The sequence below is a fragment of the Glycine soja genome, chromosome 16, assembly GCF_004193775.1.
Source record: "Glycine soja cultivar W05 chromosome 16, ASM419377v2, whole genome shotgun sequence".
NCBI classification, from domain to species: Eukaryota; Viridiplantae; Streptophyta; class Magnoliopsida; order Fabales; family Fabaceae; genus Glycine; species Glycine soja.
In genome coordinates, this window is record NC_041017.1 from 20,741,341 (window position 1) to 20,813,429 (window position 72,089).

Consider the following 72,089-nt stretch of genomic DNA (forward strand, 5'->3'; position numbering starts at 1 on the left):
ATCTCATGAAAGTGGTTGGCTAGTGTTTAAATTTGAGTCTGAGGACGATCTGAACCAAGTCCTCTCTGCAGGCCCTTACTTCATATTTCAAAGACCCCTACTGCTGAAGGTTATGCCAGCATTCTTTGACTTTGGCAATGAGGAGCTCAGCAAGATCCCTGTCTGGGTTAAACTCAGAAATCTACCTCTGGAGCTTTGGAATCCTCAAGCCTTAGGGAAAATCCTATCCAAGATTGGTTCGCCCATTCGATTTGACCATCTTACTACTTCTAAGGGGTCTATTTCTTTTGCTAGAGCTTTAGTTGAGGTTGATGCTTCTTTGGAGCTCATCGATGAAGTGCGATTTAGACTTCCAATAGGGAAGACTTTTGTGCAAAAGATTGAGTAAGAAAATAGACCTTCTTTTTGCACTCATTGCAAGATGATTGGGCACTGCCTCACTAATTGTAAAACTGTCACTGCAAATAAGCCTATTCTCATCACAACCTACCCCACCTTGGATCAGCCACAAGTGGGTGATTCAGCAATGCCCCCACATACCAATACAGCAGGCCCCTCTGATAATCCAAAGAATGTCCAGACTATCTATCTGTCCCTCCTCACAGAAAACATGTTATGGTTGCAAATCATGTTCCTGTCCTTCAGAATTCTTTTGACCTCAAAGAAACAGGGAACACTGAGTTGGATGATCCTATAGAAGAGGGGTTTGTTCAGGTGAAAACAAAACACCAGAAAAAAGGTAAAAAAAGTGCAACTCATAAAGACAACCCGTATTGAGGATATGCAAGCTGATGTCCAAAGAGGAAGAAATCATAAAGTTGTAACTAGGGTCGAGGAGGCTTCCTCCCGTCCAAATCCATGATCATTGCCTCTTGGAACATCAGAGACTTTAATTTGCCTCTGAAGCATCATGCGATGCAGAGCTTCCTTCACTGCAAGGAAATTAACGTCATGGTTGTGTTGGAAACTAAGTTGAATAAGGCTTCAGTTGAGGAAATCATGAGAAGAAAGTTTGGTGACTGGAACTTCACCCATAACTTCGCTTCTCATAATGTTGGCAGAATTCTTATCCTCTGGAAGCAGGATAAGATTCATCTTTCTGTTTTGGAGTCAAATGCCCAATTGATTCACCGTGCTATTGTTGTAAAACCACTGCCAAGCGCTTTCAGGTTTCATTCATCTATGGTCTTCACTCCATTATGGCAAGAAGATCTCTTTGGATAAATCTAAATAGTATCAATGCTAATATGAATTGCCCCTGGCTCCTCATTGGTGACTTCAACTCCATTCTGTCTCCCACCGACCATTTCAATGGAGCTGAGCCCAATGCTTATGAGTTGCAAGATTTTGTTGATTGCTATTGTGACCTGGGGTTGGGGAGTATCAACACTCATGGCCCCTTGTACACGTGGACTAATGGCAGGGTGTGGAGCAAACTGGACAGAGCTTTATGTAACCAGGCCTGGTTCAATTCCTTTGGAAATTCTGCTTGTGAAGTTATGAAGTTTATTTCTATTTCAGACCATACTCCTCTAGTTGTCACCACTGAGTTGGTAGTGCCTAGAGGTAATTCTCCATTTAAATTCAACAATGCTATTGTGGATCATCCAAATTTCTTAAGAATTGTTGCAGATGGCTGGAAGCAAAATATTCATAGCTGTAGCATGTTCAAGGTCTGTAAGAAATTGAAAGCTCTTAAAGCTCCCTTGAAGAATATTTTTAAGTAGGAGTTCAGCAACATCTCCAACCGAGTGGAGCTAGTTAAGGCTGAATATAACAGTGTGCTTAATTCTCTAAAGCAAAATCCTCAGGATCCTTCCCTTCTTGCTCTGGCAAACCGCACTAGAGGGCAAACCATTATGCTTAGAAAAACGGAGTCTCTAAAATTTTCTCAACTCATCAAAAACAAATATCTCCTGCAGGCTGATAAATGCTCCAAATTCTTTCATGCTCTAATCAAGCGCAACATACACAGCCGGTTTATTACTGCCATAAGGCTAGAGGATGGGCATAACACTTCCTCCCAAGATGAAATTGCCCTTGCTTTTGTGAATCACTTTAGGAATTTGTTTAGTGCTCATGAGCTGACCCAAACTCCTTCCATTTCGATTTGCAACAGGGGTCCTAAGGTTCCCATCGATTGCTTTGCGGCCTTACTTTGTCCTACTTCTAAGCAAGAGGTTTGGAACGTTATTTCTGTGATGGATAACAATAAAGCTCCTGGGCCAGATGGTTTCAATGTTTTATTCTTCAAGAAGGCTTGGAATATCATTGGTGATGATATCTTTGAAGCGGTTAATGAATTCTTTACAACTGGAAAAATTCTTAAGCAGCTCAACCATGCTATTATTGCGCTTATTCCTAAGCATGATCAGGCCTCCCAGGTTAACCATTTTAGACCCATATCTTGCTGTAATTTGTTATACAAGATTGTGTCTAAAATTCTGGCCAACCGCATAGCCCCAGCGCTTGAGACTATTATTGGGGAAACTCAAACTGCTTTCATTAAGAACAAAAAGATGATGGACAACATCTTCCTAATTCAAGAGATTTTGCGCAAATATGCCTGGAAAAGATCCTCTCCGAGATGCCTCCTGAAAATTGACTTGCATAAAGCTTATGATTCCATTTCTTGGGAATTCTTGGATTGGATGCTTAAGTCCATTGGCTTCCTAACCCAGTTCTGTACTTGGATCATGGAATGTGTTTCTTCCACTTCTTTTAGTGTGGCAGTCAATAGATCCATTTATGGTCACTTCAAAGGGCAGCGGGGTCTTAGACAAGGGGATCCTCTCTCCCCTTATCTGTTTGTGCTCTGTTTGGAGTACTTTTCCAGAGATATGAGCAACCTCAAGGATGATGCCAATTTTAAATTTCATCCCAACTGTGCAGGTATTCAGCTATCTCATTTGGCTTTTGCAGATGATATTATGCTTCTATCTAGAGGAGATATCCCTTCTGTGTCAACTATGTTTGCCAAGCTTCAACACTTCTGTAGGGTTTCAGGGCTTTCCATTAGCTCTGATAAATCTGCCATATACTCAGCCGGTATTAGGCCTCATTAGCTTTCTCATATTCAACAGCTTACTGGATTTAGCTTGGGTGACTTCCCTTTTAGATACTTGGGTGTTCCCCTTTTATCATCTAGATTAAATGTATGTCATTATGCTCCCTTGCTTTCCAAGATTACTGGCCTGATTCAGGGATGGAGCAAGAAGTATTTATCTTATGCAGGTAAGTTGGAGTTGATCAGAGCAGTTATTCAAGGAATTGTGAATTTCTGGATGAGGATTTTTCCTTTGCCGCAATCTGTTATGGACCGGATCAACGCTTCATGCCGTAATTTTCTGTGGGGCAAAGCGGATATTGGCAAAAATAAGCCCTTGGTTGCTTGGTTAGTAGTTTGTTCTCCGAAAAAAGAAGGGGGTTTAGGCCTTTTTAATCTCAAGGACTGGAACATTGCGCTTCTTTCCCGTATCCTGTGGGACTTTCATTGTAAGAAAGATTCTCTATGGGTTCGGTGGGTTCACCATTACTATTTTAGAGGGAGCGATGTGTGGAATTACAATACTTCTTCATCATATTCAGTTTTGATAAAGAAAATCATTCAAATAAGGGACTTTATTATCTCCAAAGAGCTAAGTACGGAAGAGGCCAAAAAAAGGATTCAATCTTGGAGCACCAATGAACAATTGCTTGTTGGCAAAGTCTATGAATACATTAGAGGTGTCAAGCCTACTGTTAGTTGGTGTTCTGTTATATGGAACCCAGCAATCCCCCCTAAGCAGTCTTTCATTTTGTGGCTTGCTAAAAGGAACCGACTGCTTACTCTTGACAAAGTTGCTTTTTTGAACAAGGGTTCCCTCTGCCCTTTTTGTTCAAATGAGGCTGAGTCAAATGTTCATTTGTTCTTTTCTTGCAGAAAATCTCTCCAAGTGTGGGCTCACATTCGTGATTTGGCTCCTTTCCGCAGGCGTTTCACTTCTTTAGAGTGCATTACTGACTCTTTAATTAGGGGCAGATCCACATCAGGTGTTCAAGGAAAATTACGTTGTCTGGCTATAGCAATTACAGTTTACTGCATTTGGCTGTCTAGGAACAAGCTGATTTTTGAAGATTATCAATTTTCTGTAATAGAGGTTATTAGCAAGATTAAGTTTCTTATGTATAGACAACCACACCTGTTGCATTTGTTTTAGCATCTTGATATAGGACTTCTTGTATTAGGGAGGCTTTTGATTTTCTCTAACTGTGGGGAATGCCCCGTTTATTGTTGTATCATTTTGGGTTTAATATAATTTACATTTTTCCCAAGATTATGATGCCACAATCACAAATATATATACCCAAAGATAACCATCTCACACAAACTATAATAAAATAACCATTAGGTGACTTACAAGCAGTATTTTCAGACAGTATAAAATGCAAAAGCAAATCAAAGCTTGAAATGAAATGTTGAAGCATGTAAGATGCAAAACCTAATGAATCCAAGATAATGAGAAAAATAAAACAAGATAGTAAAATAAAATAGAAAATACAAGTAACTCACCACGTTTTAGGTTCTAGAAATGTGTCAAAACATAATCATCCTTCTGCTCAATTGGAAGTGCTTTCATGATAGCTAACTGTTTTGGAAGGTCAGCTAACCTTTTAACAACTTTAGCCCAATGTTTTTTTATTAAGGTTTGCATCAAAGCCACCTCATCTACACTTCTTGAATATCATTTTCCTCAACCTTTTTATCATATGCTTGTGTCAATCGATCAAAAGACTCAGCCACTAGTTTCATCAAAGCAACTATTCCATCTTTTTCTCCAATCTTCCTCCTTTGGGATTGTACGCTAGTTGAACTTGAAGATTGTCCCCTTATTTTTGAACCAGAGCCTAATTCCTCTAAATCTATAGAAGCACTAGCATCCTCTTAACCCATCAATTCCATTTCATTTACCCCAATGCTCATGACTTCATCAGCATCTATAACAGTTTTAGCTCCACGGTCGGTGGCTCAATCTTTAGCACACAAGTCCACTATATCACCCAATTTGGAATTTCCTTGAATAAAAAATTTCTAGCCTCTTTATGTGACTTGAAAATAAAATAAAAAGAGTCAATAATAGCACCAATTAAATATTATATAAAACACTACTTACACTAACAAAATAGTAGTATAGAATATTACTTACACTAACATACTCATTCCATGCATTTTAATCACCAACAACAATCATGTATTTGGTGCCATCTCCAATCAAATCCACTCTGACTAAGGATATCACTAACAATTCCATACCATGATCTCCAAATTTTAATTCGATTTTTAATGTTCTCCCAAGTGACTTGGACTTCAAAATTAGCATATAACTTTGCAATTACAGTATTGTATGCTACCCTTTTCCAAGCTCCGTCACTCTTATTGTCAAAATTTCTTTGACCTCTTAGTACTTCAGCCAACACATGTTTCATCTCCAAATTTCATGTAAAATAACTTCTTGTTTCCTCATTTTTTTTTGCCACCTTTCTTCTCCCTTTGATGTTTCCTTTGGATGGCTCTATTGAAGTTAGTACCACCTATTAACTTGCATATAACAAATATCACATACAACACTATTAACTTGATTAACCTGCACATAACATATATCAAATACAATGCCCAATTATAGATTGTATAAATAAATATATTTTTTCCAAAGAAACACATGGCAAACACTAAAAGTTTTTCTTAAAGTAGCAAATTACAGTACATAATTAGACCAAGTACTAAAAAAAGTATTTCTTCAATAACAAATTACATTAAAAAAAAACTCCCTATGTAAAGTTTCTTCTGACTTGATAATTAGCAAACTTATTCATCACTAATGTATCTCAAAATATTGTCCACTCTTTAGTGACTTGAATAATTATGACATCATTTGTCACATTGTTTTGAACTCTTTTCGTTGGTCGAGTTAACTCTTGATTGTTGGATTAAGTGGCCTCGAAATAATTAAGAAGGGGGGTTGAATTAATTATGAGCGTGTCTTGACTAATTAAAAATCTATCCTTCTTAATGTTACTAGATTCAAATAGGCTTTTACTACTAAGTTGAGAAAGTAAAGAACAAAAATAGAAACTTAATCAAAAGTAAAAGCGATAATTAAAGTGCACAACGGAAATTAAAGAGTGTAGGGAAGAAGAAGACAAACACAAGAATTTTATATTGGTTCGGCAACAACCCGTGCCTACATCCTGTCCCCACGCAACCTGCGATTCTTGAGATTTCTTTCAACCTTGTAAAATCCTTTACAAGCCAAAGATTCACAAGGGATTTCCTTTCCCTTATTCTCTTTGAAAAAACCAAGTGGATGTACCCTCCACTTGAACTGATCTACAAGAGATGTACCCTCTACTTGTACCACAAAGGATGTACCATCCAATGTGTTGGGACAAAGAATTCTCAGGCAGTTAGTCCTTTGAATCTTTGTAAATGGGAAACAAAAGATATCTCAGGCGGTTAGTCATTTGAAATCTTTTGCTTAAGGGGAAGGGAAGAATCAAAAGAATTCTCAAGCGGGGTCCTTTGAATTCTCTTGGAAAGGGAGAAGAGAGACACAAAAGAATTCAGGCGGTTAGTCCTTTGTTCTTTTGGCAAAGGGAGAAGAGAATGAAAAAGATGAATAACATAAGTTTTTGAACAAAGAACTTTTCTTGGAAGATAAAGTTTTGAACAAAAACTTTTAGAAAGATGAAGAGAAAAAAGAATCAGAAAATTATGTAGACAAAGTTGAAAGATATTGAATGATGTTGAGAGAAGATTGAAAGATAGTTTGAAAGATAGATGATTATGATCAAAATTTATTTGTTTCATGCCAAGGTCACATATTTATAATTTTTTTATGACTCAAGTCAAAACTTGTAACTCTTGACAATTCCTTTAAAACTAATTACTTAAAAAGTTATGACTTTTGAAAGAATCTTCATAAACAGGTCACTTGAAGAATTGTGACTTTTGGAAATGAATTTTTTGAAAACAGTCACTGGTAATCGATTACCATTAAGGTGTAATCGATTACACATCAACAGATGTGACTCTTCATTTTGAATTTTGAAAATCTTAACGTTTTAAAACACTGGTAATCGATTACATGATTATGGTAATCGATTACAGATTTGTAAATCAGTTTGAAAAACAATGCTGGCTACTGGTAATCGATTACTACCTTCTGGTAATCGATTACTAGAGAGTAAAACTCTTTAGTAAAAGATTTTGTGAAAACTTCATGTGCTACTCAATGTTTTGAAAAACTTTTTAGTACTTATCTTGATTGAGTATTCTCTTGATTCTTGAATCTTGATCTTGATTTTTCTTGAATCTTGAATCTTGAAACTTGATTCTTGAATCTTTGCTTGACTCTTGATTCTTTGGCATCATCAAAATAACCTTGGAAGACATTGCTTCCACATTGATAACCAACAGATAAAAGCTCTGAATCTTTAGCCTCTAAAAGTTTATCAATTGGTTGATCATGTCCTATAAAATTATGTAACACAAAGCAATCATTGATAATTCTTATTTGTGTCTTTAAATAAAAAAATGAAGGAGTTATTAATATATTCCATCTTTGTTCAATATCTTGAACAACCTTTCTACTTCATTTCGTGCACTTGCATAACAGAGATTAAGTAACTCCTCGTAATTTTGAGGGTTGCTTCCAGTCTACTCATTGAAATGATATCTAGTCCCTTAATATGATGCTAAAAATCCAAGACCATTGGTATATCTCGCATCCACAAGAAAGTACTTACCTATAATGGTTTAAAAAAATCATAGACTTGAACTACATAAGTGTCGCAACCTACCCTTTGGCGGGAGGGCGAAGTGAGGCTCATGGGTGCGTCTTCCAAGAAAGGAAAATGCGCGGAGTCGTCACCAACGTTTATTCGAGGAAAACGTCGGAAAAACCGGAAAAGACGTGGTCTACAAACTTTAAGTGTGAATGGTTCGGGAGATGTATTTACGCACGGGGAAGATATTAGCACCCCATGCGTCCGTCACAAGGGACGACAACTTTTAATCTAGTGTGTAAATATGACTTCAATTTTTATTTTCGCTTTTTTTTTTTATGTTTTTTATGTCTTTTTATGCTTTTTGTATTTTTGTGGTCGACAAGGGTGTTTCCCTTGCTCCTACGTATTCCTCGATTATGGTAAGGAAATCAGACCTACGTAGTTCTTTGAGAACTAAACGTTGGTTAAGTTGTTTTTTATCTCTTTTGCAAGATATTTTTTAATTTGAACAAAAGGGTCATTTTAAGACATTAGACCATTAAACGATCTTTTGACTTTTTGAAAGGAGAGAAAACATTAGGGCATTGGACCCTTAATGATCTCTTGCTTTTTTGAAAGAGGTGACAAAGTTATATCTACGTTTGATAAAAGCAAAGAAGACCATTTCAAGGCGTTGGACCTCAAAATGGTTTTTTTGGTGATGACAAAAAGCTTGATTTGTGAGTTGATTTTAGCCTTAGTTTCACTTTGGTTATTAGTCAATTCGATTAAGAAAGAAAATCCCAAAGGAAAATGTCCGATTAACCTTTTTTGATTATTTTACTTAAAGATATTTTTTTATTATTATATTATTATTTTTCCTCTTTTTGGTTTTAAACGTGGTTATGATGTGAAAGATCGATCGAATTTTATTCTAACAGAGATTAAAAGATATTACAACTCAAATGATCGGTGGAAATTTATTTTATTTTTTATTAGGTGAGAAAATGACTTAAATAAATAATTAAAGCACGTTAAAAGGGAGTACGGAAAGTAAATGAAATAAAAATAAAAGTACGCGAAACAAGTGGAGACCACTAAGGGCACATAGAATGAATTGAAAGGTTCGATTTCGGGAACTTACCGGTTGAAGACCGAAGAACGAACGAAGAACGATGAAGAACGGTGGAAAATCTTCACGAAATCGCTCACGGAAACGCCTCGAAAGTATTACAGAAGCGCCTCGGCTTGAATTTTCTTTATGGAAACAATTTTTCTCACTAATTTTAAGTGAATCTCAGATACCAGGAGGGTTGAACGAATTTGTTCTGCCCTCCTTCCCCTATTTATAGGGGAAAAGAGGGAGGTGGTTGCCGCCCAGCCCGCCCAGGCGAGCTGGGTTGCTTCCACCAGAAGGCACCGCCTTCTGTTGGAACATCCTGGAAGGCCCAAGTGGGCCTGATTGCTATTTGCACACCTCTTTTTACTAAATACACCACCTTTGCTTTTTTTTTTTCTGAATCTTTTTTCGTAATGTTACGGAACTTTGCGAATTACGTAACAATACTTGTTTTTTTCCGTAATGTTACGAAACTTTACGGACTACGCAACAATCCCTTCTCTGACTTCTGGAATGTTGTGGAACTTTACGGATTGAGCAACAATGCTTCCCTTCGACTTCCGGCATGTCGCGGAACTCCACGGATTGCCTAACGATGGGTGTTAAGTATCTCGAAGCGGTCAAGCGAGGGTCGCATGCTATCAAACAATGGTCCCCGAACGAAATTAGGGTATGCCAATAAGTTAAATAAAATTTTATTTGCAAGAGATATTACCAGTTGGAATTTCAAGTTTATTTTGACGATGTAAAGCATCTCGTAATACTCGAGAATCTCCAGTAGACCCTTCCCACCTAGGCAACTCATAAATAAACCTTAAATCTGGACCACAAGCTGCTGACACATTTGTAGAAACATCACATTTTTTATTACGATATCTAGGCCTATCTTTAAGAGAAACTAATGTCGAAATATGTGTCTCATCAAGTGCTCCAACACAATTTTACAAACAACACAAATTTATTAATATATTTAGTTTCTAAAAAATGTTTATAGTTAGTTAATCTAGCCTAACTATTCATAAACTTACCTTAAACCAACTCCATTCAATTGCCTCTAAACCTTCTACATTATATGTATGAAACTTCAAATAGTCCTTGCTCACTTTCATTACAGCTCTCAAGACATTATTGAATTGACTACTTATTGTTTCTTTAGATCTATAATAATCCAAATGCTCAACTGTATACTTAAGCTTGTGAGCAAGGATATGTAGAAACATCACCACCACTTCAATTGTTGGAACATTTCTTGTTCTTACTAATCCATTGCCTTCTTGTAAAATTCAACAAAGCTTGAAAAACTCACTCTTACTAAACCTTGGTTGTTCAAAACAATTTATTTATGACCCTCTAATGAGATTATTAAGGTGACTTCGTCGTTCCAATTCCCAATTACGGGTTGGTTCCTTAACAAAATGACTATTATGATACCATGCTACTACACCCATAATCATATAAAGGACACAAGTAGAAGCAACTTTAATTATCTTCTTAAATTCCTCTCTTTTATGTTTCCTTGAAGTAATTGCAGTGTCAACTATGTTAGCATCCATTTCTTCCCAATCCAAGCCCCTATAAAATTGTCAAATATGAAGTTTCTAAAAGATTAGTAATATTTTTAAGTTGATTATTGTCTCATTTGAAAGCTAATAAGATTATCTCCAACTTGTATGCTTATCCAAAGACCTAATTTGGAAGCATACTATGCCTAAAATTACAATGTATATGAAACTTTTACCAATTATCGACAACTTGACCTTTGTTTACTAATGTGATCATTTCTAGAGTTATAAATAATAATTTTAAGTGAGACCAAAGCCATCATTAGTTAGCTAACATCTAGGACTACAATTTTCATGAAGATAACTTTTCCATATTAGGTCATCTAGATCACCTATAGGGCAACACAACTACATACTTTTGCTGCATTGAGAACAATTTTAGTCGTAGTGAAAATCTTAGCCACAACAAAAATAGATTTGTAGAATCATGATTTTCTGCTATTTTGCCCCTCTAATGAGTTCCAATCCATTTCCAACTCAAATCTTTCATTTCCAAACATTAACATCGATTTAAAACACCATTAATGATATAAAAATAGTGATACAACACATCAAATATAAGATTAAAGTTAATTTAAAGCTTCCCTTACCTATCAAACTTAATGAACTTGCTTTGAGATGAAGAAAAGAAGGAAAGGAAGAAACTTTTGGTCCAAGATGCAAGTTGTCCCTTACTTCTACAACAATTCTACATCACCCATACCACCCAAACCCCAAAAGCCAACATAAAACAAGTCAAAACCTTGAAAGAGAACACTTTTATCTCTTAAATCAATCCAAATTTGAAAAAGACACTCAACAACAAGGTCCTTTGTGCTGGGTTTTGAGGTCTCACACTCTAATGGTGGGTTGTCTTGGAGAGGAGCAAGAGACTGAGATGAGAGTGTTTGTGTTATCGTTAAGTTTTAAAACTAAAAAATGAGCATATAACTCTTCCTCTTATTTCTATTTGCACCCCATCACTTCTTAAGCTCACATACTCCATTCCTATCACTAAAGGTTCACTCACCTAGGCCTAAACACTCTAACAATCAACTAATCACGCATAAAACATGGTTTTGACATAAACATAAATATAAACATCATAGACCATCATCTCATAATTAATTAATTAATTACAGGAACTTAAATTTAAATTTAATCACTCTTGCAATCAAATTAAAACACTTAATCAACATTATGAAAATTAGAATGTTACATTAATCCTTCTGTCAAACTGAAAGTGTTGATTGTTAAGAGATTAACATTCACTATGACATGAATTAAATAAATAATCCTATTTCATGTCACTAAATTTGGACCATGTTAGGTTAATCTCTTACCGGTCAATGTTTCAAATTTGGTGGAAGGACCAAAATCACAATGTTACAAAACTGAGGGATTAAATGTCTCTATTTTAAATGAGGACTAAAATTATGGATTTTGAAAAGTATGAGGACTAAATGTCTTTATTTTAAAATAGATATACAAAAATTATGAATTTGAAAAAATAGGAGAACAAAAATTGCACTTGAGCCTTATTTATAGGCTTAAATATCAAATTGGCCCTTATAAGTTAACCTTTTCATTTTTGGTCTCTATAAGTTTATTTTTCCAATTTTAGTCCTTGTAAGTTGACATTTTTCTAAATTATTTTATCCGGGTTGTCTATTTACTTAAATAATAGCTAACATGATAAACCTAGGGTGATGTGGCACTGCCAGATTGGCCAACTAGTGTCATGCCAACAATAGTTCGACAACATCAATAATGTCATATCAGCAACAATGCCACATCAACAATAACATCAAAAGGACTATGAAAATATAACTTACAGGGACTAAAAAAAAGAAAATTTACAGGGACTAAAATGAAAAATATAGAACTTACAAGGACTAAAAAAGAAGAAAAAAAAGGACATATTTGTAGACACAAACAAATATTTATGTCTTAAATATCATGTATAAATTTAATTTAAAATTAATATAAAATAAAATAAGTAAGAACTAATTAATTAAAAGATTTACGTATGATAGAGTATCCTTTAATCCATGCATGTATTTCGTGTTGAACATGTGGCCTCAATAACTTAAGAGGGGGGTGAATTAAGTTTCAAAATTTCCCACTAACAAACTTTTAACCCCCTTCTAAATGATAGGCTCAGAATGCAGAAGAAGAAGTAACAATCAATTTAATAATGTTCTTTAAACATGCAAGACGAAATTGATTACAGTAACATAAATGAGATAAGGGAAGAGAGAAATACAAACTCAATTTATACTGGTTCGACCACTTCCCGTGCCTCCGTCCAGTCCTCAAGCAACCCACTTGATATTTTCACTAACTTTGTAAAAATCATTTTTACAACTTCTGAACACCCAAGGAATCCCTTTCCCTTGTGTTCAAGAAACTCATAATTCAAGAGACAACCAGTCTCTTGATTATAATTGACTTTCTGAGATGAACAGAAAGGTTTCTCTCCTTTATAGTGGATGATACAAATTGAAGTTCCTGGATGAACTCTCAATAGATTTGCAAGTGTTTGCCCAAGAGTTATTGAGAGAGCATTTGGCAATGAAGTTCTCTTATAATATCTCTCTCATACTTTTCGAAGTCACACACACACACACACACACACACACACACACACACACACACACACACACACACACATATATATATATATAGGCGCTTCGTGCCTTTTCAAATTGCCTTTCGTGCCTTTTCAAAATGATTTGAAGAGATGTGTCTTTTCAAAAGTTTTTTCTGAAATTCTTCATTAGAAATCTGTAAGTAATCGATTAGACAGTTAAATTTTCAAGGGTCATGACTTTTCAAATTGAATTTCAAGAGTTCCGTTGCTAGTAATCGATTACACATCAATGGTAATCGATTACAACTTTTAAATTCAAATTTCAAAACCCTTCTAAAAGCTATTTTTTTCAAAATTGTCTTCTAGTAATCGATTGCACTGCTTGGTAATTGATTACCACAGCCTTGGATGTCTTGGAAACACTTTGTTTTGAGGCAAAACTTGATCTTGAATTAATCTTGAAGCAATGCCTGTTTGTTGAAGCAACTTTGTATTAATCTTGAAACAATGATTAACCTTTGAATGTTTGTTGAAGTAATCTTGACCGCAACTTTTTTTTATTATTCTTTGGCATCATCAAAATCATGTATTCATACATTCACATTCTTCCCCTTTTTGATTATGACAATCATTATCAAGTGAATTCTTTTCAGCATCATCAAAACCTACATGATTCACATTCTTCCCTTTTTTGATAATGATAATCATTATCAAGTGAATTCTTTTCAGCATCATCAAAACCTGCATGATTCACATTCTCCTCCTTTTTTATGATGATAATCATTATCAAGTAAATTCTTTTTGACATCATCAAAACCTGCATGATTCACATTTTTTCCCTTTTTGATGATGACAAACATCTGTAGGTTAGGAGCAACAAAAAAATTATCTATCTGTATAGTTTACTCCCCCATCATTTTGCAATGATTGCTTATATGAAATAGTTGAAGATTGCATATATTTCATAAAAAAAATTCTCATAAACCCTTACTATCTTATCTTTTATCTATCTCTCCCTCTTTATCAACATAAAAAATAAATCATGAGCAAAGAGGACAAAAACATTCAATAATTTATAATGAATTAAAAGAGTAGAGCATGCCATACCGTTCAAAGTATCATTTCTTGGCCCAAAAGAAAATGTTACCACTTGTTGGAATATATGAGAATCAAATGATATCAAAAGGCCTTAAAACTAACTATTTTGCACCCACAAAAATACATACTCAATATAAATAATCAAAATATATAATAGTAAAAAATAATCATCAAAAGTAATCAATAAAGACAATCAACATAACTTTCAAACACAATCATCAAAGACAATCAAAACTCAATCAAAAATAATCATCAAAAGTAATCATCAAAGATAATCAACATAACTCTCAAACACAATCATCAAAGACAATAAAAAAAATCATCAACAACAATCAAAACTCAATAAAAAAATGATCATCAAAAGCAATCAGTCAAAGACAATCAACATAAATCACAAACACAATCATCCAAGACAATCAAAACTCAATAAAAAACAATCATCAAAAGCAGTCAATAATCATCATAACTAGCAATCATAATCATCAAGGACAATCAAAACTCGAGTAGAAAACAAGCATCAAAACTCAATCAAAAGTTAACAATCATAGACAAAAATAATCAAAAATAGACAAACATTAAAATCCTCTTGCTGGATAAATGGCCTTTATCACATAATTGATGAATATTTAATAAACTATGCTTAAGATCATCAATAAGTAAAACATTTTCTATGACGGTAGAGGGATTCGTACCTATTTTTCCAACTTTAACAATTTTACCTTTGTTTGTTGTCTCCATAGATCATATATTCACTATCTTTGGGAGAAATATGAATAAACTTTGATGTATCTCCCGCCATGCGTTTGGAGCAACCGCTATCAATGTATCAACTTTGCTTCAAGGAGTCCATCATTCATATAATCATATTTTGATTTTGGTATCCAAATTTTCTTGGGTCCTTGAATGCTAGTTTTGAGTAATGATCCATACCATTTTTTCAATGCTACTACCATTCTTTCTAATATAACATGTTGATGCACTATGATCTTTCTTACCACAGTAAAAGCATGTTAACAAAGTAGAAATAGTAACAAGAGTAAATTTGGCAATAACAATTTTTAAATCTTCAAATTTCAATTTTGAAATTTCAAATTTAGAATTTCAAATTTCAATTTCAATTTCAAATTTCAATTTCACTTAGATGTCTTGGTAATTGATTACCACAGCCTTGGATGTCTTGGAAACACATTGTTTTGAGGCAAAGCTTGATCTTGAATTGATCTTGAAGCAATGCTTGTTTGTTGAAGCAACTTTGTATTAATCTTGAAGCAATGTTTAACCTTTGAATGTTTGTTGAAGTAATCTTGACCGCAACCTTGGTTGATTATTCTTTGGCATCATCAAAATCATGTATTCACATATTCACATTCTCCCCCTTTTTGATGATGACAATCATTATCAAGTGAACTTTTTTCAGCATCATCAAAACCTGCATGATTCACATTCTCCCCCTTTTTGATGATGACAATCATTATCAAGTGAATTCTTTTTAGCATCATCAAAACCTGCATGATTCATATTTTGTAGTCACTTCATACATTGTGTAGGGGATAGCCAATGTTTAGTTTGGGTTTTCGTATTGGCTTGCTATTGCCCCTTTATTTGTATATGATTTCGTATGTGCATTTTAGTGATTTTCATCACAAGGTAGTTGACCTTTTTCCAAATGAAGCCTGGGATCTTGATCGACTATATGCTCCCTTACCTATCCTGTTAAAGACCTCATTCTTGTCCTTGATCTTCCTCATGACTAATATCTCTTATCTCTTCACCGGACTTTTTCCTATCCCTCACCTTGTCTTGGTGGACATGGAAGTGGAGATGCAAAAATTTTTTTGAAACCTAGGCTTGGTCCCTTAATCATATCTATCATATGATCCACCTATCCGCAATAGAATTTTGTTTATTCTATGAACAAATATACATCCAAGATTCTAGAAATAATAATGCTAGTAAGAAACAATTGGACTTTGTCACTTGCAGATACTTTGTCTAGTTAAGATATGCATTCAAGTGTTTTGAAGCAAAAATGAGACTCTCCTCTTAATGTCATCATATATTTTTGTACATGACATAAATAATTGAAAATGGGAATATGCACAACTTTAAGTGACATATTTATATCCATAAACAAATTTCTTTTTTTCATTTTTACTCTGTAAGTTCTCTTTTTACATTTTTAGTCCTTTTAAGTTTTATTTTTTTATTTATGTCCCTATAAATTCCTTTTTTTTCATTTATTCCCTCTAACATCTTTGTTGACATGGCACTATTGCTGACGTGGCATTGGTGACACGGCATTATGCTAACATGACATGTGATGACATAATCATGATATCATGCTTTTGCTCATGTGGCATATAATTAGATCACCATCATGTCATGGTAACCATTTTTGTAATGGTGTTTGATGGTAGGGACCAAAATTGGCAAAACACTTCTTGCAGGGACTAAAATTAGAAAAATGAACTTACTGGTACCAAAATTGAAATTCACTAACTTACAGGGACCAATTTTATATTTAAGCCTAGTTTTATATGTACCTAAGACTTCTTGTGAGAATAGATTATTAATAAATTAAATTTTGAGCTTTTCTCAATTTCTCAACCTCTCAGTGTTCTTTTAAATCAACGAGTTTTTAACCCTTTTTTGGTCCATCACGTTAGCTATATCAAAAAACCTCAACCAAACCCTCTACACCACGACCAAAGTTACCTTAAAGATCATGTTCCAAGAAATAGTTAATCGAACCTCAACCTCAAATAGAAGGCCAACCACCATAACCAAGTTCCCAACCTCAATCAACACTCTCCATACCTCAACCAACACCTAAAGCCCCATCAAATACATCTCAACAACTAAAGAGATCATTAAAGATTAAGTTTAAATAAATTATTATGAAGGAAGATCAAGTGGTTACACAAACTAATGTTGGTCCACTAGAAAAAAATGATGATCAGACCATTCTTTCCTTTAATAGGAGAAGAAGTTCTACAACCTTTAAGACTAAACATGTCATATCTAAACTAACAAAATGAATGCTACCTATAAAACAAAATTAAGCAACTCAACCTCCACTATTTGAAGAAGTTCTTATTGTCTAGACTAAAGAAGTCCATGGTGATCAAACTGAATTTGTTTATGCCTAGAACTTCAACCTATTCCCATTGCATAAAGGCTAAGACCAAGTTGAAATATTATAGCTTTTTTTCCTAGGAACCCAAGTCTCAATCAAGTACCTTTTGCCCTTGTTAAGGGATAAATATTTGTTATTGCCTAAGCTTGTATGTTTACAAGCTCAAGTAAGTGCATTCATACTCATACATGCCTTGAAGTATATTTTTATATTTCTCAAAGAGTGGTAAAGTAATTTGTTTCCTAGTATTACATTTAATTTTAAGTGCTATATTTATTTCTTAAGATCTTGTTTCTCTTAAAGCCCTTTTATACCTCGTCAAATTAAATTTATTGGTTATAGTGATAGTTTGCTTTATTTGAGGAAATATATTATACTAGTTTTTCTTGAATTGCTGCAAGAATTTAATGACTAGATGCTAAGATATCATATCTTTTTATGATTTGAAAAGAAGAAGATATATATTTGTTGATGGTGGAAATTTGAAAATAAGATTCAACGACTTATAAAAACTTATCATTAACTTCTTACGATGATTCTCAATCAACAAATAAAAGTATTTTTGAGTCTGTGGGACTTAGAATCATATGACTCTTGGAAGTGAATTCTTTTTATTCGAACTAGTGACATCCTGGGCCTCAAATTGTGAAAAATCAATTTATTTTGAATTTTAATATTAACGAAAAGAAAAATATCGAAATACAAATTCCAGTAACAAATTCAAAGAAACATGACAATTCTGCATTTTGTAATGAAAATCAAGATATGTATGCAAAACATGTGATTTTCAATTAAACATTTTTGAAAATGATCTCAGTAAAATAGTAAATAAAGAAAGAGTTATCAAAAAAACAAATTATAGAAAGATGAATAATTTAAAAGTAAAAGAATGCGACATAGATAGAAGAAGGGGTCATAGGAAATGAAGGAGTTAATGGCAAAGAAGAGGTTATCGAAAGTAGAATCAAAGATGAGAAACGAAATTGCATTAATATGAAAGTTGGGCAAGAACATACACTTATCTTAGGAAACATGTAGTCATTTCAATAATTCAATGTGTGGTGTGATGGTGTTACAAAATATTGTGTAAGTGTTTCTAACCAAATAAAATGGTTGCATGACCACTTATTTATAGATTTCCTAGTCTAACGGTCAAATAATGTGTGATTTTGACACATTTACAATGATTCCTAACTCCCTATCCACCATTTTGACACTTGTCCTCAGAGTATTCAGTTTGATAACTTCCAAAAAATACCTTTAGATGCCTTTTTGATGACACTTCTGCAAATAACAACCAAAAACTAATTTTGAGTGCTTTCCTAAACTGCTTCCTTTAATTTGCTCTCTAAAAATTGTGATCAGTCTTCAAATTGCTCTCATTCAACACTTAGTCATTTCTAACTTAAGGCATGCTACTTTATCTCTTAGTTATTCAATTGCAAATTGTTCATTCATATCTACTAGCTTTGCTTAGACTATTTTCTAAAGTCTTGATCTTCTCCTCTAAATCTATCTTTGATTTCTTTAACAAATTATTTTCAAAACATTCTATTGTATTTTCGTTATATATTTCACATTGTAAAGGAATCATGTAGCAATTTTAAAGAAGAACATCATAGGGCATCTATTCTTCATCATGTGATGAGGAACTAGATAAGGCATCAAATTCAAAACAAGTTTTTATATCAACTTTATATTTTGTATCTACAATCAGATAGATGTTGGCATGTTCCTCATTTGAGCTATAATTATTTTTCTCACTATTTGAGTCATCCCATGTGGCCATTAAACTTTTCTTCATCTTTCCACTAGTGTACTTCTTCTTGTTGTGCCTAAGACACTCAACCTTCATGTGTCTTTGCTTTTTTTTTAAAAATGTGGTATCTTTCTTTCTAGAGAAATACTTGTACTTTCCCTTCTTTTTTCAGCATCTAGTTGAACTTTCTAGATATAAGAGCCACCTCATCATTATAGATCCACTTGAGCTATCGTATGATGCACCAGACTAAACTATTTTGACTTTGAGGATTTTAGGGGATTTGGTGCTTGTTTCTCTGGATTTGCGGGTAGCAGAATATATATGGGGTATTTGGTCTTTGTTTTGCAAGTGAACCTTATGAACACGAAGGAGGCCTAACAACTCATCCTAAGACAAGGTTTTTCATGTTTCTTGCCTCTGAAATGACAGTTGCTTTACGCCCCGACACCTTGTGAAGGCTATCTAGAATATCTAGATTTACTTGAGCCTTTGTGTGCACATGTCCAAGATTTTCTAAACCATTTAGAAGAACCTGAAATCTTCCTTACATTTCATCAATGGTTTCTTCATCCTTCACGGAGAATCTACCATAGTGTCTTGTCAAAGTGACAACATTATGAGTTGAACATCTTTTGTTCCTTTGTAGTTGACACAAAGTGAATCCCAAATATCTTTACCTATTTTAAACCTATAGATTTTGTTGTATTTGCTTTCTGTCAAGGGACAAGTTGTAGTGTATCTAGCTTTATTGTTAAGCTGCAGAAAGTTGAAGTCTTCTTAAGTTCATTTTGCTTCAAGCCCATAATAGTGTTTTACTATAAAGTTGTGTCAAGGATGACCATACTAAGCCTTTATTTATAATGAGCAAATATGATCAATATTGATTACATAGGATGAATCTAATAATGAGTAATAAGGACTAAATCATTAATTACTATCTAATCATAAATAATAGAATAATGTGTAATCCTAACACTCCCCCTCGATCTTGAGCATATATGCCATATGAATCGACCTTGTTACAAATGTAGTCAACTCGATAGTGTGACATTGGCCAAAGATGCGCCACACGTTGTGTGTGTGACCTTCCCGTGCTAGGGCCTTGCATGGGGTCGTATGCGGAAATCCTTTGAATTGGTTGCACATGTGGATGACGTGACAATCTTAATTTATAGGCGATAGTGATCAAAAGTGAGTTCCAACAAAAAGGCATTGGGAAGTCGCACGGTTATCCATGAGAAAAAGAAGACAGAAAACGAAAAAAAAAGTTATTTGTGAGAAAATTCTCCTATTGACATGAAACTACTTGGTTAGGGTCGTCCAGGGGCAAACTTATCATTGGAAGCATGGCCAGAATGGCACTTTGACGTGCTGGAAATAGAACTTGTTTGGCTGGTTGCATCGCGGAAAGAACAGGCACGTGGGAGCACATCTCTTATCTGAGGGAGGCGTAGTGGGTGGCATTGGATAGATCAACGATGGAAGATCCAAACCATGGGATTGTCGGTTGGAATGGTGGCCAACAACAATGACCAAAAAAGTTATCAAAAATTCAAAAATAGATTGTCGATGAAGGAGATAAGGGACTTTGGGGCACTAAAATGCGGAAATAGGCCATCAGAATGACAATTGTTGTAAAGGTCCATCAGGGAAAGTAGGTCCTCAATGGAGAATAAATTTCGTTATTCCTTTGTCAAGAATAACCTGAGCTTTGATACCATATAACAATTTTTTAGTGTAATGTTGTGTGTCAAGGATGACCAACTAAGCCTTTATTTATAATGAGCAAATAGGATCAATATTGATTACATAGGGTCAATCTAATAACGAGTAATAAGTACTAAATCAGTAATTACTATCTAATCATCAATAACATAATAACATGTAATCTTCACAAGGTTCGATGATGGGAATGTCTCCATGAATGATTATGTTCCATAATTGGTATTGTGTAGATTCGATATACATCTCTATACGATTTTTCTAGTACGGATAATCATATCCCAAGAAGGATGAAGGCCTTGAGAGGGGAGCTCCCTCTGGAATGAATTGACCACCTTGGTTTCCATCAAGATCTTTTCCTCTAGACATTTTCAAGTGCCCAACCCCTTAGAAGTTAAGCTCTGATACCAATTTGTAAAGGAAAAAATCACCAAAAGAAGGGTTAAATTATGATTTTCATAAACACACTTGAGTCTGATGACAATTTCTAAAAATAGATTTTTATGTCAAAAAGAATTAGACAAAAGGATCCTCAAAAGAATGAAACAAAAATTACAACTCAAAGGTTAGTTAACACGTAAAGAGAAAGGGGAAGAACATAAAAAATTTTATATTTGTTCGTCATTACCATTGAGTCTACATTCAGTTCTAAGAAACCCACCAAGTTTCAACTATCTTTCTCAATAAAGATATAAGTATTGTTCACTGTTACCTCCGGCTCTTACAAAATGCTTTCCCCAAGCTTTTACAACCTGACTATTGTTTCTTACTAAGCCACTCTTGGCTTTAAAATAAATCAAAATATTTGTTTAAGGTTTGGTGCATGAACACAATCAATATCTCCTTATAGATGGATTTACAAGATAGGCTCATTGTCTCTTTCTCATAGCATTTACAAAATATTTTGAGAGCTTTCACAACTTCAGAAAATATGAATACAAGGTTTGAAGGTAGGAGAGAATACTTTGTTCAAAGTTCATAACTTGAGCACTTCAAAACTTCTAGTATTTGTAGGCTTCAACAACAAGTAATCGTTGTCTCTAAACAACCTTCTATTTATGTTTGTTGGATCATCTAAAATAGGTGTCTATTGGAGCATTAAATGCAACAATAAATATGAGTCCACTCCAAGCTAATAAATCACTCTGCTTGTCCTCCTTGAGCAAAATTTCTACAATTGGCTTTAGTAGTCAAATCAACTTTTGCTCATAAGAACTTTGCACACAATAATGACATATCTTTTTATGTAGAGAGAGTTTAAACTTGACTTTTCTTTACTTCTTTCACTTCGACAAATCCTAAGAAGAATATTCAGACATTCCTTGCGTACGTAAAGGATCACATGAACAAAGCATTAATTGTGTCTTAAATGGTTCATAAAACCAGCATTTGTCTGCTATCGTTTGTTCCATCAGACACAAATAGTTTTCATTTGTTTGCATTTTAGACACAAATTTTTAAACTTAGTATTTATTTGCATCAAATCAAAATTATTAAGAGTCATGATTCGTCTTATGACTCAACAATATCTTTTCATATCTTTTGATTTTTTGTGCTTTGATCTACGAGTAGGTTGCTCAAAGAATCTTGTATTGGGGTGCTACAAGGATTTTGGGAAGTTGTTATGGGTTCATGAACTTGAAGCATTTATGGTGCTCATTTTCTTGTTGATGTGTGCTTGTAAACAATTGAATTGTTTAGTGGAAACTTAAACTTAGGTTATTTGAGTAACGAGATATAGATCACTTAGGTGATTAAACTAGTATAAAAATCTCTTATGTTCTCTTTCTCTTCCTTTATATCATCTTTTTATTCTTTATTTGTGTTGGCATATCTTATCCAATTTGAAAACATCTTGATGGCTTAAAAATCATTATAGTCTCAAGAAAGGTTAAAAGGTCAATTGATCAGTATCTCACACATATTTGATTCAAATAAAATTTGACTTTGTTTTCAAAGTTTCAAATTAAGGGGTTTTGAAAAGGATTTAGTGATCCAATTCACCTCCCTCTTGGATCCAGTCATTTTGCTTAATAAATGATCCCTCCAATGGCCTATAGTGGCAAAATTGTCCAAGAAAATGCAAAGAAGAAGGTTTAGGGTTTAGCTTAGGAAAGACAATAAATGAGTTAGGAAAAAAAGCTCAATAACCACTCCCAAAGTCAAACACACAAACACTCATCAAAATACTCTTAATTTTGATCTTGTTAATTTTAAAATCCATTTTAAATCCCATAATGAATAACCCAAAACATGCTTTATTTAATTAATTATTACAAATACTTTTATAAGCACGCGCACACACACATAATTAATATACAAAAAAGATATATGGGTATTATAGTCAAACTCTTTACAAAGAGTTTACCAATCAATTTTTCAACAAGAAAACAAGATTAAACAATCAACTACAAGCCTCCAAGGACTTGTATCAAGAAGATCCCCTTACCCAAAGCTCAAGTCTTAAGTCCTTTTCCAAAGTTTCTTGAAGAATAATGTCCAAATATCCAACTCACTTGATAAATCTACTACTTTTGACCATGAAATGTAAGAGAGGGAAAAATGAGACGGAGAGCTTTTGACCATAATTATTTTTTGGGTTTTTAAACTATCACAAGTTGTATATTAGGGGGCGTTTGGTAGGGGAGAAGTTTTTTCATCCCTGAGAATCATGATTCCTAGGAATCATGTTTCCTAGGAATGAGTAAAATCTAATTTGTAACAGCCGTAACTTTTAATAAATAAATAAGAAATTAATAAATAAATAAATAAGTAAAAAAATAATTAGGTCATAAATTTTCACTATATAAACCAAATGTTAACCTAGAGCAGCTTTTGCAAAACACTTATGTTCCTTTTTCTTCTTCTGACGCACAAGAACCTTAACAGAGCAACTGGAGGAGGAACTCTAGAGAGCACCAGAAATGTCACAATTGCTAACGGAGAACGTTTGAACGACTACATCGAGGTAAGGGATGAGTTACTCACGCTTGGGGATGAGAAGAAACATGTATAGGGATCTCTAGAGGATCAATTTTGGGGTATTTTTGGTTGTTTTTATAAAATGTTAATTCATGATTCTTTCAAATTGAATAATTCTTACGCTAAATTGAGTGTAATATCTTCTATCATGAAATTCTATGATCCTGCTTAGTGTATACTGATATGATATTTGTGTTAGTGTATATCAAGTTTTTTTTTAAGTGGCAATTGTTATTATTTGATTCTTTTTGTATATTAACTAACACATATAATATTTGTTGTTTTGTGTTTGTGAATTACTTTTTTTTGAATGTGTCAGTGAATTGTTATCATTTGAATGAAGGAATTTGATCCAAATAAATATATTCCTTTTTGTTTGTAATAAAAATTTATGAATAACATGTCTTTGCATATATTTCTTTTGTTGAAACTGCAATTCCCACCTACACTACACAATGCAATATGTATATTCCCTTTTGTTAAAGTTGCAATTCCATGCCCTGTATCTACATACACGTTCGTTATATATATATATATATATATATAAAAGCAAGAACTTGGACGCGAAATTAAACTTCCACCAATAAAAAGCTAACAATATGGACACGTACAGTGAAATCAACTTTCACCAAAAGCATGATACAAATATATATATATATATATATATATATATATATATATATATATATATATATATATAATAAATTAAATATTGTTATGAAATTGTTATTTTATTGCTTTGCAGAAATAAATTAAATACTACTGTGAAATTATTTTTATTTCTTTTCATTTATATATGTTATATATGTATAATAATCAATTAAATACGGTGTAAAATTATTCCTTAATAATAATTATTTTTGCTATATCTTAAATTAATTATTATAGAGGTTCTCTTTAATTGAAAATAATATATTTTATTTAAATTACACTTATTTTGTGCAATATGCATTATTACTAATGACATAATTGCTTGTTTTAATAGTATAACAAAACTGCAGCAATTAAAATGAAAACTTTGATATTTAAAGTGCATCAAATATGTTTGATACGTTATTGTTTCTGCATATTAAATTGATAAATAAACTTCAGCATTAAACGTTCTTTTTAAAGTGCGGAGAATATGCACGTTACTGTTCTTCACCTTGATTTGAGAAACGGATTTTGAGCCGCTATATATTCCTTTGCAATAATATATATATTTAAGATATTATTCATTAAAGATATTATCCTAGTAAGTGCAGCAACGAATACACATGCTTTTCACTATAATAAATTAAATGTTGTTGTGAAATTATTATTTTACAGCTTTGGAGAAATAAATTAAATATTTTGTGAAATTATTATTTTATTGCTTTGCAGAAATAAATTAAATATAGTTGTGAAATTATTATTTTATTTTATTTTAGTTATATATGCATAATAATAAATTAAATACTTTTGTAAAATTATTGCTTAATCATAATTATTTTTGCCACATCTCAAATTAATTGTTGTAGATGTTTTTATTTATTTATTTTGTTGAATTAATATATTCGGTTTAATCTATATTTTTCTTGTGTCAAGTAAATGTTACTATTGAATGATATGTGTAGGATGCATGAGATGCGATAAATTATTTTATTATGAAATTATGGTTGAGACTGTGTGTAAGTGATAATCATTTAGTACGTAATGGATTGTGAATTACATAATTGTTGAGATGTTCTATGTTTTGAGTTGTGAGCCATGAATTATGTAATCACACAACTGTAAGACCCTTTAAGGACGACGAGTTAATGTGCGATGAGTTGTGATGGGATCCACTGTGGAAACCCGACGAGTTTAATCACTTGAGGCGCACTAAGTTAAAATATATTTTATATATATATATATATATATATATATATATATATATATATATATATATATATATATATATAATTGAGATTTTGAAAACAATTGAGTAGTTGTGTGCATTGCATAATTCATAGGTAGAGTCTGTGTGTTCAAATGTTTTTTTTTTTTGTTGGACCTGAATTAGGAGGGAGAGGCCCTAACGGACTCTTCGGAGTGTAGGCCTTGGGAGTCATTCGGTTTAAGTGCTCCTTTAAGCATGTGTCGATCCCACATGATTGGAGCATTCTCGCAAAACAGCGTGACCCTGACTGGTCTCCCTATGATTTCACTTAATGAGAGTGACCTGACATACCCATTGTGAGGCATATCCTGTCATGTACTCCTAGGCGCCCGACGAGATTTTTCACTGAAAAATGGTATCACATTGCATGTAGGCTTAAGTCTAGAGTATTTGTTGCATAACGCATGTGTTTGACTTTCATTGAGTTAACAATTGTGGTTTGATGTTATTTTCTAGAGTAGATGAACTTGAATGGATGTGCATAATGTGTGTGATTTTGTGAAGTGATATTAATTATATAAATTCAGCTTTAAGTATTATATGTTTTACATGCTCTAATATTTTATTATATATGAATATGATAACTCATTCTCGGTGTGTGTTTGTGTTTGGGCTGATTGTCATTTGTTCAGGTGAGCCATCACATAATGAATTTCATGTTAGAGCCAGAGAGACTTAGTCTGTGATAGAGACATGCTTTGATAAGTGTGACATTGAGGCATAGGATTTTACTTCGCATGCTATATTTTCCGTAAACGATATAGTTGTGTTATGTTTTCTGTTTTAGTTTTTTTTATTATTCATTCAGTATGGACGACCTTGTTTTGAGCCGGGATAACTTTGTTGTTTTTATTCGAACAATTTCTACTATGTTTAATTAACTGAATGCGAACCCTTTATCTATTGAAATCAATTTAAAGTCAATGCGTTTTAAAAAAAAATCGCATGATTTTATTTTCTTTTATTCGATTTTTGTGAGGGTAGAGGGTGTCACATAATTTGTTGGCCATTGTAAATATTTAGATAATTTTTCTAGGAATTGAAGAATTATGTGATATTTTTACTGTAGTAAAGGAAAAATTAAACTCAAAAAAGTAAGATTCTCATCTTCCGCATGGAAAAGTTTTATGAGAAATTTGTTTAAGAAATTCTTGGATGTCTTCGGGGAATCTTATTTTTTTAAAACAGATACCAAACATGGGAAACTAAGGGCTCATTTGGGGTGGTTGCAAGTTTTTTGTTTTTGGTTTTTAAATGCAATTTTCAAAATAAAATGTGTTCGACAAAAATGGAGCTAAAATCAATTTTTGAAACACTTTTATACTCATTTTCAAAACCAAGAAACAAGGTTTTGTTAATTTGGTTTAGTTTTGAAAAAGCACACATTTCCCACATTTGACAATCGCATTTTTTGCTTCTACCACCACCACCACTATTGTCAATGTTGTTATCACTGCCACCACCACACTACCACTACCACTGTCATTGTCACCACCACCACCAATACCACCTCCGTCACCTCCACCACAACACCGCCACCACTAGTTGTTGACACCAACACCATTATCACCACTTTCATCGCCATCGTCACCAACATTACTACTACCACCATTGCCGTCACTATCTTTGTCATCCTCATTGCTACTACTACCACCTTTATTGCACCCACCACCACCATCATCACCGTCACCGACATTACTACCACTACCACCAACATTGCCACCACCCTACCACCACCACCAATACTACCTATCGCTGTCATCACCACCACCAGCATTGCTTCTACAACCACTACTAATGTCGTCGTCACCATTGTTATCGCCACCATCATTGTTACCACCATCGTCACCAACATCACCAATATTATTATACCAGCACCATCACTACAACCACCTTTGTCAATGACACCACCACCAACACCACTATCATTACCATCATTGTCACCGACATCATCATCATTGCTACTACCACTACCGTGCAACCATTGTCATTGTCGTCATTCCCACACAAAAATACTATTAAATTAATTTTAATATAATATGAAACTTTCAAAATAAATATATTTTTAAATTAATCATATTTTAAAACCTGATTTAAATTTTTTTTAAAATTAAAACTAAAAACTGGTTATTATTTTTAAAAATTTTAAAACTCAAATCTAAAAATCACCTCAAATGCGTAAGATTTCCAACCCAAGATTCTTAACAAACTCATAACTTCTTCCTACCATATATGCCTACTTAAACTGTCACGAATAAAAAAACTACTAGTCATATCATGGATACTTTTAATATTGTCAACTTTATGAACTAAAAATGAGTTATTTCTAAATTAGGAAAACTAAGATGATTGCTTTTAAATTTAGGAAAAAAAAAATTAATCCAAACTTAAGGGACATAAAAGTATTTAATTCTATTTCAAATAAGTAAACATAACCAAACGCTAATCACTTCTTTTTTCGGAAGTTGAACATATATGATTTTAGGACAAATTGTGAGTTGCACGAGTAAATAAAATTGAACCCACATCCTCACTTTTAGACATGTTGGAAGTAATTTACGTGGCTGATATATATACACTTCCAATTAATATAATTTAAATATGATAGTCCAATAAAATAGGTAATGATACATTCATAATATTTTCTATAATTTATTTTTCCCCTCCATATGAGAGGGCGAACCCTGGTGCAGCGGTAAAGTTGTGCCTTGGTGACTTGTTGGTCATGGATTTGAATCCGGAAACAGTCTCTTTACATTGAAGTTTTTATATCATTCATTTTATAACATATATCTCTCTTATCTTTCTCTTAAATTGTAAAATTTGTACAATTTTTATGTATAAATATTGTTATCCTAATAAAATAGTTAAGCAAATAACTAAGAACAAAGTTAAGGGGTGAACGATTTGAATAGTCAAGAATTTTTTGAAGACTTTTTATGCAAGGATGCATTTTTTCCACACGGGGTTAACCCAAATAATACACCCAAAACCAATCACGAAATGAATCCTATTACACCACCCTTGCATGGATTTGCAAGGGAGGCCTAAAATCATGCATACAAAATACGCCATGTTAATTGGCTTATTATTTCTCAGACTTTCAGACGCTGAAAGATTCCTTGGAATTTAAGGCACCAGGGTGGTCACGGGAACGTGTTTCATGACCCTCTCTGACAGCGCCACCAAAGTCATTCTCCTTTCCAAAAAGCAGAACAACAATTCCAACAATGGCACTGCAAAACGCAGCTCCAAAAGAAGTCTTCACTTTCCCTGGCACCACTGAACCCACTGTGAACCCTCCACACAAGCCAACACCTCTCAGCCAACTATACCAAACAGAAAAAGCACCCTCTTCACCGGATGGAGCACTATCCAACACCAACACCCTTCCAAAAGTGTGCACCAACCCACTTGCTGTGCCCTGAATGGCCCCAAACACCAGCAAGTGCCCCCACTTCCAATGATTGTTCCAGAAGTAGAACCCAAACCCTGAACTTATAAGTGACAAGAAGAACCCTAGTATCTTCATTTTCACAGCATTGGCCTTGATTAGGTGCTGCAGTGGTTGGAGAAGTGGTAGAGAAGCCAGTGGGAAGAGGAAATAGGTTAGCCAGAAATAAAGCAAGTGCACTGGCTTAATGCAGAGTTGGCCCACTATGTAAAGCACCCCACCAGTGAAAATGCTCATTGTGGCAAATGAGGAGAGGAGAATAGCCACCAAGCCTCCAATTGCATATGGGTATTTGAAAACAGAGAAAAGGTTGAACCTTGAGGACAAAACGTTGGGAACAGAAGAACTGGTTCTGTTTTCAGCTGTGAAGGCATGTAAAGCTCCCACTAGCCACACTAAGCCACAAAATATTGAGACAATCCACAGGCTTATGAACTGATGTTCACTGTCTTTGGGGTCCCTAAGCATGTGGTAAGTGAATGATGAGACAATGGCTGCACCCAAGCAACCAGCAACAGTGGCATAAAGAGAGAGCCAACTAGAGACTCCTTGCTTTGTGGAAAATAGGGTTAGTTTCTTTAGGGTTTGTCCTGGTCCTAAACAGGCACGGGCCATGAGGCCTAAGTGGTGTGTGTGGGTTGCACTTGCCACTGTGATGGCAGCAACAATGGCTGCAATGTAGGGAATGAAGATCTTGGTGGTTTTGAAGAGGCCCACTGGGAGGCAGAAGAAGACTCCAACGCCTGTGGCTATTGCTGTGATGAGTGTTTGGAAGTGGCCATTGATGTGGAAGGAAATGAAGGCGAGAATTGGAGCAGCTAGGGTTAGACCTCCACCCCATGCAATTGATGTCCACTCCAAAGAGGAGAAGGTTGAACCACTGATTGTTATGGTGCGGTTTGTCAGTGTGCTGTACCTGCAATATTGATCCATATAATTGCATATAGATGTTAAGAAAGATGGTTAATGGACACTCATGTGCTATTTAATTAACACCTGAAGAGATAAAGAAATAAAAGAGAAAGAAGTTATAAGAATATTAACATTGTTATATGCAAGAATTATATATATGAAATTTTCCTATCATATAACAATGTTAACATTCCTATTATATGGAATTCTTTATGTATACTTAGTATTGTTTTTAATTAAAATTAAAATTTCAACGTTTTTAATAAAAAATATTTATATTAAAAATTTGGATAAATATATTATACACATTACAGCTTGAGGTAAGAAGGAAGAGAAGAAAAATAAATATAAACATAATAAGTGATATAATATAATAAGAACTTAGAGATAAAAAGAAATAAGAGATATTAAATAAATATTTATAATATATGTTCTGCATATATTTTATCTAAAGATTAAGAGTAATAATTAGTGGACATTTCTTTGTATTTTAAATATTTTATTCATATTTTTTTAATTTATCATTTTTTATTATATAATTTATCATTCCTACGTTTCTCTCTCTTTATATATATTTTTTAATTAAGTGTCATCAAGAATGGAAGTCTCGACTAATTATATTTCTGAAAGATAAATATACCTATATTTACATTAACTAATTCTTCTGGGATTAGTGACAAAATATAGTGCACCCAATTAAAGATTAACATTTATAATTTAATTACAAAACCCAACTGATCGAGCTAAGTGTTTACAATTAATTTCTTGTTTTCATAATGTGATTGATTTGATTTCTATATAAAGAACTTTTTAGACGTGTGAATTCTTGTACCAAAAAGGCTTTTTTGGTAAAATGTTATAATATAAATTATATCATATGAATGATGTTTTTAGATATATATGAATCATAGACTTGAATTATGCAAAACATTGCAATAAAATAAAATAAATGTCATATCGATCACCCCTTGTAAAAATATATACAATAGAATGAAAATAGATTTTTTTTTATAAAAAAATTATGCAAAGTACAATTTCCTTAAACAATAATAAAAATACATTTCCAATAATAAAAAATTGACTAATTTTTGTTTTTATATATGTGAATAATGTATATTTTAAAAATTAAAATAGAAAGCTTACTTTAGGTCATTGATCAGACAAAGTTCTTATATGCTATCAAAGAAGAGAACATATATAGTTATTTTATTCTATCTTCTTTTACCAAGCACATCTATAACAGATGAGTTATAATTTTTTGTTTAGTTTTGTCATATACATTTTTTTTATTTTGAGTTAGGTCAAAACATATAACTTGTTTTAAATATTAAAAACATGTGTTTTTAAGTACATTGGTTAAAAAAAGAGTAATTTTTTTATTAAAAACATTTATTATATATACAAAATTTACTAATATATATGTTTATAATGTTTAAAAATATTTTACAAAATATATTTAATAATCCTCACTCTTGGGCTCATAGCACTCGTCCTTAGTAACACTCTTTTCTTTCTTTTCGTAAGTAGAAATAGTTAATAATACCCAAAATATAGTCTATATGAAGTGTGTGATCTAAGTGAAGTCGAATCCTAATTAACTGTTGTAGAGTAGAAGAAACGATGAAGTGTGGAAGCAGACAGCATCGATCATCACCATGTCATCACCAACAAGCAGTTATACATTATTATATTGAGGACTAGATATGATGAAAGCCTGTTCCTTGTTTGTCACGTTGTCCATTTTAGAAGAAACAAAACCTTTTTCTACCAACTTTCAAATGGCCACACCAACTCCGAAAGAATTTCAATAAAAAGTAACATCACTGCAGCGGAAAGATACACAGAAACCATGTTGCCCTCCAAAGTATTTTACCAATAACAAACAAGTTAAAGTTTCTCAAGCTACAAAAAATTATGAAAAATGCTAAAAAAATTTACGAATTCGTGCAACACTTATACAAATACCGTAATATATATATATTTTGCATATATATATATATATATTACTTAACTTTTGTTTAAAATAGTTTAATTTTTCAATCTATGTGAACTAATGAGAAATAAAGCTCAAGATAGGTCAAGATTTAGAGTGCATATTTGATTTAGAAAGAAAAGTTGAAGGAAAAAAATGAAAGAGAAAGAAAAAAAAGAATTTTTTGTATCTTTATATTCATATAATTAACCCTTCCATCGCACTTTTTCCATTTAAATTTAGAAAGAAAAAAATATTTAAGTGAGACAATTACTCTTCTTAATTTCCTTCGTATATTAAGTCCTTTTCCAAACGGAGGATGAATTAGATTTTTCCATTCTTTCTATGATTAATCTATACTACTTTTGTAACTTTTCTATCATACGTAAAAAATTGTCTACAACATGTGATTCAATCTGTGAATAATGAAAATCTTGTTTTGAAAAATAGTTCTCATAATAAATTTAAATCATGTATGTACTCACAGGTCAATCTCCTTTGCTGCACAGGCCCTGCCTTGGTGGCTCTTGAACCAGACCCGAACAGGGTCCATTGGGAGGTTCTGTAACTGACTAATCATGAGAGGAAGCACCACAGGGATGAGAACAGTTTGAACAAAGTAGGAGCAGAACTCATAGAGATACCAACCCCAAACCTCAAATCTTGAAGGCTCATCTCCTGTTTCTTCATAATCATAACTATACACCTCTCCACTTTTGGAAATTTTCATGGAACTGGGTTGCATGCTGTTCCCATTTTGGGGGGCAGGAACTGATGATGATGCTTGCCCTAGACCACCTCCACCTTCAGCACTCACTTCCTTCATTATTGAGGAAAGAACACTAAACAAAGAAGTGTGAGATAATTGAGATAAAGCAATGGAGGAGGGTGTCTTAAGAATGGTCACATAGAAAGTGTTGGGTGTAAACAGTGAAACACAGCTGGTTAACGAAACTTTCGAGGGTGAAAACGCGGCTTGTTGAGTGATGGTATATATATTGGAATAATTCTTTTGACCTTTGTATTCTCTTGATATTCTTCTTTTTGTTTGTTGTGGCATTTATACAAAAGAGAAGTACTGTTGAGCCACTAGGAGATGGCCGACTCTTGATGCTCAATCGAGTTGGAAACTGATGAATTGCGTGGAATTCCAGTTACATCACAGTTTAAACAATTAATTTGCATGCATACTGAAATTTTCTTGTATATAGATCCGACAATTAGTTTAGGTGGAACTAGGAAGTCTCTTTTATCACTTTAGCCCTATCATAAAAACAAAAACAAAATATTATATTAAAATATAATTAGATAACAAGAGAAATAATGATTAAAAAACATAACAAGAGAAATGCTCTATCTCACATTTTTAGTTGGGAGTCGTAATCGTTAATTATTAGGCTCCAATATGTTTAGCTTAATAGTACTGTTTGAGTCCTTTAAGTATTGTTATTGTGCGATTTTTATCCCTAGCTGAAGTCTTAATTGTATGAATATCAGATTTTTTTATGTATTGTCAATGTTCAATTTTAGTTTTACTAAAAGATGAGTGGTGAAATACTTTCATCGATGAAATGCAGTAAAATGCTTTCACTAGCTTTGATTGGGCCCCGGTTTTTTATCTTTTAGCTAAAAAAATGAGGTGAAAGAAGGTGAAATCCATAGTAAATTAAAGTGAAGCAAGAGTTTTATTTCCACTGCCCTTCAGGTGGTGGTGACATGCTGTAGGTGGATGGTGGGTTTATATGGGTCGCATATATGGATGTCGTAGTGAAGGATGTGTATGGGTCGTGGTGTTTGGTTTTGGGAGGAGATGGTGGTGTGGTAGGTTATTGTTGGGATATTTTGGCAAGAGTGCCGGTTGAACAAGTAATACAATAGATAAATTTAGATATCATTTTTTCAAGACTCTGTAATATAAGTAATGTAACGTGGATATTAACTTAGGCATAAAGAAACAACACAAGAAAGTAATAAAAACATGAACTTTGGTTTTGTGAAGTGACAAACAAATCAAGTAATAAAACAACAAAGTATATGTTTTTATGCGGTTTTAAAAAAGAAAACAGAGTTGCAAGATGAAAACAAATGTTAGAAACGTTGCACAGGTAGATTTCACCATACCTTCACACTTATATTTCATTCATGATCATGCTCTCATGTTAAAATCAGTCAATAAAAGTTTTCATCCAAATTTCATAGGTAAAAAGAGTCTTAGAGATACATTCCCTAAGCAAAGATCTCTAAAAAAATTTAATGAAGACACTAGTTTTAAACTTTGTGACCAAAAGATAACCAAGAAATTCAGTCCTATTCCTAGGCACTAAGCCTCATGGATATTTTATTTTGTTTAAGATAATAAAAGTGTTTTCCAATATCATTTACATCCCAAAATAGTGCCATGGTTAGTCAATCCACAATAAGTATTAAGAAAAGACACAAAATGCTAACATAAAATCATAAATATGCAAAATCTATATTCATTCATATCAAAAGATACTTGAGAGTTTAAACATGGTACATCTACCCCTTACAACAAAGGAAATCATCCACTCATGGAGGTGAGGAACTTGAAATTACACATGGAAGGGAGGAAATAAATGAAGAACACATGAACACTTGAGAGCTTTTTCCCTCAATAGAATAGTACAAAAGTTGCAAACTATTACATCATTCTCTCAGAAGAGAAAGGGAATCTAAATATATTTGTGGGTCATGCCTAAAAATACAAAAGACAACATTTCTATTTTGAGTGCAGACTCACTCATCCATGGATTCTAGCTTTGTCAAAATGTGGTTTCTATTCTTCCAAATTTTGTTGTTGTCCAAGATGATCATTTTGGAGCTTTAGTACTCCAAACTTACTCTCCAAGACACATTCTTCCGTTTCAAACCTTTTTTTTACAAAAAGAAAAGGATAAATTACTGTGCAAATTAGCCAAGAAATCAAAATACTTTACTAGAATTCATAAAATAGTGAAAACAAAGCATTTTGAGGCAAAAGAACTCTCTAAATCAATGAAAGAGCAAACAAACTTAAAAAGTACCCTAAAAGTACGTAAATTTGACACTTAACAGTTAAATGGTGGATTTGGGTGGTAGTGTGACAGGTTGATGTGGTGGGTGCCATGGGTGTTGGTCGGGTGAAGGAGGAGAAGGGAGTTGTGTGGCACAAGATTGAAAAGAAAGTGCCAAAGGTTTCAGAAGAGAAACGTTTTTTTTTTTATCTTTTACTATTGGCAGACCCCTTTTAAATTTTTTCTTTTGCAGCTGGTTTTAATTATTTTTTTCTGTTGTACACTTCCATTAAACTAGTCACACCTTTTCTTCCGCAAGCTGTGTTCAAGTGTTAAAATTGGAAATGCATAATTGTTTAATTTTTTTCTTTTATTACCCACCTAACACTTTAATTCAAAACTTTCATCTCTTTTCAACTCTCTCTCTCTCATCTATACCCAAAACCCCACTTCCATCTCTTTTCATCTCTCACACTTTCGTCCCTTTTCATTCAGCTCTACCAACACACTCTTAATCTATTACTCTCCTTACGTTTCTAAGACTTTCTTTGCATTAGACCCTAAACCCTCACTTTTGACATGTTGTGATTAAAGCATAGAAAGAACATCTACGCTTCACTCAATCAATCTGCGCTTTGTTATTTTTTCGGTCAACCCTAAGCTTCCTTCATTCATCCTGCTCTGCAATAATGTCATTATCTTCACTTGACAATCTCATTTTTTTTCGTGCCCTAGGTAAAATGGTCTCATTTTGGTTCAATCACTTATAGTTTCTCTTTGCAATAACACTTTTTCGGCTTGAACTACTCAACCAGAGCTTCAAGTTTATTGCGTCAATGTTACTGTGGGTGTTGCTTCATGTTTCAGGTTTTTCTTTTTCCATTGTTGTTTTACTATTATTGCTTCAATTTTAGTTTCAATCCTTAAAATTTCACAAAGTCATCACTACTACAAAAATGACATTTTACGACGCAGGTTTTACGATGATTGTATAAAAACCGATATTGTAAGTAAATCAGTGATATTTTTGTAAATAATTGGAAAATTTTAAAGACGGTTTAATAAACCCATCTTTCAAAACACAATACGACATTGGTTCTTGTAGGACCGACGTAGAATGCGAGAGGTAATGTGAACCGCCTCTCTCGGTCCTAGCCTTATTTTAATCATTCTTCCTTAGTTTTGGAAATGAAAACCCTAAATTCTCATCGCTCTCTTTATTCCAATTCTTCCTCATTACCTCTTCTTCACTCCTCTCTTCTTCCAAGGCATCTCTCTGTATATTCAAATACACAGTATATTATCACTTTTGTTTCAGTACTTCTCTCTTCATTGTCGCACTGACACAAAGCAACACTAAAGGAAGCCCTTCACTACGTCAATCAAGCATGGTAGGTTTCAACGAACCCCAATCGCATCTTCAATGTCAAAAAACTATTTCATCTCTTTGTCTTCTTTTAGGGTTTTGCCCCATTTTTAATTTACATTTTTGTTTTGAATGCTCTTTTTGGTCTGCTATTTTTTATTTTTTTTTTGCATTTTATAATTGACACAATCGGGCAGAAAAGAAATGGTTTTGGACCTTGCAAAGTTTGGGGACAAAGGCGTTCAAGTTAAGCTTACTAGTGGAAGACAAGGTTAGGTTACCCAATTCCCTTCTTTTGTGATTTTTTTTAAAAGTGGTTAATGATTTATTTATTGATTGTTTATTATGATGGAGGAAATATGAAATTCGTTTCGTTTTGAATTGCAAGTACTCGATTGGGAGTTAGCTTGCATAATTAAAATGCAAATAAACTCTTCTACATGTATGTTTTTTATTATATTTTGTTTTGTTGGATTGTAGTGACAGGGACTCTCAAAGGGTATGATCAGTTGCTTAACCTTATCCTAGATGAAGTTGTAGATTTTTTAAAAGGTAACTAAATAACACAAAGATCTTGTTTTCTGTTTATCATTTGAATGGTATATGTATTGCAGTAACTGTATCTGTTGCTTTGTAATATGTTTGTGACTTCATAATGGTACTTTTCTAGCCTTTTCAGCGAATTTTGGGTATTTAGCAAATTATTTAAAAAAACTACATAAAGGGACTTGTACTGACTGAGAGTGAAAGATTGAATGAGTAACGACTAAAGAGCTAAATAATGCCATTTTTATCATCATTCCCGCTTCTTCTATGATTAAGGGAGCGTTCTGAAGGGCTTGTTTAAGCTTATGAAAGTAGCTTATTATCTATCTATATGCCTTTTGTGTTGGTTATTTTTCAATAAACCTTATAAAATACCAAATGAGCACCAAAACACATTACGTCAGACTATCAAGAGGTTTAAGGAATACCTGGATCCATAGAGAGCTGCATCAACACGCAGTGGAATCTGACAGTGGTCACGAACAATTGATTTAATGACCTTTCTCAACCAAATCACCTTCTTTCTTATGGGACCTTCGTTTTCTCTTCAGATGGGGAGAGGGGAAATTGTTTATTGATTTGGTGTATTGGGGACCATAACCATGCCTTATGTTTTAAACCTATTAGGGTTCCCATTATCCCCTAATGGGACAAACTGGTTTTCGCTCATTAAGCCCATATCAATTTCCTATTGGCAGTCTAATGGACTCACTTAAATAGATCACTTTATATTGAACCCATTTAAATGTAAATAAATAATATAAATGTTATAATATAATACGTAGCCCATATTAATTAATTAGGATTTATAAAATTCCTAACAATCTCCCACTTGGGCTTCATATTAACCTTAGATATTTATATCACAAAATTCTTTAGGCGTGCAACCGTATGTTATTTACTTTTAGACTCCTTTTATACAATCTGGTCCATCTCATATAGCAACAGGAAACCATTACAGTTTTCATCACAATTTAGCTTGACTAAGCCACAATGATCACCACTGTTACTCATACTCGATGACATAGATTAAATATGGATAAGCGACATGGAAATTACATACAATGTGATCTTAATCATGTCTATTTCCAACTAGTCCAAACTTTATTCTTTATAGAGATCAATCCAAAATGCAATACAAACATTGCACACAAAATGAACGTACTCAAAATAAAATGATAAACATCAACTATATTTCTACAGAAAATCCAAATAACAAAGTGTTTGTAAACCGTAAGATATAAAACATGAGTAAGACTCCCACTAAACTAAGGTACTATCAGGAATTATACCCATATGAGCAGTGTGCTCGTGAAAAAACTTTAGTGTCATACCTTTAGTAAGTGGATCAGCTAGCATGGAATGAGTTTCTATATGTTCTATACAAATATGTATTTTTGAAATTCTATAAAGTATATATATAACAAGACATGCAAAAATTTCCCATAACAGATCCATCACAAGATATCCAACACAACATTAATTCTAGTCTTTGGACAGAGAAATTAATTTGTAATTGGTACTCTCAACGCAATGATCAAATATTGACAATTAGTTTTGTCAAATAATAGCCTTTCTTGGTACCGACTATTATTCACAAAAAAAAAAACTTTATAATTGTCACATATTTATCATCGCATGTATGTTATTATTTGGCCAAATTGTGTCTTCCTTTGGGCCGATCACAATTCGCATAAATAATTTCATACTAACATCCATGCAATTTAATTAAATTAATTTATGCAATAGAGGTTACTTTGAAAACATAATGGTTCAATCAATTTAATTAAAATTACAGGACACGCAAATAAATGGAAAGAATCTGTAATGATTAAATTTGCACCCAATTGTATAGCAGTAAATGTTTGAAAAACTACATCATGGTAAACTAATTACGCACCCGAAACAAACATATCACGGTACTATCACAAATTTATACTGACCACATGAATAACATAAATTATCAGCTTATTTATGAAATTGTGTCGCATACTAAATGCCAACACCAGATACATAGAACCTTTATCCCAAATAGAATAATATGCCAGCAAATGTGACACACAAAAAAATTGTACAACCCCATAAATCAAATGCAGAGGCCTTTTATTAATTCTAAAGAGGAGAAAAACTTTATGGCCATAACACATAAATTTAGGGGTTTTACAATTTTATTGATCAAAATAGTTTCTCCCCAAAATAAAATTAGGGCTCGTATAACTAAAAGAATCCAGATATAATACATATCAAGCAAAGCTTTAAATCCCAATAATCTAACAGTAATGGTGGCTCTGATACCACTTGTTGGTTATTTTTCAATAAACCTTATAAAATATCAAATGAGTACCAAAACACATTAAGTCAGATTATCAAAAGGTTTTAAGGAATACCTGGATCCATAAAAAGCTTGATCAACCCGCAGCGGAATCTGACAGTGGTCATGAACAATTGGTTTAATGACCTTCCTCAACCAAATCACATTCTTCCTTATGGGACCTTCGTTTTCTCTTCAGATGAGGAGAGGAGAAACTGTTTATTGATTTGGTGTATTGGGGACCATAACCATGCCTTATGTTTTAAACCTATTAGGGTTTCCATTATCCCCTAATGGGTCAAACTAGTTTTCGCTCATTAAGCCCATATCAATTTTCTGTTGGCAGTCTAATGGGCTCACTTAAATAGATCACTTTATATTGAACCCATTTAAATGTAAATAACTAATATAATATGTAGCACGTATTAATTAATTAGAAATTATAAAATTCCTAACATTTTGTATTTGTAGTTTATTCAATAAGCATAACTATGAACCTTATCAAAATAAGCTTTTTTTTAGCTTATTTCATTAAGCTCTGTAACCAAGCCTATGAGAATTCTCATTTGATAAGAGTTTAGTGAATAAATGCTTAACAAGTTGTTTACCTTAATACGCCCCAAGTGCGGATTTAGCACTGAACTTTTAGTACCAAATAACATAAGCATTGGAGTGGAAGATCCTATGATATTTAAATTTTTTCTTACTATCAGCATTATGCTTGTTTATAAACTCCACCACAAAAAATTAACATATTAACTTATTCTTAAAAATTATCTACAATTTCATTTCTGTTGTTTGAAACAAGATTTTATTTGTCCCCTGTGCTGCAGATCCTGATGATCCTCTCAAAACTACCGACCAGACCAGAAATCTTGGCTTAATTGTAAGTTCTCCTCTTCAACATCAAATGAGTGCCAAGATTGCACCTTCTGGCTCATAAAAAGCTTGTTTTGCTTATGTCGTGCTTCATTGGAATTTTGCATCTTTGCTTTTGTGAGGTTCTAGGGCAGTTTAATAAATCAAGCTCATGTAATATTTATTTTGTATTTGTAAGAAAAATATCAAGTTAATTAGAGGAGCTACAAGAAAAGGAATTTAAAATATGTCTCTGTAATTTTCTATTAAGAATTCTTATATAGTAAAGCAATTGACTGATTCTGGCCATGTTAAATTCTATATTTAATTATTATCTTTAAAACATAAAAAATTAACACTAAATTTAAAATTATTCCCTATTCTCTTGTAGGCTATGTAGCCTTTATATATGGATATAGTTTAACTTATATAATTAACTAACGAGTCAAGGGCACATGCTGTGTAGCTAGGCTAGATATCTATTGAAGGGCATTTTGAGATCTTCACCTAAAGAATAAATAGGAATAATATATATAAGTAGGTACATGGAAACTAGAGTGCATGCTTCCGGGTTTGATGTCGTCGAATCAACATTTGACTCGTAATAGGATAAAAATAAAATTTGGGATTTTAGATTATATTTGTATGTGTAATTTTGTAATATGATGTTTAATTGGTGTTGTTGAGAGATTTCAACTAATCTCACAAGATTGGAAAACCCGGACTTGAGCCATTAGTAAAATTACTTAAAGAGCATGTTATTTGGCTTTGATATGTTATGTATGCTTGAGTATTGTGGAATAAATTTTATGAGACTTAATTTAAATCTGACATGGGGAAAAAAGGGGTTTAAATACTTTTATTTGGTAGATTATAATAGAATTGAAGTTAGATAGATTTTTTTGTGAAATATGCATGTGATGAATTCTATCCCTTAAATTTGTGTGTTGCGTGACTATTGTGAATCTAATAGGAAAAACCAATAAGAGGTGTGATGTTTATGCATTGTGACCTCTAACCAATGGAATTCTATAAGTTATAAACTACTGTAGGAACTACCATTGGGTAAATTTTTAGATATTGCTTGGAAACTTTAACGGTAAAAGCATGGCTCTGTAACCTCTAACCAATGGAATTCTATAAATTAGTTCAAATATGAAGATTTATATATTGTTTTCTTGCAAGAGAGAATTCAACTTGAAACTTCTTGGTTGTATAAACTAGCCAACATTAATCCTTTAGCAGGTATTCATTTCATTATTGGCTTTATTGCAAATTATTTATTGATATTTCGTTTGGCTTTGAGGATGATGCCTTGCAAAGCTTTCATATCACAAGTCTTGTTGTTTTCTAAGTTATTTCCATAATTTTTCTCCTAATGTTTTTTTGGCTAATCTATGGAACTATAAGCATTATCTGGTTTTTTAAACATGAAGTTGGTAATTCTTTTGTTAATATGTCTTTTTTTTTTTAGGATGCCTGCCTACACTTGCAACAATACCAGTGTGGGTTGGGCTATATCGAGCCCTTTCAAACGTGGCAAATGAGGTATGCCGCTTGTGATGTTGATTTGTTATTTGATCGCTAACTATGCCATTTTTGGGGTATACATGACTCTTATCTTCCATGGCTAATGTTATGCATTTATCTGATATACAAAGGGGCTCCTTATCTTTCATATTAAAATTATATTAGCAATTAATTGAATCTTAGGATTCCCTATTAACATAAAGAAATACAAATCTCTTAAATTAATTTAAGAGATTTATGTTTGAAGACAAGAGCTTAAAGTTATAAAAGTTGGTCAGTATATGCCTTGAAAAAATTGATATGTTACCATATGGCTGCAACCTAATTAATAATATTTTTATAAAATAAAAACTAAATAGTTGTCAGTAACAGAGGTCAATTAATGACATTAATAGTAAAGATTATCACGAAGAGATGTAGGCCAAAAGGATTTTCCGTCTAGGTAGGTAAAATTCAGTAGGATTTGTTGTCTATTTCCGTTTTAGACAAACCATGGTTCAAAATATGTTAAAAGTATGTACTACAGGTAGCATCAGTGTGATTAACTTTGAAGTATCTAATCAAGTAAATAACATTATTCCACGGGTTATCAGTGTGATTTTACTCATAAATATCATTTGGTAGTATCAGCAGGCAATTATTATTATACCTTCAATCCTGGGATTTGCACAAACAATTACAGGTTGACAAATTATAGTGCATGCATTTATCTACAAAACTTGTGTAACTATTATTATACCTATCTATTTACTGCATTTTCTCTTTTTTATCACTATCTATTTCTCCTACCAAGTACCAAATAGATTTATGGTATTCATAAATCATTTTTCTTTGGAGCCTTAATTACGTTTCATTGATAATATTTAATTTGGTACAGGAGCAACGCCCAAGTTGGTTCTCCAGTTGATGAATGTGAGAGGTCTTAGCATTGCACATGTAAAGAGCCATTTGCAGGTATAGTCATTATATATATACAAGTTCAAATATACAAATTAATGGGTTTAGTTGTTTTCTTGATTGTAATCCAGCTAGAAATAGGTATCTATCGACACACTTAAATGTAAAAGCTCATGTGCAGCCATTATTATATTTTTGGTAGAGATGGATATACTTATTACTTATTGTGTTTCAACTGTTTTAGGACTTAGATTTTACACAAAATCACTAGTTATAATTCAAACAATTTGGTTAATCAGGAAGTGATAGAAACTGTGGTTGTGAAGTTGATTATTAAATGCCTCTTATGTGCTTGTGCTGATTATTAAAAAATTTAGTGAATTATTTATATACCTCTCATGTGCTTGTGTTGATTATTAAATGCACAAATTCATTCTTGCTTCCCTTACTCTGTAGTATCGTATAAATTTTTATTTAAAAATAACTTGAAATTTTTATATGTTGTTGTGCATGAAATATAAAATTTCTTGGTATACAAAAATATAAAGAAAATAATATTTTTAATAAATATATATAATTATTTAATAATAATATTTTCATTATCTTATTTTTTTTAAAAAAAAAGACTATCTAAGACGATTCTTTAACAAACTGTCTTAGAGGGTTATCTTTCTAAGACGGTTTGTAGCTAAAAACCGTTTTAGAAAAGTATCTTTCTAAGACGGTTCTTCAGATAATCATCTTAGAAAGGTAACCTAAGAACCGTCTTAGAAGGCTACCCTAAGACGATTTTTAACTACGAACCGTCTTAGAAAGATAACCTTCTAAGATCGTTTTTTATGAAACCGTCATCGAATGTCAAAACATTCAACAATGTTGGCTTCAAAGTCAATTCAAAATCGTCTTTGAATATCCTTTACAACCGTCGTTGTATGCACCTTTTGCAATAGTGCATTAAGAAATCTTTCTTGCTTTTTTATTTAGGTTTTAATCGTTGTTACAAAGTCATATAGTCATTGACGGATCCATGTTAACTATCGTGGGGGCATCTGCCTCCACTAAAATTTTAATATTTGCAAAATACTATATATGTGTGTATATTTATAAATTATCTATATAATTAAAATTTTAGAGAAAAAACAATTTATAACATGAATATTGACCCATAAATTTATTTCTAATTTTATTATTTTAACTCTCTCAATTAAATATTTTTAATATTCTTTTTTATCTAAGTACACTTTTCACATTTTCCTGCAACTAATAACCAAAAAATTAATCTCTTAAACATTTGAAACTATATTTCTTTTGCCTTTATATGTATACTAGAACTTTTTTTAACTATCTAACCCTTTCACTCTATTCTCTTTTATATATTTTTAATTAAATTTTAATAATTTTAAAAAATTATCAATATCTAAAAGTAGCATTATATTAGAATTTCTATAAAAAATTGTTTTATTAAAATTTAAATTGTTCATTAATTATAAGTCTAAATCTAAGTTATATTTATCGTAAGTTTTAATCTTAATATGATATAAATATTAATTTTTTTTTATTCTTTAAATATCAATTTTATAAGAAAAATCATAAGGACCTTAGCCAAGCACCCTCTCGCGAGAAGCTCAAGAAGCACATCAGGACATTGAAAAGTACCATTCGACTAATATTGAGCACCTAGATAACCTAGGCTGAACACCCCACCAGAAAGGCCTAGCCCTCTTAAACCTTGTAGGAAAGGATTATGACAAAGGTTAAAGTAAAGAGGAGACAAATCACCTTGTGATCATCATTAGGAGTCTAACTTCAAGTTAGTAGAATCATTAGCCATGGGACGTAAGAGACACTATTCATTAGTATTTATTACTTTTATTTACCATATTGGGGAGAGTTCTGACTTAAGAGTAAGAGTACCTTTGCATGCATCTCTCCTCCACTGCGGAAGACGAAGGAGTTCACGACAGAGAGGACGAGCAGTCACTACATCAGAGTAAGGAGAAATTACCTCAGTACCCTCATATACATACATTTTGGCACCCATCATGGAGTCAAAGAAAATTTTCCTACGATCCCTAGGTTATGGTATCTACTAGGAGCAAGATGATGATGGCAAGAGTGATACAAGGAAGAGAAGGATTAGGGTTCCCAACCCAATACCCCTGAGTCCTAAAAGCACCCAATCATGCATAATTTGTTATGAGTTAAAAGGTGTAAGGTTCCCTGCCAAATACCCCTTCGTCTTGGAAGCACCCAATCATGACTATATTATTATAAGTTAAAAGGTGTACGGTTCCTAACCGAGTACCCCCTCGACCCTAGAAGCACCCAACCATGCCAACTTTATTTGGAGTTAAAAGGTGTAGGGTTCCCAGCCGAATGCCCCCTCAATCCTAGTAGCCACCCAATCACACCTAATTTGTTTAATAATAATAATAATATATATTTTTCATAATGATCAATTATAAGACAGGAGGATTTTTTTCATATAAATTTAGATATTAAAGAATAATAATTATTCAGTACATATCATAAATATAAAGAGTAATATTTATTTTATTATTATCTTACTTGTATATTACTTATATATTAAACATAATTAGCATCGTAAATTGTGTAATATTTAAGATATTTTTTCCTTTAAAATACCAGTGAGGTTGTTGCATCAATATAATTGTCAATTTTAAAAATTTTACACTTATACACGGAGAAAATAATTTCGAAAGACATTTACGTGAACCTACTACTACTATACTACTACTCTAAATATCATCAATAATAAGGACTCTTCATGCTATGTTAAAAGAATTATTATAAGTTGAAAATATATAAAGTAAAAGTCAAATTAATTATTGATTTTTTTTCTACAAATAAGAAAGGATAAAAATATACACATTATTTATTTATAATATAGCAGAAAAGCAAAAATAAAAACATATATGAAATAATTAAACGATAATTATCAAAACATAAATAGACATAATAATAAAATAAGAAACAAAAAGAAAAAATGCAAAAAGTTATGTGGAGAGAACATATAATAATAATAATAATAATAATAATAATAATAATAAATAGAAATTAGTTATTAGGCAGTATTTGGTTCTCAATACTCACTTCACATCCTTCGTCAAATTCATTTTATGATGAATTTTTATCTCTTATATTATAAAGTGCCAATGTTGCAAGCAAGTTAAGTAAAATTAAACATGTTGAGTGGCATTCTATTTAAATCAAACTACAGTAACAAAATGAGAGATAAATATTAATTAAAAAAAATATTGAGCAAATAGAAAGACAACAAATAGGGACAATTAACAAATAAAATAATATTAAGATAATGTTAGCATAAATTTTGATATCGTGTTTATTATTAATTTAACTTAATTTTCTTGATGTTTGATTGTTTGTGTTTATACGTAGATATACTCAAGAATATTATGAAGAGATTATCATATAGATATTAATACTAAATACTTGATTAGTCAAATGAAGCAAAAAGAAGAAGCTATGAGGTGTGAGTGGTTAACGTTTTGTATCTTTAAAATAGTGACATAAACAAATTTCATTTGACTCCACTTTCATTTTACATGTTACATATCTATTGCAAGTGTTTAATGCATATGTTTTTTAAATTTCTTAGTATGATCATCCTTCATTTCTTATATATACAAAAGTAACAAGATAAAAAATATCTTAAACTTCATGAAAGAATATAAAGTATATAAGAGAGAATAATGGTTTTCATTATGATAATAATGAGTCAGTGCATGTTATCAATAAAATTTAAATTATAAAATGTTATAAAAAATTTATAAAATTTAAATCAATTTTATACATTATTGATATATTTAATTTAAGAATGGAAAGAATTATTTTTTGCTTACGATCTCAACAAAATGAATTAATTGGTGAAATGATTTGATAATACTTCTAGCATCTAATTCGGTATTGACAAGGAATGATTATATATGAGTGCTTGATTCATTGCAAAGAAGAAAAAAAAGAAACAAAAAAAGCTTTTAATATACCACTGTTTAATACTTACAAATAAAAATATATCTTTTCTATTTTGAAGTTTTGACGGTTAGTATAAATTATTACCTTTAAAAGTAATCATATTAAATATATATTAATTCAATTTATTCAAAATTTAATAATTTTATTTGCAAGAAAATTAAATTAAAGTATTTTAAAGGATTAAATATTATATATATAATGGTAATTTGCATAGATATATAGATATAAAATATCTTAAATAAGTGCATAAATTATTAATATACATATATTAAATTAAGCATGTTAAATAATTATTAATTTTTTAAAATTAAATAATTATTCTAAAAATAAATTTTCTAAAAGTAAATAATTATTTTAAAAAATAATTTTAAACGTAAAACTACAGTATTTCTTATTTAATTATTTTTTTCTATTTTTATTTGATGATAAAAACAGTAATAGTACTAATAAAAATAATTATAATAGTAGATCATTTTTATAAAATTCATAATCCTTCAAAATGTTTTATTATATATATATATATATATAAATTTTATTTTTAACAAAAAATCAAATTAAAGTATTTTAAAAAATTAAAAAATCAATGTATATTAATATACATATATTAAATAATTATTTTATAAAAATTTAAAGTTAATACTGCCTTATCTCTTATGTAATTCATTTTTTCTATTTCTATTTGATAAATAATAATAATAAAGTTAATAATAATTATTATAATAGTAAATGATTGTTTCAAAAAATCATAATCCTTCAAAATGTTTCAATCTAATGGCTATTGTGAAGTTAAAATTTCAATTTGATGATTACTGTAAAATTTATATAATTAAATTAAATCAACAGCTGTTATAAAATTAAAATTTTGATCTAGCGGCTCCACAAACTTGAAGTTAATTTTACACAATACTTCGCAAGCCATATGTATGATATACACAACTCTCTCACTCCTCTTTGCTTCTTATTAAAAATCATGTGCATCTCATCATCAATTTTCATTAATTTTTTAATCATTAGCATGTCCTATGTATGATATACACAATATGTAGAGCGTGAAATTATTTAAATGTTAATGCCGATAAATATTAATAATAATAATATCTCTATGTGCATAGATACTTGAACGTTGTTGCATATATAAGTGTGTTTGTGCATAAATGTAATTGTGAATGTGAACAACGTTGATCACATGGCCTTAAAACGAATCAACACGGAATTGAAGGACCTACAGAAAGACCCCCCTGTGTCCTGTAGTGCTGGTATGTTTCTTTGTTCTTTTTTGGGTCTCTCTCTCCTTTTTTTTCTTCGTCTTCAATTATTATACAATTAAAAATTTACACAAATGTTGTACAATTCAAAATGTAGTTTTTTAGAAAAATGTTGTTTCTAAAAAAATGTATAGAGCAAGGTTTTAAATTGCAATTGCAGTTATGGTCTGGTTGGGGTTTTGTCGAGATGAGCACTATGGTCGCAATGGGCCCAAAAACCTTGCTTTGTTGTTGAAATCATGGTCACAGACTGCACCAAGGTTTTAAAAAAGGGTCCTGGGCTGTAATTTCAGCAACAAGGTCAAGGCTTTTGGGTGATAACGATGGCCGCAAATTGTAGAGGTTGTATTTGTTCACAATTTAAAGTAATATCAAGGAACATAAGAAAACTACGACAACAATTTAAACCCTTGGATAACACAATGTTGGTTGATATTGTGTTGTGATGGACTTTACATGATTTAATTTTATTTTTATATTATCTTTTGAATGTTTGACAAACGTTTTTTATGATTATTACATTGTTGTTTACACACACCTAGGGTTGTATGCATATGTAGGTCTGTTTGTGTGGAACGAATTAATTTAATTTTTAACTGCTATGGAAAATTTGTTTGTTGCTAGCTATCACAATATTTCATTGAAGATGTATGAACAATATAGTGTGTGGGTCCTTAACACTTCTACTACTAGTAAAATAGAAAATTTTTAAATTTAGAGGTTGCGTGCACCCCAAATTATGTAGTTGATTTTTTTTCATTTTATTTGTTTGGTAAAAATAATAAAATGATTTCATGAGGATAGGAACCCCCAATGATTCTACGTTTGCTTAAAACCTGTCAAAACTTTTAGATTATTCTTTATTCAATCAGGGCATGAAGAATTGAATTTTTTATGTTCAGGCCTAGTGACTAATGACATGTTCCATTGGCAAGCTACAATTATGGGCCCTGCAAATAGCCCATTTGCTGGAGGTGTGTTTCTTGTGTCAATTCACTTTCCTCCTGATTATCCTTTCAAACCACCCAAGGTAAATCAAAAGACTTACTTTATTCAAACTTATGCATGTGTCTACCTATATCTACGCACACACTTTATGGGGCAGCTTTCTTTTGTGTTAACTATAATATTTTTGGTACCAATATCTTCATTGAATACTTTTATTAGAACTTTGCATTGAAGTGTTGTAAATTTCACTTTAAGTTGTTGCATAAGGCAATGCGAAAGGAAAATTTAGTAAATCGAAGCTTATGTTTGGTAAAGGATTGATGGGTGTATTGAAATTAATGAGGAACTCCTTCAAGTCACAATGCATTCTCAACTTTAGTTGCTTGGAAAATTTGTTGTGAACTTATGATGTTATATATATGATTTAGTGATTTACTTATCTAATCATTGGTTGGTTCTTTCGTGGACTATTTTGTTTTATTTTTATTTTTCGATTGTTGGTAATGTTTTGAATCATTATCAGTTATCTCTTAACTTGAACCTAAGATTCCTATGCATACAAATGGCTTGTTGGTGAATTGAGAATATTCAAGGCTTGTAGAGATAATTACTAAAAAAAATTATCATTTACGTGGTTGGATATATAAACAACTTCTGCAAGAACTCATTTGCTCCAACGTTAACCAACATAAGTAACTGCATTGGAGTTTGCTCATAATAATTACACCTTGTGGGAATGCTTTGAATGACATTCGTTATTATTTTGTTAAGGTTTCATTCCGCACAAAGGTTTTCCATCCTAACATCAACAGTAATGGAAGTATCTGCCTTGACATCCTCAAAGAGCAATGGAGCGCTGCTCTAACAATATCCAAGGTAAAAGAATAATTTATTTAATTTAATTTTCTTGTAATGGATACTTAAAATGTTAAAATTGTGTAGGTTCTTCTATCTATATGCTCTCTACTAACAGACCCCAACCCAGATGATCCTCTGGTGCCCGAGATTGCTCAAATGTATAAGACTAACAGAACCAAGTATGAGGCCACTGCTCGGTCATGGACTGAGAAATATGCCATGGGCTAAAGTCACTAGTTAACCGCAGGATACTTTTCTTATTATTATCTACCATAGTAGTAAATAAATAGTGTTGAATTGATTTAAGCAAATATGACATTGTATTTTGCTTTATGCCAACCACTTTGAACTTTAATATTGGAAAAACAGGTTTGTTCTATATAAAGATTATGGATAGAACTCGCCAAGTATTTTGCATTTAAAAGTACGGTTTCCTTTATATTTATTTTAAATGAATATCTTTGTCAATATTATATTTCACATTTTTTTTATAAAGCAAATTACAGTGACACTTGAAGTTTTGTCACATTATACAAAATATCCCTACTTGTTTTATCGCTACACAAAATATTACACAAGCACTCCTTTATATGTTGTTATGTACACACTCCTTAAAGTTTAAAAAACATTACACCCAATATTCTTGTAAGGGAGGTCATTATAAGCTAAGCAAAAGTAGAGATATTTTGTGTAATTTGACAAAATTTAAGGAAGTGTAAGCATAATTTACTCTTTTTTACCTATATTCGGGTTGTTAACTATTGGGGAAAATATGGGAAGTTAAGGACATCTATGTTTGGCTTTTTGGTCCAGCATTTGAAGCTCTTTCGACCATTGTTGTTTTCAATCTTTGATTTGAGTGATAGGAGTATTATAAGAAGTACTTAGGACTGTCGCAACCTACCTTTTGGCGGGAGGGCGACGTGGGGCTCACGAGTGCGTCTTCCAAGAAAGGAAAATGCGCGGAGTCGCCATCAACGTTTATTCGAGGTAAACGTCGAAAAATCGGAAATGTGTGGTCTACGAACTTTAATTGTGAAAGGTTCGGGAGTTGTTTTTACGCACGGGGAAGGTATTAGCACCCCACGCTTCCAACACAAAGGACGACAACCTTTAATCAAGTGTGCAAATATGACTTCAAAATGTTTTATTTTCCCTTTTTTATGTCTTTTGTGTTTTTATGCTTTTTGTGTTTTTTGTATTTTTTATCTTTTTGTGGTCAACAAGGGTGTTTCCCTCGCTCCTACGTATCCTCAATTGCGATGAGGAAATCAGACCTACGTAGTTCTTTCAGAACTGAACATTGGTTAAGTTGTTTTATCTTTTTACGCAAGATATATTTTGACTGAACAAAAGTCGTTTAAGGCATTGGACCATTAAACGATCTTTTGATTCTTTTAAAAGGAGAGAAGCATTAAGGCATTGGACCATTAATGATCTCTTGATTTTGAAAGGAGAGAAACGTTAAGGCGTTGGACCATTAACGATCTCTTGGGGTGGTCGACAAAAGCGGGGCTTTTGCTCCTACGTATCCTCAATTGCGATGAGGAAATCAAACTTACATAGTTCTTGCAAAAGCGATAAAGTTATGTGTTGATTTTATGTTTTTGAACAATCCATGTTAACCGATAAAAGCAAAGAGGACCGTTTAAGGCGTTGGACCTTAAAACGGTTTTGAGTGACTTTTGCGGACAAAGCTTGATTTGTGAGTTGATTTTAGCCTTAGTTTCACTTTGGTTATTAGTCAATTCATTCAAGGAAACTTCCAAAGAAAAACGTCCAATTGATTTTTTTGATTATTTTATTCAAATATATTTTGATTATTTTATTATTATTTTTCAAGATATTTTGATTATTTTATTATTATTTTGTCTTTTTTTGGTTTAACCGTGGTTACAACGTGAACGATCGGTTAGATTTTGTTTTAACAGTGACTAAACGAGATTACAACACAAATGATCGGTTGAAATTCATTTTATCATTTATTAGGTGAGAAAATGGCTTAAATAAACGGTAAAAAGCTCGTTAAAGCGGAAGAAAAGAAAACTGAAAGTAAGCGAAATTAAAGTGAAAGTACACAAAACAAGTAGGGACCACTAAGGGTGCATAGAATGAATTGAAAGATTCGATTTCGGAAACTTACCGGTTGAAGACTGAAGAACGACAAAGAACGAACGAAGAACGGTGAAGAACGATAAAGAATTTCCACATAATCGCTTACGGAAGCGTTACGAAAGCACATCGACTTGGATTTTCTTCACGAAAACATATTTTTTCACCCAAAACAGCCGAAATGCATAGCCAAGGGGTCCGGAATATTTTTGAAACAGCCCCCCTCCCCTATTTATAGGAAAAAAGGGAGGTGCTTGCCGCCCAGAGGCTTCTTAAGGAAGATTTCTAAGCGCATCCCAATTACTAGTTCACCCCCCTTTTCATACTTTACGGAAAAGTTACGAAAGCCTTACGGAAGTGTTTCGGATTTGATTTTCATCTTTTTTTCTCTTCCCTTTCACCAATGTTAAGTGAAATATGCTTACCCAAGGTGTCATACCCTAATTTCGTCCGGGGATTATTACTTGATGATATGCGACCTTTGATTGGCCACTTCAAAATACTTGGCACCCTTTGTTGCACGATATGTAAGTCCCGAGACACGTCGAAAATCAAAGGGAAGCAGATTTACGCGATCCGTGAAATTCCGTAATGGGGCGGAAACCAAAAGGAGGTATTGTCGCGCAATCCGTGAGTTTCCGTAACTTCTTCAAAAGCTAAAAAAGGAGTAAACACATGATCCATAAGGATTCGTAACCTTACGGAAAGAAAATAAGTATCATTATGAAATTCGTAAAGTTTCGTAACGTTACGAAAAAAGAATTACCAAAAAAGGTAAAGGGGGTGCATTTAGTAAAAAGGTACAAATAGCAATCAGGCCCACTTGGGCCTTCCAGATTCTTCCTCCAGAAGGCGGTTGCTTCTGGAGGAAGCAACCTTGCTCGCCTGGGCGAGCTGGGTGGCAAGCTCCTCCCCTAATTTGCTATAAATAGGGGGAGGAATGAAGAGGGAAGGGGTTCAGCCTTCTTGACACTTCGTATTCTCTTAAATTTGCTGAGGAAAATTGTTTCCGTGAAGAAAATCCAAGCTGAGGTGCTTCCGTAACGTTTCCGTGGGTAATTACGCGAAGATTTTCAACCGTTCTTCGACATTCATCGTTCGTTCTTCGTTTTCTTCGGTCTTCAACTGGTAAGTACCCCAAATCAAGCTTTTCAATTCATTCTATGTACCCGTGGTGGTCCCTATTTGTTTTGTGTACTTGTATTCTCGTTTCATTTACTTTCCGTACCCCCTTTTGACCTGCTTCAGTCATTTATTTAAGTCATTTCTCGCCTAATCAAAATAAAATAAATTTCCACCAATCATTTGATTTGTAATATCCGTTAATTTAAGTTAAAATGAATTCTGACCGTTCGGTCGTGCCGTAACCACGTTGGAAATATAAAAAGAGATAAAATAATAATATAATAATAAAAAAATACCTTTTAGTAAAATAAAGCGAAAAAAATCAATCGGACGTTTTCTCTTTGGGATTTCTCATTCTTAATTGAATTGACTAATAACTAAAGTGAAACTACAGCTAAAATCAACCCGCCAAGTCAAGCTCGTCCACAAAAAAAGTCACTAAAAAGGGTTTGAAAGTTTATCATCTCAGTTTGCCTTATCAAGTTAAATGGATCATTTTTAAGGTCCAACGCCTTAAAATGATCCCCTTTCAAGTAAAAATAATCGTTTGATTCACTCTTAAGGAAAGAACTACGTAGGTCTGATTTCCTCTTCGATGGAGGGTACGTAGGAGCAAGAGCCCCGCTTTTGTCGACCTCAAAAAATAAAAAGAAATAAAAGTAAAGGTAACACAATTTCCACAATTCTAAAAAATGAGGTTGTTGTCCTTTGAGACAAACGTGAGAGGTGCTAATATCTTCCTCAAACGTAAATACAACTCCCGAACTTAGAATTTTCGTTTTGACCGGTTTCCTTCGGTTTTTCCGACGTTTTCCACAAATAAACGTTGGTGGCGACTCCGCGCATCTTTCCTCCTTTGGAAAGCGCACCTGTGAGCCTCGCCTCGCTCGCCCGCAAAGGGGCATGTTGCGACACAAGGTTTTCGAAAATTTTACGAAAGCATTACGGAAGCCACGGAAGCCCCGTAAACCATTTTTTAACAACATGGAGGATCTTGCCGCCCAATTACTTCCTCCTTAAGCAACCCAACTTCCAAAATGATCTGGAAGGGCCTAGATTCAAAATGCTATTTACACCCTATCTTGATTAGTTCACCCCCTCATTTTTGTGTTTTTGGCCGTTTTCTTTTCGAAATCTCACGAAACTTTACGGATTCCACCGCGATGAGTGTTAAGCCTTCCGAAGCGATCAACAATGGTCCTCGGATGAAATTAGAGTCTAACATTTTATTTACACACACCACACTTTGCTAAATACACTCCCGTTTTCATTTTTTTTTATCAGTTTCTTCTCGAAACATCTCAGAACTTTACGAATTCCACAACGATGGGTGTTAAACATTTTGAGGTGGTCTAACGAAGATCGCATGCCGACAAACAATGGTCCCCGAACAAAATTAGGGTATGGCAAGGACTATGGCACGTTAGATAAAAAAGGACACTAGATTTTGGCATGTTGTATTAGGCAATGATAGAATAAACTAATACAATGCACTATAGATTTGTGAGTTATTTGGCACAAGAACATGTTGTCGTACAGGTTGAGATGCATGGTTTTTTCATGTGAGCGGTGGAGTGTGCAAATTTTAAAAATTATATTGAATGGGTTTATGGGACTAGTTCACAAGATTCGTGGATTAAACAAGTTTGAAATGCAGTTTGTAGGCCAAAATAATTTACTAATAAATTATATATTAATTTGGGTTAGACATGAAATTTTTTATTTGGAAACTAATAAAATAAAACAAGCTAGACATAATGAAAATAGAATATTAATACAATTATAAATGTCTTTCTTTCTTGTTAGTTTATTACATAGAGCTTGTATGGATACGCCAATTCAACCGGGTGATTCATTTTTATTGGACAATTAAAATTCTCTTGGGTGAAATGACTTGTTTGGAAAAAATATTTAAAAGGAAATTAAAATGCTTGTATTTTCATGGAGCAATTAATTGTACTAAATCAATTGAATTTAAAATACTCCTCAAAAATAAAGAATTTGAAATTCCACTCGACTCACTCTATCACTCTCACCATCTCATGACTCCATGCTCGACTCACTCTCTTGCTCTCACCGTCTCTTGACTCCACTCTTGGAACCCTAGCAACACTGTGACCGCTCTACTCTCACGTGGTGGTTCAGAGTGTATTCTCACACTTTCTCATGCAGCACTTCGCGCTCTCACTTTGTCTCACGTGGTTCACGCCCTTGCATGGTGGTTCAAAGTATGTTCTCACCCTCTCTCGCATGGTGGTTCACGCTCTCACTCTCTCACTCTCATGGTGCATTCATATGTTTGTATCTTGTCTCTGATTTTCATTAATTTGTGTTTTGTTATTTAATTTTGTTGATATTTTTTTTATCTATGGTTTGGTTTTTTATTCCGTGTTTGATTTGTTTGTCTCTTTCTTTTCATCTTTCATCTTTGTATATCTCTACATTTGTGCACTTGTCTTGGATGATTGCTAACTTTTGATCTACAAAAACACCACTAGTTATAACCTAATCATGAAAATAGTACTTATGAGAAGATTACAAGTTAAAAAAATTATATCAGTTGTGGCTTACTCCAGTATCAGCAACAATAGGTTTCCCAATACGGTTCAATTCTATCTCTAGTTCAATGATAGTCTTGTTAATGGGTGATTGTAGGCTTGGGATTCGAGCCTTGATGACATATTCCAAAAGCTGAAAATTTAAATATATATTTTAGAAAACATAAAAAAATAAGGACAGTAAAAAAACTTAGCAATTCAGAAACAATCAGTTGCATCCCCAAAGTTAATGCATCCATTGAATTTTAGTTTTCAACTAACACCGCTTACTAGGATTACAATTCTGCATACCTTAGATAGCACCTTTCCTAGATGCACAGAGCCCATTCTAGAAGCAAGATGTTCATACTAGGTCTCTTTTTTCCGAGTAACAATCATATCAACTTGTTTATGGATATCACCTTGGGAGCGGTTTACAACACCAAACCAAAGGAAATTTAGCATATATGATTTCCCTTCAAGGATCTAGAAAAGGGAAGAAGAGATAAAGGAAGCCACGTTATGAGCTTCCCAAATATGATTCAAGTAATTTAAGCTCAGGAGAAAGTTAAAAAGGAAATCTCAACTCAACTTGTGTGATTCTTAAGTTTTATACAATAGTTGAGACAAGTAAAGTTAAAATATAAGCAAAGCACAACAATGACACTAAATGTGTGCAAATTATATTCCTCTCGTCCATTCCCATGGGTAGATATCTAGTAATCCAACATAAAGGAAACAATACCATAACGCAATTTTAATCACCCAATGAGGACTACCTATGTCACACTTTTCTACCACATAATTGTAATCCTACTTTTATACTGTAAACTTAGTTTTCTAAAACTACAAAATAACTCTTCCTGTGCTAAGTTCTTAGTCAAAGGACAACATGAAGGAAAGATTTTTCCTAAGGAAAACCTTGTGGCAAGAGAATGCTTACCTCAGCTGCATTAGTAACCTTGCTCATAAGATCAATCTTTGTCAAAAATCCAAACGTCCTTTCCCCTAAAAATTAAAACAAGTTTCATAAACAAGCCACCTTCAATCACATAGTAATCTAACCATCAAGCTAGTTGAGTTGTCTACTTATGTAGAGGTCAAATAACATTGAGTAATTGACAAATCAAGAAGCACGAAAGTGAGAACCAAAAAGTTGAAAATTCTTATGCTCAAAGAGTCAACCATAGAAACCACTACAAGAATAAAGGCTTTCAACGTCGATTTCAGGACCCATTCGACGACGGTTCCAAAATCGTCTTTGAAGTCATCATCGTAGAAAGTATTCACTTTCCACAACGGTTATCCAACCATATTAGTTTGGAAAAGTAAAACCGTCTTAGAATCCCTTTTTTAAAAAAATGCAAACACGTCAAACAAAAACTATAATCACCAAGTTTCATGCACTTGTGTCAAATTCAGAGATTCAAAAAATTGGTAATCAAGATGGTTCAATGGTTCTTGTAACCAATGTAATATCCATCACCAAACTACTTGCCATATAGGATAGAGAATAGACACTAACTTATGTGCTCATATCACAAATTGAATAAAATAAAAGAATAAAACACGAAAAAAGAAAACAAAAATAGTTGCAGGGATGATAGCTTAAACGTCCCAGAGAAGTACTTGCCCATACAAACACGACAACTAATACGGTTTTACTGAACTTGGCATACATTGACACAACAAAAAAAAACTTTCATTGAAGAATCTAAATGATGCAATATTAGTGTTCATAATGATCTGAAGGATGGCTCCACAAACAATGTGTGAATAATAAATTACCAGAGTGTAGATTGCGAGAGAGGTAACGCCAAACTTCAACTAGTAGAAGAAGAAGGACACTCATCAGTTTTTGCTAAGTAGTAAAAAAAAACTATCGATCACCAACACTGATGTTGCTAACTTACGTGGAACACTTCTTTCATGAGAATGATGTCGAATCAAGGCAAGACAACGACATAGCAAGCCTCTCCAAAGCGCTTGAGCTTCAAGCCAACGTCGATGAATTCAGTCCCACTGGAGTCGCCAATAAGGATTTCGGCGTTGTCGAGCCTCACGGTGGCGGCGCGTGAGAATGGCCACTCCATCAACGGCCAGGCCATGGTGAAGTAAGAGCTGATCCTCAACATACACGCCATCCTAGTCCTCGACGCTTTGGCTTCAAAGCCAAGACGAAATGCAGCGCGATGATAGGAACACGAACGAGAAGTTGACCACTGTTAGTCGGTGAAAACGACTAACTTTTGTGTATAAAACTTGTATAAATTGTATCAAACTCTCCCAATTTATGCTTATTTTGTAGTGTTATAAGTACTTTCTGTTATGTATAGGTAATAAATACTTAGTATTTTCATTTTCTGTGTTTAATAATCATTTTCTCTCAATTTCTGGTTAATTAGGAAAGCTTTGGAAAGTGTTGTTTTTCACCTTCTCGCTAAGCCAATCTGTTGGCTTAGCGAGCGTCCGCTAAGCGCAACACTCCTGGGCTAAGTGCGAGGAAGACTCTGGAAGAAGATGAGCTATACAGGTTCACTAAGCACACCGCTTCATCTCACTAAGCGCACCGCTTCAGTTCATCTGCTAAGCGAGAAAGGCGCACTAAGCCAAAAATCACTAATGTGCGCTAAGCGGTCCATAAGTGCGCTAAGCGCACGAGCACGAACAAGGCCACCTATTTAAGCCTGAAATCAGATTTTTTGAAGAGAGTTTGGACTGAGATTCAAAGCTTTGCATGTCTAGGGTTTCCAGAGAGAGAAAGGTCTAAGTTCCAGAGAGTTTTGAGAGATTTTTCTGTGTGAAGATCTGCAGAGACCAGAGCTTGAAGTGGGAGCCGATTTGAGAGCTTGAGATGAGTTTGTGAGTGATTGTGAGATCCTAGAGGTGAAGGAGACATCCTCACCATTTGTATTTTTGCAATCTTTCATCTTGTTCTTCTCTTTGTTGTTAAGAAGGCTTCCTGGTATGGAAAGCTAAATCCTCTGTTGGATATTCCCTGTAGGTACCTGATGTAAATATATTTCTATCTATTTAATGATGTTTTGTGTGTTCTCTGTGCTATCTGCTTTTCATTCAAGTATGCCTTTACCTTGATCACGTAGATGCTTGCTTTGATAGGGTCATTCAACAATGGAAACTGGTCTGACTGTAAAGTCTTTGATAGTGCAGGGTTGAGTTGTCGTGCTTTCACGAGGAATCAGGGCGCGATAATTTAGTTGAGTATGTGCGTCTTAATGCGGTCCTGGTTGAGTTTAGTCTTACAAGAGGAATCTGCGGATGATGCTTGATCAGGATTAGGCTAAACTATCATGAGGAATCGGGGTTTAGTATATCAAGAGACACCATAAGAACACCTGAGCATTGTTAGATAGAGGATATCTTTTTAGCATCAGACACCTATTAGGAAGACCAACGTGTTCTCTACTTGTTTTTACACATCATTTCTCTCGCGTGATTTTCTTTCTTTTTTCACAGATAGTTTATACACCTTTTCATATTCACACTTACCTTTACACACCAGACACCTATTTGCTGAAATAGCCTACCAAATAACACAAGTTCCCTGAGTGTTCGATACTCGGTTCTTACCATTTTATACTACTTGTGCGATCCGGTACACTTTCCAGAATCAGCAAACAAGCTTTTGGCGCTGTTGACAGAGAACTTCTTTTTATCTGGGAAGTTAGCTCGTTTTTAGGTGTCTATTCTTTATTTGTTATTCTTTGATTGTTTTTGTGAATATTTGTTCATAATTTCTATTTATCTTTTCTTGTTTAACTGGATAACCGTTGTTCTATTAGTATTGTATATGCATAGATCTCCCACGGGCAATTTAGTTCCTCTGGACTTAGAAATTGAAGCTACATTGCGAAGGAACAGGGTCGAGAGGAGAATGAAACTTATGCAAGACAGAACAGTTGCATCCATTCTTGAGGAGGAGACTCATTTCTCTGACTTATTATCACCTGATTCACCATCATCAAGGGAATCTGCCACTCAATTACCTGAAGCCATTACCATGGCAAAAAAGCATGACCAGAGGATTGCCCTTGAGGATTATTCAAGTAGTTCAGTACCACAATTTTTCACCAACATTGCACGTCCTGAAGTACAAGCTAACAACATCAACTATCCACATTCCTTAATTCATTTAATACAGGGGAACTTATTTCAAGGATTACCTAATGAAGATACTTATGCACACTTGGCAACGTTCATTGAAATATGTAACACTATTAAGATTGCCAGTGTACCAGACGAAGCTATTAGGCTCAGCCTTTTCTCATTCTTATTGGCAGGAGAAGCTAAGAGGTGGCTCCACTCATTCAAGGGCAACAGTCTGAAAACCTAGGAAGAAGTTATTGAAAAGTTCCTAAAGAAATACTTCCCAGAGTCCAAGACTGTAGAAGGGAAAGTTGCGATCTCTTTATTTCATCAGTTTCTTGATGAATCTCTGAGTGAAGCATTGGAGAGATTCGGAGGCTTGCTAAGAAGAACTCCCACTCATGGGTTTTCCGAGCCAATCCAATTGAATATGTTTATAGATGGGCTGAGACCACAAACCAAGCAATTATTAGATGCTTCTGCAGGGGGAAAGATAAAACTGAAGACCCCGGAAGAAGCAACTGAGCTAATTGAGAACATGTCAGCTAGTGATCATGCCATTCTACAAGACAGAACCCACCAACCCATGAAGAAAAGCTTGATAGAGTTATCATCACATGACGCTTTATTGGCATAGAACAAGTTGATTTCTAAGCAACTTGAGATTTTAACAGAAACACTTGGTAAGCTACCAACTAAGTTGTCTATGGGTCAACCTACACACTCTTCTGTTTTGCAGGTTACAGGTTGTACCATCTGTGGTGAGGCTCATGAAACAGGCCAATGTATTCCCACTGAAGAAAATACTCAAGAAATTCATTATATGGGAAATCAACAGCGACAAGGGTATACTCAAGGAGGATTTTCAGGCTTTCAGCAAGGTCCCTATAATCAACAAGGATAGTGGAGGGCACACCCTAGCAACTAGTTCAACAAAGACCAGAGTGAGCCTTCAAACAAGCCAGTCCAACAAGGACCTAACATATTTCAGAGGACTACTAAGCTGGAGGAGACCTTGACTCAGTTTATGCAGGTAACAATGTCAAATCATAAAAGCACTGAGTCAACACTAAAGAACCTTGAGGTCCAGGTAGGACAACTGGCCAAGCAGATAGCTGACATGTCATCCAACAGTTTTGTGGCAAATACAGAATAGAATCCCAAGGAGGAATGCAAAGCTGTGATGACAAGGAGTAAAAGGTTTTTGGAGGCTGAGGATGAGGATAGTGTTGTGCATAAGAAGAAAACTACTGACATAAAAAGTATTGATGGCAAGAAAAATGAGGTGAGAGGTGAAAGTAATCAAGAAAAAGAGAAACAAATAATGGTAAAGAATAAAGAATTGAAGGACCAAGAAAAAGAAAAAGAAGTAGAAAAAGAAATAGAAAATGGAAAAAATGAAAAAGAAGAAAAAAATAATAAGAATGCAAAGAAGAGTAGGAGTGAAAAAGCTGTGGATGAAGGTGCGAAAGTACCATATCCTGTGGTACCTTCCAAGAAAGAAAAAGATCGTCATTTGGCGAGATTTTTAGATATTTTCAAGAAACTGGAAATAACCATGCCCTTCGGAGAAGCTTTTCAGCAGATGTCACTCTACTCTAAATTTTTGAAAGATATGTTAACAAGGAAGCATAAATATATTCATCAGGAAAACATCATAGTTGAAGGAAATTGCAGTGTTGTGATCCAGAAGATCCTTCCACCCAAGCATAAAGATCCTGGGAGTGTAAATTCCTTGCTCAATTGGAGAAGTCAATGTGGGAAAAGCTCTTATTGACCTGGGAGCCAGTATCAATTTTTTGCCACTCTCCATGTGCAAAAGATTGGGAGAGTTGGAAATAATGCTCACTCGAATGACTTTACAATTAGTTGACCGCTCCATTACCAGGCCATATGGAATAATTGAATATGTGTTGGTCAGAGTAAAACATTTTATCTTTCCGGTAGACTTTATGGTAATGGATATCTCTGAAGATACTGACATCCCTGTAATATTGGGAAGGCCATTCATGTTGACCACAAGTTGCATAGTTGATATGGGGAAGAGGAAGCTGGAGCTAGGTTTTGAAGATCAGAAAATTGATTTTGATTTGTTTGTTGAAGACAAGCCTTCTCCAGAACATAATGTTTGCTTACAGGTAATGGAAGGAGGTCAAGAGGTTCTGAAAGTAAGAACCAAAACATAAGATCACCCAGTGAGATAAAAGCGTCAAGCTAATGATGTTAAAGAAGCGCTTCCTGGGAGGCAACCCAGCTTTAATTTTTGTTATCTTTGTTTTTCATGCATTTAATCATTTGGAACTTCTTGTCTGATCTGTACAAAGGATTATATCAGCCTATCTTTGAATGTTTAACATAAAGGTTTCAATTTCTTGGAAAAAGGACTAAAAATAACTTAAGTCGCGAGTCTCAAGTGCTTAGCGCCCAACCCTTGCATCTAAGGCTGATTTGGTCCGCTAAGCTGGCCAAGGTTGAGCTAAGCCAACTTCAATTCGATCTGAATTCGGCTAAGCTTCAGCCTGATCGCTAAGCAACAGCTTATCCTTGGCTAAGCGTGACCTATTGTCACCAAGCGCAATTCCTTACGGCCATAACTGAGGTCAATGAAGCTAAGCGCCAGTCATGGCAGCTAAGCGAGATTCATTGCGGCAATGTGCACGCTAAGCGAATCCTTATCAGCTAAGCGCAGGCTCCTCTGTACTTAAGATGCATCATTTTAGCTAAGACAACCAGAGTCTGTGATGTGTCATCATTTTCTCATATTTCTTAACCCTTTTTGTCACCATTTTAATTACTAATTAACCTTAATTATCAAATTAATTATGCAGTTTTATCATTTGGGCCTACTGGATTAATTTTGTGTTTTTAATTTAATTTCAGGAGAATTATAAGTAATTGGGCTTTGACTTGAAGAGAGCAGACAATTTTATTCTACCAAATCTTATCTTATCTAAATTTTATTTCATCTAGATATTAATTCATCTAGATTTTGTCTTATCTTATCTTATCTAGATTTTATTTTATTTATGAGCTTGGACTTAAAATAGATTTGTAAGCTTTGGGGATGAGAACTATATAACAGCACCAAGGTTCTAGTTTTAGGCTCTCTCTCTCTCTTTCGTTTTAGCTTCTTTTTTTGCTTTGGAGAATAATTCAAGTTTTCTTCATTTTCTACTACAATTTCGTTTGCTATTGATTAATGGAAGGCTAAGTCTCCAGCGTTGTTTTCTCTTAAGGATCAAGCACAGCTCTCTTTGAGGTTTTATTATTACTATTGCATTCTGCTCAGTTTTTCCTCTTCACCAATTACTCTGTATTTGTTGCTATTAATCCATGCATGCTTAGTGCTTGATTAATTGTCTTTGCGCTTAATTTACGTTCATGCTTAATGATCAATTTCGTTCATGATTAATTGGTGTATGTGTTGCTTAATCACATAATGAATGTCTTATGTTAAATTTCGCTTAGTAATTTAATTTAGGGTTGGATTAAGTGGTTGAACTGATAAAGGATAAATCCTCGTAACCTAGGATAAGAGACTTGCTTGTGAATCAAGGGGAAACAAGGTGTTTTAATTCTGATATTTTCTAATTCAATTTTACTTGTTGTTTAATTTACAAAAACAAACAACCCCCCCTATTCGTTACTATTTTATTACAATCTGTTATGAACGTTTGGTTGACCATTGCTCATTGAGAGACGACCTAGGATCACTTCCTAGATACTGCATTTTTAAAGTTTATTTGATTCGGGAACGACCTCAGTCAAATTTGGCGTCGTTGTCGGGGAGCAATGGGCCAAAGGTTCATAATAGTGTTTAGTTATCTTATTTTGTGTAACGTTCTGTTTTGTATTTCAGTTGCATTCCCTGTTTAGCAATTGTTTTAGTGACGAATTTAGCGACGGATTCAGCCTTTTGTTTGTTGTGAACAGTGATTACTGGGAATTAGCGACTGATTTTGCAATTTAATTAGCGATTTTTGTTTTGATAGTTAGAGTTGTTATTTTTGGCTGATTTTTTGTGTGGTAGCTTCTTTTGATCCATATTTTGTGTGAAAAAAATACCAGGAGCACTTGGTGTGACATTATTAGAGAGAGACAAAAATTTTTGGAACTTGTTTTTAGCAAAACTTAAAACGGCCATAACTTTTGCTCCAGGTATCAGAATAACTATTATTATATATGCTCCGGGTATCAGATAAGAGACTTGCTTGTGAATCAAGGGGAAACAACGTGTTTTAATTATGATATTTTCTAATTCAATTTTACTTGCTATTTAATTTACAAAAACAAACAACCCCCCGCCCCATTCGTTACTATTTTATTACAATCTGTTATGAACGTTTGGTTGACCATTGCTTGTTGGGAGACGACCTAGGATCACTTCCTAGATATTGCATTTTTAATATTTATTTGATTCGGGTACGGCCTCAATCAGTCTGGCTTAGCGAGAGTTACAGCTTTTCGGATCTGCAAACCTCGCTAAGCGATTTGATCCTTGCGCTAAGCCAATTTTGTGTGTTAAAAAAAACATACTGATTTTGAATTTGAAACGTCGGCTAAGCATGCGGGTCCGCTAAGCGAGCCTCATTGAGAAACCAAACGTCTCTCTGGCTCGCTTAGCGCAACGGTCCGCTAAGCGAGAGTATAAAAAAACTACTTAAGTGAGTGTAACAACAATTACACTCATATTTTCCAGATTCCGAAAACTTCATCTCTGCATTCTCTCTCTCCAAAAATTTGCACATTTTGCATTTGTGCTTTCTTTGTGCATTTTCAACTTCGAAGCATCAATCATACACCATCCAAGTAAGTTCCTTTATTCTTTTTTTTTTCTTTTTCTTGTCTTAACTTTAGGGTAGAAGACTTCAACTGTATGAAACTTCAAAGCATCAATCATACACCATCCAAGTAAGTGTTGATTAAGCACAACACTCCTGGGCTAAGCGCGAGGAAGACTCTAGAAGAAGATGAGTTGTACATGTTAATTAAGCGCACCGCTTCATCTTACTAAGTGCACCACTTCAGTTCATCCGCTAAGCGAGAAAGGCATACTAAGCCAAAAATCACTAATGTGCGTTAAGCAGTCCATAAGTGCGCTAAGCACACGAGCACGAACAAGGCCACCTATATAAGCCTGAAATTAGATTTTGTGAAGAGAGTTTGGACTGGGATTCAGAGCTTTGCATGTCTTGGGTTTCTAGAGAGAGAAAGGTCCAAGTTCCAAAGAGTTTTGAGAGATTTTGCTATGTGAAGATCTGCAGAGACCAGAGCTTGAAGAAGAAGCCGGTTTGAGGGGTTGAGATGAGTTTGTGAGTGATTGTGAGATCCTAGAGGTGAAGGAGACATCCTCACCACTTGTATTTTTTCAATCTTTCATCTTGTTCTTCTCTTTGTTGTTAAGAATGCTTCCTGGTATGGAAAGCTAAATCCTCTGTTGGATCTTCCCTGTAGGTACCTGATGTAAATATATTTCTATCTATTTAATGATGTTTTGTGTGTTCTCTGTGCTATCTGCTTTTCATTCCAGTATGTCTTTACCTTGATCATGTAGATGCATGCTTTGTTAGGGTCATTCAACAGTGTAAATTGGTCTGACTATAAAGTCCTTGATAGTGCAGGACTGAGTTGTTGTGCTTTCACGAGGAATCGGGGTGCAATAATTTAGTTGAGTATGTGTGTCTTAATGCGGTCCTGGTTGAGTTTAGTCTTACAAGAGGAATCTACGGATGATGCTTGATCAGGATTAGGCTAAACTATCATGAGGAATCGGGGTTTAGTATCTCATGAGACACATAAGAACACATGAGCATTGTTAGATAGAGAATATCTTTTTAGCATCAGGCACCTATTAGGAAGACCAACGTGTTCTCTACTTGTTTTTACACATCATTTCTCTCACGTGATTTTCTTTCTTTTTGCATAGATAGTTTATACACCTGTTCATATTCACACTTACCTTTACACACCAGATACCTATTTGCTGAAATAGCTTACCAAATAACACAAGTTCCCCGAGTGTTCGATACTCGATTCTTACTGTTTTATACTACTTGTGCAATCTGCTATACTTGTCGGAATCAACGAACAACCACCCCGACAACAACAATGATCTTGTAATGGTTGCGACGAACCTCGATTTTGGCATCTAGCCTGAGCGACATGGGATGGTTGCAAAGGAAAGAAAATTTTGAATTTGAAAAAACCCTAGGAGGAACACACTTGTAAAGTTGTGATGTTTGGGCTTTTTAAATAATTTATATTGATTACAATGACGGTTATCCAAACATGTCTTTAAAGGCGACACGTTAACGATGGTTTTGGCCAAAATCGTCATCGTTTTGAACATGTTTATGACGGTTTTACATAAAACTATTGTTAACGCGTCAAATATTTACAAAATTGTCACCATTTGTTGGAATAAAGATGGTTCACAAATGATTTATTTCTAGTATTGAACTTAAAGAAATCAAGTTATTATATAAATTAAAACACATCAACCAGTCTAACCAGCCGCTCAAAGTTATCATTCCAAACCATGACAAAAAATTATGCACGCATGTATTTTAATACTTGATATATTTCAAAACAAAAAACTACATAAAACTCAGTCACATAATTTAGTATTCAAAGAAGTTGAATTTTCCTATTCTAATGATAACCATTAGATGTCAAGGAAATTCAAAACTGACATTCTATACAAATATCATAATTTATTGATCTGAAAAGCCCAACACAAGAGACAAATAAGTCACAAGAGAGATTCTATATTTTCAGTACTTCTCTTCAATTTGAAATATGATATAGTCTTATTCCTTATTTTGATTTGGATGTTAAATTGTGATAGCTGCATAAATCTGATGTAGACCACGAATTACGAATTTCATATCAAAATAATGAATTATTTTAGTCAAATTGAAAGACCACCAAAAAAGAATGGTTAATACTCAAGAATGGTTAGTATTTGTCCTGGAACAAATGCTCCAGCAGTCTCATTGCCAAGATTTTTATTAGTAACTTAGATTTACATATGTTTACCTGAATGTTGAATGTAAGTGCCAAGATGTAAGCCCATCCAAATACTATAATGATCCCAATACTACCTAGTATTGCAATAGGCCCGTTCTTGTATGCACCTTTGGTTTCTTCAATTAAATGTGTTGCAAAATCAAAGCCATAGATAAAATACTGGCTAACAAGAAAGGATAGAATGACTGCATATGGTTTGCTTGATACTCTTGTTGCTTTAGGGGCTAATTCTAAGTGTGTGAATATAAATGAAGCAGATTTTGTAGGCAATGCTACCAGAGGTAACATTATGACTATAACAATTCCACCAATAATCTGACACATAATAAATTAATGTGTTACCACCAATAAATTTTCTATTCTTTTAAAAACTATATCTTTAGAGTAATTTTATATTCTCTTTAGTATAACTTGTTATTATTTTTAATATTGTTTAATATAACTTTATTTTAATCTTATTTAGTAAAATTTTTTTGGTTTTGTTTCATTAGCCTTTAGGAATGGTTAATATTCAAGAATTTTTTATTGTTCTGTGTTAAGAAGTTTGATTTTCTTTGGACCCTACTAGTTTGGAATTTGGATTGCATTCTTTTAATTAGGAAATTATCCTTGAGGTTGATTAACAGTTTTACAGCATTGCCAATAATTACTAATCTTTTAGAAACTTCATATTGGAAAATTTTATAGGGGCTTGGATTAGGAAGAAATGGATGCTAACATAGTTGACACCACAATTACTTCAAGGAAACGTAAAAGAGAGAAATTTAAGAAGATAATTAAAATTGCTTCTGCTTGTGTCCTTTATATGATTATGAGTGTAGTAGCATGGTATCATAACAGACATTTTGCTAAGGAACCAACCCATAATTGGGAATTAGAACAACGAAGTCACCTTAATCGTCTCATTAGAGGGTCATAAATAGATTGTTTTGAACAACTAAGGGTTAGTAAGAGTGCGATTTTCTAGCTTTGTAGAATTTTACAAGAAGACAGTGGATTAGTAAGAACAAGAAATGTTCCAATAACTGAAGAAGTGGCGATGTTTTTACATATACTTGCTCACAACTTTAAGTATAGAGTTGTGCATTTGGATTATTACAAATCTAAAGAAACAATAAATAGGCAATTCAATAATGCCTTGAGAGCTGTAATGAAAGTGACCAAGGGCTATTTAAAGTTTCATACATATAATCTAGAAGGTTTAGAGGCAATTAAATGGAGTTGGTTTGAGGTAAGTTTATCAATAGTTAGGCTAGATTAACTAACTTAAACATTTTTTGGAAACTAAATATATTAATAAACTCTTGTTGTTTGTAGAATTATGTTGGAGCACTTGATGGGACATATTTTCCGGTGTTAGTTTCTCCTGAAGATAGGCCTAGATATTGTAATAGAAAATGTGATGTCTCTATAAATGTGTTAGCAGCTTGTAATCCAGATTTAAGGTTTATTTATGTGTTTCCTGGGTAGGAAGGATCTGCCGGAGATTCTTGAGTATTACGAGATGCTTTATGTCGTCAAAATGCACTTGAAATTTTAATTGGTAACATCTCTTGCAAATAAAATTTTATTTAACTTATGTAGTTGAAGCCTATCATTTTTTTTAAACCATTGTAGGTAAGTACTTTCTTGTGGATGCGGGATGGTCCTAGATTTTTAGCGCCATATTAAGGGACTAGATATCATCTCAATGAGTAGACTAGAAATACTCCTCAAAATTACAAGGAGTTATTTAATCTCCATCATGCAAGTGCACGAAATGAAGTGGAAAGGTCATTCGGGATATTGAAAAAAAGATGGAGTATATTAAGAACTCCTTCATTTTTTTATATAAAGACATAAATAAGAATTATCAATGCTTGCTTTGTGTTACACAAATTTATAAGAGATGAGCAACAAACTGATAAACTTTTAGAGGTTGGAGATTCAGAGCTTTTATCTGTTGTTGATCATTGTTAACTCGACCAACAGAAAGAGTTCAAAACAATGTGACAGATGATGCCACAACTATTCAAGTCACTAAAGAGTGGACAAGATTTCGAGATACATTAGCAATGAATATGTTTGCTAATTATCAAGTTAGATGAAACTTTGTTGAGGGAGGGTTTTTTTAATGTAATTTGTCAATAAAGAGAGACTTTTTATGTACTTGGTTTAATTACGTACTTTAATTTTCTACTTTAAAAATAACATTTAGTGGTTTCCATGTGTTTCTTTGGGGAAAAAATTATTTATACAATCTATAATTGTGCATTGTATGTGATATCTGTTATGTGCTAGTTAATCAAGTTAATAGTGTGTTATATGTGATATCTATTATGTGCAGGTTAATAGGTGGTACTAACTGCAATGGAGCCATCCAAAGGAAACATCAAAGGGAGAAGAAAGGTGGCACAAAAAAAATGAGGAAATAAGAATTTATTTTACATAAAATTTAGAAATGGAGCATTTGTTGGCTGAAGTACTTAGAGATCAAAGAAAGTTGGGCAGTAAGAGTGAAGGAGCTTGGAAAAGGGTAGCATACAATACTTCAGCTACAAAGTTATATGCTAATTTCAAAGTCCAAGTCACATGGGAGAATGTTAAAAATCAAGTCAAACTTTGGAGATCATAGTATGGAGTTGCTAGTGATATCCTTAGTCTAAGTGAATTTGATTGGGATGACACCAAATACATTATTACTGTTGGTGATGAAAATGCATGGAATGAGTATGTTAGTGTAAGTAGTATTCTATATTACTATTTCGTTAGTGTAAGTAGTGTTCTATATAATATTTATTTGGTGCTATTATTGACTCTTTTTTATTTTATTTTCAAGTCACATAAAGAGGCTAGAAATTTTTTATTCAAGGAAATTCCAAATTAGGATGATATAGTTGACTTGTGTGCTAAAGATTGAGTCAGCGATCGTGGAGCTGAAACTGCTATGGATGCTAATGAAGTCATGAGCATAGGAGTAAATGAAGTGGAATTGATGGATTTAGAGAATGCTAGTCCTTCTACAAATTTATAGGAATTAGACTCTAGTTCAAAAAGAAGGGGACAATCTTGAAGTTCAACTAGCGTATAATCCCAAAGGAGGAAGATTGGAGAAAAAGATGGAATAGCTACTTTGATGAAACTAGTGGTTGAGTCTTTTGATCAATTGACACAAGCATATGATGAAAAGGTTGAGGAAAATTATCTTCGAGAAGTGCTAGATGAGGTGACTTTGATACCAAACCTTAATAAACAACAATGGGCTAAAGTTTTTAAATAGTTAGCTGACCTTCCCAAACAATTAGTTATTGTGAAAACACTTCCAATTAAGCAAAAGGAGGATTATGTTTTAACACATATTTCTACAACTTGAAAATTGGTGAGTAACTTGTATTTTTCTGTTTTATTTTACTCATTATCATGGATTGATTAGGTTTTGCACTTTACATGCTTCTACATTTCACTTCAAGCTTTGATTTGCTTCTGCGTTTTATACTACCTGGAAATAATGCTTGTAAGAAATCCAATGATTATTGTATTATAGTTTGTGTGAGATAGTTATGTTTTGGTATATGTATTGGGGTTGTGGCAATATAAACTTGATTCTAAAGTTTGTGTGATGGACTCTTGGTTGTGGTTACAGCTTTTTGATGAACTTGTTTTTTTATTTTTAATGTGTTGGGTATCTTGATGCTTATAATTAATGTAATAGTTGGTCAAATGTCTTGTATGGTTTTGCTTCTCATGCTAGTTATTAAACCACATTTTTTGTGGTGTAATTAGCATTATTTCCAAATATGTATTTCCTTCTCATTTGTTTTGTTGTGTGTAATTGGACATATTAATCTAGAAGATTTGTCGATATTTTCAAGGATGCTCCATACCTAACACTTGAGTGTCAAAACTTTGTAGTGTTGAACTGATGTTCATTTTTTTTTTTAAAAAAAAAAAGCATATCAAAATAATAAAATTCAATAATAAAAAAAATCAGACAAAAAAATCAATTAAATTCAAATAATATATAAGACTTAATTATACAATATCTATTATAATTAATAAATTATTAATTATTTAATCTATAAAAAGATTTTACAGTAGGCAAATGTTATGTGACAATACCATGTTTATTCTTTCCACATAAAAATGTCGTTGAACTTTTTATTTTAATTTGTATTCATAAAAAACTTAATCATAGTAGGTAAGGTAATTATAACAAGTATATATTTTCTTTGTAAGTACTATAAGATATACTTGCAAAAAAACAAATCTCTCACCATATAAATGATTATGCATTAGTAACCAACAATATATATTTCCTCCTGACCAAAATATAAGCACAACAAAATAAACTCAAATATAAGCAATTTTTAATTATTGACTCTATTTATATTCCCAACATATCCTTCAATTAATTGTGATTCTAATTCCAATAAATCCTTTTTATTCTTGAAACCAAATTTCAATGAAGAGAACTTTATGAAAAATAATTATTTTTTAAATATAATTAGTAGAATTAAATTACATAACCAACATTCTTAATCAATGTAAAATTAGTTTTATATGTGTGTATATATATGTGTGTGTGTGTGTGTGTGTGTGTGTGTGTGTGTGTGTGTGTGTGTGTGTGTGTGTGTGTGTGTGTGTGTGTGTAGGGAGTAGTATTAAATTTACACCTACAAGAAAGAGCACTAAAACATGTAGATTGAAGACTCATCTATCTCTTTAAATTTAGTTTTGATTTTGATATTTTGCATGTCAAAACACATTTAATGGGTGTCGCATTGTATTGTATGTTTAGAGTTTGGCATGTGTGATTAGAACTACTTAATCTTGCTTTGGTTTATCTCCTTTGTGTTTAGATTAGTTATCTTTGAAAGATTTGAAGTTCATTGAACAATTTATGAACTTCGTAATCGATTAAAACAAGTGTGTAATCAATTACACAAGTCAACATTGATTCAAAAGAGGTTAACTTCTCATTCTAGGAGAAAAATAACAAATTAATTGATTACAACATTGTGTTAATAGATTACATCGCTTCTCATAGAATAGGAAGTATATGTTTGATCGAAATAATCGATTATAATTATTTGGTAATTGATTACAATGCTTCTAATTTTCATAGATGGCTTTGTAAGATTAATTTAATCAATTACAAGGTTTTGGTAATCGGTTACATTGTTCTTCATTGAAAATCCATGTTTGTATAAAATGATTTAACCAATTACAAAAAGTGTCATAATAGATCAAAGCTACTATATAACATATTCTTTATAAATAGCTCATCTTATATTGAGCCCATATGCTTCCAAAATGATTTTTAAATTTATGACTCATTGAGAGGAAGTTATTAGAAGGGTTTTCAAAGATTGATGATGAAGATCAACAACATTGAGGTCTTTGATGTTGATGATTGAAGACAACCTCATGGCTTGTGTTCAACCAAGAGCTTATTGATTCAAAGCTTCAAGGACTTGTTTGTGTTTTCTGAGATAGGATTTCTCAGGTTCTTCTTGAAGGGTTCAACAAGCTTTTGTGATTTCCACTTGAAGGATTCAAGCTGGAAAGGAAGTTTTTGAATTTCTTTGTATGTGCATTTGTGTTTATAATACTTTGAGATTCATAATGAAAATAACTAACTAAGGTAGTTGT

At 33.2% G+C, this 72,089-nt stretch overlaps 3 protein-coding genes across 4 annotated transcripts; 2 read left to right on the plus strand and 1 right to left on the minus strand.

Annotated features, from left to right (window-relative positions):
- Positions 1-28,499: 28,499 nt before the first annotated feature.
- Positions 28,500-33,096, minus strand: LOC114390194. Its single transcript, XM_028350891.1, has 2 exons — positions 32,424-33,096; positions 28,500-29,970 (listed from the first exon to the last, which is right to left on the minus strand). The coding sequence occupies exons 1-2, from the start codon at positions 32,996-32,998 to the stop codon at positions 28,704-28,706; spliced, it is 1,842 nt and encodes a 613-aa protein (XP_028206692.1). The 5' UTR covers positions 32,999-33,096; the 3' UTR covers positions 28,500-28,703.
- A 597-nt stretch (positions 33,097-33,693) lies between these two features.
- LOC114389848 (U6 snRNA-associated Sm-like protein LSm7) lies at positions 33,694-40,118 on the plus strand. The gene is made up of 5 exons (XM_028350574.1): positions 33,694-33,804; positions 35,046-35,132; positions 36,505-36,589; positions 36,799-36,870; positions 40,009-40,118. Exons 1-5 carry the CDS (start codon positions 33,694-33,696, stop codon positions 40,116-40,118), a joined length of 465 nt encoding a protein of 154 aa, XP_028206375.1.
- LOC114388947 (ubiquitin-conjugating enzyme E2-17 kDa-like) lies at positions 39,731-49,776 on the plus strand. 2 transcript variants are annotated; one of them, XM_028349497.1, is made up of 5 exons: positions 39,731-39,741; positions 47,663-47,733; positions 48,645-48,772; positions 49,462-49,566; positions 49,633-49,776. In XM_028349497.1, exons 2-5 carry the CDS (start codon positions 47,664-47,666, stop codon positions 49,774-49,776), a joined length of 447 nt encoding a protein of 148 aa, XP_028205298.1. In that variant the 5' UTR covers positions 39,731-39,741; position 47,663. The 2 variants fall into 2 exon arrangements, with proteins under 2 accessions (XP_028205298.1, XP_028205297.1); XM_028349496.1 differs by lacking the exon at positions 39,731-39,741 and having other exon boundaries at positions 47,664-47,733; positions 48,624-48,772.
- The last annotated feature ends 22,313 nt before the right edge of the window (positions 49,777-72,089 follow it).

Excerpts from the sequence above, each read along its gene's own strand:
- LOC114390194 (XM_028350891.1), bottom strand. The coding sequence starts at position 32,998 with ATGCCACAACAAACAAAAAGAAGAATATCAAGAGAATACAAAGGTCAA. Across the intron at positions 29,971-32,423 it reads GCAGCAAAGGAGATTGACCT|GTACAGCACACTGACAAACC; the intron begins GTGAGTACATAC and ends TCAATATTGCAG.
- LOC114389848 (XM_028350574.1), top strand. The coding sequence starts at position 33,694 with ATGGATGTCGTAGTGAAGGATGTGTATGGGTCGTGGTGTTTGGTTTTG. Across the intron at positions 35,133-36,504 it reads TTGAAAAGAAAGTGCCAAAG|CAATCGGGCAGAAAAGAAAT; the intron begins GTTTCAGAAGAG and ends TTATAATTGACA. Across the intron at positions 36,871-40,008 it reads AGTTGTAGATTTTTTAAAAG|ATCCTGATGATCCTCTCAAA; the intron begins GTAACTAAATAA and ends CCTGTGCTGCAG.
- LOC114388947 (XM_028349496.1), top strand. The coding sequence starts at position 47,664 with ATGGCCTTAAAACGAATCAACACGGAATTGAAGGACCTACAGAAAGAC. Across the intron at positions 47,734-48,623 it reads CCCTGTGTCCTGTAGTGCTG|AATTGAATTTTTTATGTTCA; the intron begins GTATGTTTCTTT and ends CAGGGCATGAAG. Across the intron at positions 49,567-49,632 it reads CTGCTCTAACAATATCCAAG|GTTCTTCTATCTATATGCTC; the intron begins GTAAAAGAATAA and ends AAAATTGTGTAG.